Below are 60,948 nucleotides of genomic sequence, written 5' to 3'. Positions count from 1 at the left end.
GAAACAATTTCATTCAGTCCGAAAAACCCCATTTTTAGGCACTTTTTGACCCAGATTTGCCGAAATCTCCCCACCCCAGAATCGGGCTCCGTTACTTTTCGAGTGCTGTCATTTTGCATAGTTATGCAAATATCAGAAAAACTGATCAGCCGGTCCTGAGAAAAGCTGGTGACAGACGAACGGACAGGCAACGAAAAAAGGTCGACCTCCGGGTAGGGGTAGAGAAGCAACTGTCACTGGCACTTCGTTGCAAAACTCAAAACCCATGATTAATTTTGATTTGCATTTTCTTTGCATTGTTCTTCGTGGGTCCTAAAAATACCTGTCAAAAATAATAAAAATCTACATTCTTTGAATAAGTAAATATATACATTAGAAACATGATAGTGACAAAAGTAACATCTCTTTTTGTGTGAAAAAGGGCTTGATATGATTTAGCAAATCATATTTACGCTAGCGACAAGTATAAAGCGTTTGTAGCACAGATATCTTACATAAAACACTAGATAGAGCTACTCCGCCCCTATTTGAATCAAAATAATCCGCCATCCGCTTTAATAAGTAGAACATAGTGCTGGCAATTTGATCGAGCAAGCCTATCTTTCGCCTCATCGCTTCGCGCCATTCAGGTTTTTTAGCTTGGTTGAACAAATTGCCGGTACCGAACTATGATCTGCTGTGACCTACTTTCAACAAAGATGGTGCATTCACCTACCGTTGCTTGGGAAATACAGAGTAGCTGATATCTATGGTTTGTAGTAGTGCAACTTAAACATTGAAGCACTGTAGTCAGCATACCATAGTCAATTCGATCATATTCACACCAATGTGATGTTATAATTGTTCTGACATTTCAATTACACTCAAGTTCCTGATTTAACCATTACTGTCGTACCTTACTTTTGTGGTTCGTCAGGATATCCTAAATAAAAACTTTCGCCTTCATTTTTTCGGTCATTAACAGCTTTCAGCGTCGAGCGCGTTTGGAAGGTTGATTGATTTGATCGAACGGATTTTCCTGGTCGTCTTCATCGTCATCCTATAATGGAAAACACGTTTTTGTGATAAGAACAATATTCAAAAAGTCTTCCGATGTTCTTAAAGTTTTGAAATTTAATCACAGTAAACTCTCGCTTATTTGAACTTCTATTAAGTAGAATCTTTCGATGTTTTTAACTCGTTTCCAGCCCTCGACAAGGAGAAAACTTCTTAAAATATTTTCTATAATATGAAATTTTCTGTAATTCGAACAAATAAGATTCCCCGCTCGAGCTCAAACTAGCGAGATTCATCTGTAATACGAATATTAGTTTGCTTGATGCGTTTTCTCAAAACTCCAATCGGTGTCAGCGTTCACGGTGATAGTTACACGGTTTTTTTATAATAACATCCAAAATTTTTGAAGATTTCAAATGTTTTTAACATGTTCTTATTTTCACCATTTTTTGAACAATTTGGTCTATTTTCCTAAGAAATTGGGTGTTTCAGAGTCCCCAAAGCCTTTTAAAATGTTCGTAGCTTTTTGTTAACATTTTGGCCATCGAAGCCTTATGTTTTTATATAGTTTGTTCTTATAAAAAACGCGTATCCTCTTCTGGAGATGCAAAAGATGCTTTCAACATCGATATACTTCATGATATTCATGACGTAATGTTTTATACAAAAGCACCCAAAATAGTCCGGACGGTTGCCACAAGTTTTATTGTTTAAATTCAAAATTAGTGGCGAAGACGCGGTCTTTTTGGGTGCTACCGTGTAAATCATTACGTTATGAATATCACGAATTATGTATTGAAGCATCCTAGAAATGACATCATAAAAGCGGGACCACCGTATACGATAATTATCTTTTTTATCTCCAGAAGAGGCTAACTCATAAGCGGTTTTAGACCCTGTCGAACGTATCAGAGGAAGAGATTTGTAATAGTAATTTCATTATCTTTTAACAAGCATTTCCGACGTACTTGCTCTATTAGCGAGTTTATGTATTCGAGATAAATCGAGGGGGACGGTATAAAGCAAAGCTGACATGGGGTCGAAATCGCCGTCCACTTTGCTCGACGACGGTAAAAACACCAAGATATCGTCGTCTGTTTATGTGAGCAAAGGCGATATAAAGCCGTTCATCAACTATCGACTTTGTTTTGTATCGATTTCACTTACCGTCGCCCTCGATATCTTCCGATACATAAACTCAGTATAGTCTTGAGTCCGCCAGTGGGTAACTATACTTGCAATATGGACACGATACATTGAGTACCTTGAGCTACTTACCATTATACATGACTTACCAAATAAGTGTAATCTACTTTCTTTGACCTCTGAGATCTAAAACTGAAAGAAAATTCAATTTTTATTAAGTTTAAAATAAATAAATTTTTTGTTATTTATTTGCAGTTTAATTAATTGTATTGAATACAAACTCCAATCGAAGTTTTACAACACGCTTTGCTTCAATTTAAGAACTGAAACTAATGAAGATGAATATTTCATCAAAGAAAGAAGCCTTTCGAAAATGATTGGTTTTTTTCATAATCCACGGCCCACGCCATGAAATTTAAAGTAAGGGCCAATGAATATTGAGTCTAAGGAGGCGCACCCAAAAATTTTACTTTGCAAAAAAAGTGGGGGGGGGGCATGAACCCCCTGGACTCCCCGGTCGCGGTGGCATGGGCCCTTAATGGGAGGAAAACTTAATTAATCACCTTTTTGTGGATGGTATATCATCATCATCATACATCTGAAAATACAAGTTATTCTCTTTATTGAGAACGTTTTGCTACAAAAATACAAAAATCAAAGGGAGGCTGCCTTTTCATAATATAGTTATCTTCGGGAGAGAAGAAAAAGCGAGAAACCTGGAACTACCATTTCCAGCATGATCAGATTGCTGCAGGTTATATACCATGTAGACTCTTTCTACCCAGCTGGCCACAACATTTTTTCAACGTTCATCTAATGTTCACAGTGACTATGTAACGTTAGACGAATGTTGAAAAAACAAGCTATATGCTGAATGGACCTACCTGATGATGAAAGTTAGATAGCAATGTGAAAAGAAAAATGAAAAAAAATAATTGAATCATGCTTGATGGTGAGCATTGTTATCAATAATGTTTTTGTGTAGTGAAAAATATAGAAATATAAGGAAAAAATCCAATGAAAATCTGCAAAAATAAAGAAATTCAAGAAATACTGTCTTTCCGGCGAAAAAAGGTTGTTCCGGCGACTTTTAAAATAGTTCCGGCTTCAAAAATCAATTTTATTGACAATTAAACCATGCTTGATGGTGGGCATTGCTACAAATAATGTTTTTGTGTGAAAAAACAACGAAATATAAGGAAAAAGTCCAATGAAAATCTGCAAAAACGGCGATTTCCGGCATATTTCCGGCATTTTCGGCCGGAAATGAATTTTTCTCACAAATCGGACTCGGCCATGTTTTGGCGATTGCTAATACGCATCTTTGTGCAAAAAATCAGAGAAAACTATTGATGAAATCTCGAGAAAATGCCAAAAAAACGGTTTTTCCAGCATATTTCTGGCATTTTCGGCCGGAAAAGTACGTTAATTGAAAATCAGGCTCTGTCATATTTTAGGTATTGCCATTTTGCATCAGTGTGCAAAATTTCATGAAAAAATATAAAGTACAGCTCGAGAAATTCAAGAAATACCGTTTTTCCGGCGAAAATAGGCTGTTCCGGCGATTTTTAGAAAATTCCGGCTTCAAAAATCACTTTTATTGACAATTAAACCATGCTTGATGGTGGCCATTGCTACAAATAATGTTTTTGTGTGAAAAAACAACGAAATATAAGGAAAAAGTCCAATGAAAATCTGCAAAAACGGCGATTTCCGGGATATTTCCGGCATTTTCAGCCGGAATAGAATTTTTCTCAAAAATCGGACTAATCCATGTTTTAGGCATTGCTAATACGCATCTTTGTGCAAAAAATCAGAAAAACTAATGATGAAATCTCGAGAAAAATGCCAAAAAACCGGTTTTTCCCGCCATATTTCCGGCATTTTCGGCCGGAAATGAATTTTTTTTCTAAATCGGGCTCCGTCACATTTTGGGCATTACCATTTTGCATCTTTGTGCCAAAAATTAGGAAAAACTAATGAGCCAATCCCGAGAAAAGCTAGTAACGAACGGACGAACGAGCGAACGAACGAACGAACGAACGAACACGGGTTAATTTATAGGACCTCCAAAGGTAGGTCCAAAAATTGTGTGTCAGCTGAGTAATCGATTGTCCATCAAACATCACGATGTCAACCCATAATATTAGAATAATAGAAGTTCGAATTAGAGAGAGTTAACTGTATAAGCAAAAGACTTTGTGAAGACAAAAAGAGAATGGTTTTCAGTTTAAAGGTTTTATTTTTACATAAGTGCTCCCGTTTCATATCAGGCACATATTTCATATCAGAACAGTGTCTCCCTATTGTTATATTATGCTAATATATAAGCAAAAAATGTTTTTCTTTTCCTCTTTCTGGCCAATCTTGCTCCACATTTGTGTCAATCCAATGTGAAAAAGCTTGTGAATTAAAATTGATGAGTAAACAAACAATCACTCTTATTTAAAACCAAAAGCTTTCAGAACTTACAGAAAGGTCAACCACGTTCTTTTTACTCCGCCCTGTTGCAGTTGACATAAATGCTAAAAAAGGAAAAAGAGATATTCTAAAGTCTGCCTCAATATAATCTGCAGTGGAGACAAAAAGGTTGTAAATTTTGATAGAACTCGAATTAGGTAGCGGTTTCACGCTCGTTAAAAATATATTTTGGAGTGGAATATCATCATAAACGATTTTTTTTAATTCAGGAAACAAAGATGAAAAATGAAGAAGAAAAAAACTTCTTGTAGAATTGTCATTTGACCTTTATTTTCATACTAGGGGGTACTAGGAGTTCTTTAACCTAGAGGGTTAACAGAGTCAAAAGACACTGCTTAAAACTTTTGTCTAGTTAAAGATAAAATGGGCTTCTTTTTGTTACTTTTTAATGAACTTTGTGAAGTTAATCAGTGATAAATTTTGGCCTATATCTTCCGATTGAATTAATATTTTTGTATAACTTTTTCACAGTAATGACATCTTAAGATCAAAAATTACTGTTTTGGAAATGATAATTACAGCGCAGTTCTTCATCCTGAAGTTGATTTTTTTCTTCTTCATTTTTATGTTCGTTTCCTGATTTTTTAAAATAATCTTTTCTATTTTATAATATCGCACTCCTTCTTACTTACTAATTTTTTTTGATTTTTTTGTTTTTGGTAATATTCCACTCTTGAATATTTTTCCAACAAGCATAAAACCGCTATCTTATTCTAATTTTATCGAAAGTTACAGCCTTTCTTTGTATCTGCTGCAGATTATATTCAGACTTTTAATAAGAAGTGCAAAATTGATTAATCTCATTGGTATATAAATAAAAAATTTGAAACGCCTTTAGAGTATGCGCCTTTAACCCTTTATACACGAAGATGAAGGCATGAATGTTGAATTATCATTAGCATAGGTTCACGAATAAACAACTAGTTATTTATTTCGGTAATATTCCGTTAATTAACCCCATTACATTCTAAGAATGCCAGTGCATCGTGTCCTAGTGGGTTGGTTGCCCCCTTCTAAATCCCCCCTATATTTTGAAAAACCTCTTGCCCCTCCCCTTGTCGAAAAAACTTTTCTCTGAAAAAGGCATGTTTTTACATGATTTTAAAATCATAAACAAATATGACAACAAGCTTACAACTTTGAATGGTTTTCTGAGTGATATCAAGTTCTTCTTTATCCGCTTTTCGTGAACCCTTCGCGCCTCCTCTACCGCCCCTACTACCACGCCCTCTTCCACCACGTGTTCCACGAGTGGAGGTAGTTTTCCCACGCCCTCGACCCCTGCCACGCCCACGGGTGGTTTTGGTAGATGGAATATCGTCATCTTCTTCATCGAGATCAAATTCGTCAAAAGCGTCTTTGTTTGAGACTCTGTTTGTTTTGTTCATACTGCTCTCTCTCAAAACCTAGAAAAAAAATGAAAAAAAATTAGAATTATTTGATCCTTAAGCAGATTCTGATACTCCGCGCATGGCATGTAGTAACTCTAACCCGGACTCTAAACGCCATGGCTTCTTCAAAGAATCTATCCAGTTTGGCGCATCACTTTCATCCATATTTGGGATGAATATTAAATGAGCTTTTATGTGCGCTGATAGGCTAGAGCCCAATCGCTTTCGCTTTCGTTTTCAAGCGAAAGGCAACGAAATTTCGATTGTTTTGACAACCAGTTCAGATCGTCACATTCGTTTAGAGCAGAGCGTGGTATAAGTAGAATGGGTGATCTGTTATGAGATTAGAAAAGATACTTTGTAAGCTCCCTTATCACTGTTATTCTCATTTTTTAGTTAACTTAACTGTCAAACTTTCCCTGTCAGTTTTTTTTAAGCTGTGACAAAACTTCCTCAAAGTGACTAAAATTTCCTCCAATTTTTCTTCTGCCAATAAATTAATATCCACGTTTGTATCTATCTATTTAATCCAACCATAAGGTTAAATATAGCAGCAAATATATTGGACGAAGGATCGAGACAAAAATACTATAAGATATTAAAAATTTTCTTTTTTTATAAATAGCAATAAATAAATTTCTTACTTTTTCGATCTCTTCATTTTCCTGTTCTTCATCCATGTTTTCTTCATTTTCTTTAATAACGCTGATCTCAGCATCTATTTTTTCCTCTTCAACTAAATTCCTTCTCTTTAATTCGGTCTGTGTTTTGCGTAGTTGATATTTCACGAGTTCTGGGATGGCATCTTTCTCATCTTTCAATACAAATTCATTTAATGCTTTACTCAGTTTCCTCTCCGAAAGAATACTTAAGTTACCAATCTATGTACAAGAAAAATTCATGTTGAAAAAAGTCGCAAAAAATAAAAATCAATAATTAATCGCGAAATCCTAAATGGTTGTTATTTCCGTTTGCGAAAAGCTTTGGACTGGACCATTTAGATTAGAGGAGACAGGTGAAGGAATTACTATCTGATACTGTGCTCGAGTATCGGGGGCCTTTCACATGTTAATGCTTTTAAGGAACGTGACCAAATCATCATCCGAGGAGTGGTAATCAACTTCTAATGTGCCGACAACAATCGGTACACCACATCTACATTATAAACAACCGTTCACCATTGATGCGGATAAGGAACTTAATGACGATGGTTATTGAGCTACAGTGACGCTCTGTAATTCGATCTTCAAGGGGAATTGGATTTTTATCGAATAAGGGAGCGTCGTTTATGAGAGTTTCTTGTTAACGGGGACTTTAAATTTCATCGAATAAGGGAACCTATCGAATAGTAGAACGTCGAATTAGAGAGCGTCAACTGTATCTCTGAAATACTAAACAACAAAACTTACGTTACTATCAGAGGTTAAATATTCATTGATGAGATCTTCCATCTTGATTCCGCTGGCTTGTGAATAAGTCATTTCTTGTCCTCTACCAACGCCATCCGTTTCGTCTTTCGTTCGAGAGGCTTAAATAGAAGATGATTTGAATACTTAGTTTTTTAAAGTTATATTTTACTCTTTTGTCTTTAACTGTAGAGAACCCGGGGGAATAGGTTTACAAATAACGGTCGACTATAACCAATCGATTTTTTTTGAAAATCAGAAGTTTTAGGGTCTAAAATTGAGGAAAAAACCGAAATTTTGTAAATGAATTCCTTAAATTTATCCTTTTTTAGGGATAAATACTGTAGTTTTTACTGTAGTTCTAACTTTTAGGGGACTGAAATTAGCCTTAAGGGCGGCACAATACCGTACCACCATTTGAAGTTCGGACAAACTGGGAAGGTAATTTTAGAATAATTTGATTTTGGCGCCCCTTGGGGAATTTCATCTTTTTTTATAAAGGGGTAAAAGAGAAAAGGGGTGCCGATATTGGTAATCAAAGGTGTCTTTTTGTGCCTTTTGTATTTCGTTGCCCCAAAAAAAATCTCCCACATGCAGAAGCTTCTTAAATGTTCAGTAACTCCATGTGTTTTGTGACAATGTAAAAAACAGACTATCTTGACAGAGTGTTTGAAAAGAATCTACGTTCAAAATTTATAAGATAAATTTATCCCTGGGGGGGAGGCACTCGATTCAAATCTATCTCTCAAATCTATTGATTTAATTGGAAGAAATTTTCGCGGAACAAATTTTCGCAGAATTTAATATTGCAGTTTTTGACAAATCCGCGAAATTAAATTCCACGAAACATTCTCATGATTTAAAAAATCACCTATAGAATTGGTGTTTTTGGGACAAAATAAGATATTTTAAACAAAAATTCCCTCAACCGCGAAATTAAATTCCACGAAACTTCCGAATTTTGAGCTGTAAACCGCAAAATTAAATTCCACGAAAATTTCTTCCCTTAAGGTACTTATTCAGAGCAAGTTTCCAGTTTCACTTACTGGCGGAATAAGTCTTCTTTTTGTAGAAGAGTAAAAGATCTTTACTGTTAGCAACACGACCAACAAATTGTTGTCCAAATCGATGTGGATTGATGATCTCATAACCGCCGCTGTATTCGACCTAGTTAATAAAATCAAAAGAAGAGTAAAGTCTAAAGTTTACAAGACGATTCTGTAGGAATTCTCATAAGAGATCTGACCTGTTGTGCTGTGACTAGTAGTGGCACCCTCCCCATAACGGCCGAAATTTTTAGGGGGCGTTGAAAGACAAGGGTGTAAAAAAGGCGCCTCTGATTACTCTGAAAAACATCACTCTTATAAAAAAACGTGTAGGCTGTCGTCATAAAACAAGTGGGGACTATACCCTGCAGAAAAATTGGCCGATAAATTGTACCCATGAGATGAATATCCGGAAAAATTCATCCCCATGTGATGTCATCACTGAAAGAAACAAAAACTTTGCGTCAACGAAACAGGGCTTTTACTGGGAGAAGACACTCAAGATAAGACCATTAACCCTTAACTGCCGATGTCGGCATATGCCGACATGGGCACTTTCGATTTCCTTGCCGATGTTAGCTTTGCCGTGGTTTTTTTTATGAAGTTTATTGAAAGTTTTGATTTTGAACTATAGATTTCATTAAATAGCACAGTTGAATAATTAAAATATATTTCAACGATGTTTTTCATAATTGCATATTGCACAACTCAAAGTAAATACATATCACTTATTTTCTGATATTTTTCAGAAAATAAATCTAAATGTTATGGTAAACTCTGTGGTCGCTCATGTCGGCATATGGCAAATAGATCGAGCCTTAAAAAATACGCACGGCAGTTAAAGGGTTAAAGGTTAGTAATTAGGCTCCCCAGAGGAATGTAAAGAGATGGAAAAACAGCTTCTTGAAAACAATGGTCTCTTGCCCTTAAAGAAGTTTATGTCGAGTAAATAGGTTTCTTTTGATGTCGCTATAAAAAATTTGTATAATCAGCGTTTTGTGACAAAATTCTTTTGTTTCAAGCCTGATTATGCACAAACTTTTAGGGCTTATATTTTGGGTACACCTCTCATATACGAAAAGTTAAAGAATTTCCTAGGGATTCTACTGATATTACCGCATCATGACCGCACCATAATATGGAAAGCTAGAGCTCGAAAAAATTATAACTTCATCTTGATTTTACTCAACTTCTGACAGTTTTACAAGAACCAATTTAATATCATTGCGTTAAGAATTTCTTTTGTTATACATTGGTAAAAATATTGCTCCTTATTCTTAAAAATTGAACTAGTAATCGGCAAAAAAGGAAAAACAAATTTTCATTTTTATCGTCAAATCATGTAGAAACCGTCCGATTTGTATGGCGAGCCGTCTTTTCTGGACTTTCATTTAATGACCTAATCAACGTTTTAACAATAGAATTTTCAATATAAGTGAACTTTAAACGTTGAACTTTGAGTAATCAGAAAAGCTGTTTTTCCATCTCTTTACATTCCTCTGGGCTACCCATTCAAAGGACGAAGAATTTGAAAAACCAATTTTTTTTAAGTGAAGAAGAAATATTCATAAACACTCCACGATGTCAATTTTGACACGCCTCGTCAAAAAGATCTCATTTTAAAAGTTAATTTTTTAAAAATTCAATAAACATTCGCTATTCATTTATTCACCAGTCTCATAGTGACAAGTCGGTGTGGCTACATAGGGGTTGGGTATATTTAAAGAATTTTTCTCATAAATTATAGAAATCACAGAAAACAGAAAAATAAACTAAATAACTAAATGAAACTTTTTTCATTAAGAAAAATTTTCATGAAAATAATCTTCTAATAGGAATATACCAATGATTTCTAGCAAATTTCTGGTGTCAGCACCGAATAAATTCGACAAAAAGAAAAAAAACACCTGATTATGATGTTATCATTTTTTTATTGTATAATTTTCAATGTCCTTTGCAATATCATTAATGCAACGCATATGGTTTCATTAAAATATGACCGACAAAGCATTTTGGGAAATAACGCGCAACGCATTAATGGGGCTCGTTCACCTACAGAATGTATTTTGAGATGTCAAAGATGTGGCCAAAAGTCTTTTTATTCGAATGATGGAGAATGTTTTTGTACTAACAAGGAAATCGATCTTTCTAAAAAAACATCCAAAGAAGATGGCACTTATTTCACGGTAAGTGAAGAAAATGTTATTCTAATTTTTATTTAATTAATGTTCACATAACATCCAAATAACGTTAGATTGACGTAGATTGACGACTGTCCAAATCATATTGGGACAGACTTTAAGAACATTTTAAGGTTTAATGGACTCTAAAACAACCTAATTTCTTAGGAAATTGCACAAATATACTCACAAAAAATGGTGAAAATAAGAACATTTTATGACCTTTTTTAGGCTTAAAACACCAAAATTCAAGAACATCCGAAGGTTCAAAAAATTTGCACTCTTACTGCTACAACGTGAGAATAAGGGCCCGTTTACATGAATTTTCGGTACGGGGCATACTGAGATTTTCCGGTACGGTCTACGGCCTGAAGTCTCATATCTTTTACATGCCAGACCAGTCTGAGATTTCAGTACACCCCAACTTTCGGTTCGGTCAAAACCACCGAACCGAAATTTCAGTACGGTCCAGAAAATCCATGTAAACGCAAAGAAATTTCAGTTCGGGGTGGTTCTAGTTTTTTTTCAGACCGATTATTAACAGAACTTAAAATAAAGTACTGGAACAATCGGTCTGGATTTCCGAAAATCGAAGACCGTACCGACAATCCATATAACGGGCCGCAAGTATGATTTAAAGCCACAATGAGATTCAATAATGACTCACTTACTATAAATAAGTTGTGTTTTGACTAGACATAAAACGCTGGCCATTTATTTTCTATTTTTTAGAAACGAAAGTATACATCCCAACATAGTTATAGCTTCGAAATTCCTGGAGGTAACCACAGATATCATTTTTTTTACACATTAGATAATGCGAACTGCTCACAGATTTCCCGTGCAAGCGTGTCCAATTTTGGAGTCGACTAGTTCCGGGGGGGGTGCACCTAGGAAAAACTGGGTACGGGGACGTGCCGCCGGTCAAGGTAACTTTTTTAGACTTAGAAGATATCTAACATGGTCCCAAATTTACTAATTTTGAAGATGTGAATCTGACAGGGTAGACTTCCGGTTATTTTAGACAATTTTCAAGGTGGAAATTAGAAAATCTTTCAATTTTTCGTCTACTTTAAATGATTTTCCAGAGCCACTTTTCATGGTGAAAATAAGAAAAATTTAGATTTTTCGTTCTGACAGGGTCCCAATCTTCCGAAAATTCTTACCTAACAGGTCGACTTTTCAAACCCCAGCGGCACACTCCCGTCGGCCTTCAAGGTCAGTGCCCCCCACCAGACTAGTTCGCCATATTGTTTTCAATTTTACCTTGGATTTTCGAACGTTCAAATTTCAAAACATTCGAATCGCGTGATGCATTTCACGCGAACGTATTTCATACGCGAACGTTCAAATTTCAAAACATTCGAATCACGCTCAGCTCAGAATTGAAAACAAGATGGCGGACTAATCAGTTCTAAAACTGGACACTCTTCCTTTTATATGGGAAGCCCGATCTAGTCAAATAATTAGAGATCAGTGGAGGTAACTCTTTAATCTTTAAAATTTCGATCTCCAGTCTCGAGCTATATTAAGAAATTATCAAGTTGGTGGTCTCGATTACGCTTTATGGCCAGAGAACAAAGCTCGAAAAGAAATGCATCACTCAGTTTTGAGTTTAAATTACACACCCATATGCGACCAACAGATAGACTAAGTACACAGATTTACATTAAACATTTTCTTCTCCATATATTTCAGCTGTTCCTTATGGCAAAGGAAAGGTGTTCAAGACAATACCAGTCCATGGCCCAAATTGGGAAATATCTTTCAAAACAATCCGAAGTGAATATTATGCTGACTTTCAAACTGTCCTTCATTTTTCTGCTTTAGAAGATCCGATGGAATGGGCCCTTGGCCATAGAATACCGGCCTTTTATCTCCACACAGACAAGCTGAAAGTCCGAACACCAGCTGGGAGCAATATAAATAGAGCTATGGAGGCAGTTGCACCAGAAAATCAACAATTTCATGTTAATCTAACGAGTCTTAATAATAAGATTTATTTGTATATAGATGGAAATCTTAAGCAAACGGATGATGAGCCAACAGGACACTTCTTTGAGAATGTTCAAGTTTGGATAACAAACCCCTCATACGATGGAAAACCTTTATGGGATGTGAAATATGTTTCAAAAATTACACCCAAGTACCCTTGATCATTTGAAAGCCGAAAACTGCTTGCATTCATTCTTATTTTGGAGGGTTTGAATATTAAAGGTTTTGTTTTTAAGTAAGAGCGATAAGCTTTTTCACATTGGATTGACACGGATGTGGAGCAAAATTGGTTAAAAAGAGGAAAAGAAAAACATTTTTTTTGTTTATCAAGCATAATATAACAATAGCAAGACACTGTCCTGATATGAAATATGGGAACACTTATGTAAAAATAAAACCTTTGATATGTTCTAAATTTAAACAATTCGTGAGATTTCTCATGTTTGCCAACGTTACATCATTCCCGCCATTATTAAAAGAAAACGTTCGAATTTGTAGAGGAGATCTCCTAAGCAAATTAAACATTAACTTCCATAATGGCGGGAATTTTACAACTTTACCAAACATGAAAAACTTCTATACGCTCTGGTGGTGTATAGTATGAAAATCTGGCATACCGTACTATGATGTTTTAAAAATTGCATTCAAATATCCGTTGACAAATTGGCCTGACCGAAAGGGCACTTTTTAATATTTTCGTCCAAGTGTTTGTGGATATCGAAAAAGATAATGCAAAAATATGACCATAGGATATAACTGTAAACTATCATTCATTGTCGTGTTGCACAAAAGACTACAAGAAACAGTGTAAATGGTTTACCGACCCGGTTTATTTAATTTTTTTTCGATTTTAGAAGGGGCGTTTATTCGAGGGCGGGGGGAGGTTTAAAAAAAGGGTGCGTTTATTAAATTATTTGAGTCTTACGTCGAATATTTAGAGCAAATCTACTCTTTGTTTAAGTTTTATACCAGGATTTCAGTGCAAATTTCTTTAGGTCGGCGACTAAAATTGCATCAAAATGATCTGGTTTACAAAAAAGACTAAAATCTTCCTTTTCAATCCTAATCAAAACTTGTATCAAAGTATTTAAGTCATAAGCTTCTAATAAACGCCCCTCCCTTAGAGGGTGCGTTCATTCGAAGGGGGCGTTTATTTGAGGGGGCGTTTTGTTAAATAATTTTTCTTTTAGGAGGGGCGCTTATTCGAGAGGGGGGTTAAAAGAAGGGGGCGTTTATTCGAAGTAATACGGTATCTATTAATAACAGTTTGATCTAAACCCAGAAATGAGCTGTCCCAGAACTAGTTCCGCGTTGAAGAGAGTGACATCTTGCCAGGGTAAAAATCCAGGGAGATCTACTATGTACTAGTCTTGGTCGATATGGAATTCCATGGAATTCTCCAACAGATAAAGCAGACATTGGGCTGTTCTATTAAATATCCATACATGGGGTAGACGAACCTTTTCAAGTCAAAATAAAATTCTTGGGAATAAGAGGATACCCCCTGGAAAATGGCAAAATTTGTAACTGCAATTTGCAAACCCTTGGAAACATTTCTTTTTAAATACTTTAAAGTGACGGTGGACGAACTTAAACCTGTCTTTTACCCCCTGGAAATTTTAGAATGTATGGAGATAAAATAGATAGGTCAATTGTCAGAATTTTTTTTTTTATTTCATGATTTTTAACAAAGTTTTATTAAAAATCGAAATGAACCCCGTGATTCTTAAACATTTTCAGTTTAGAGCCTTAAAATATTTTTAAAATAATCATTAAATTGTAAATAGAAGAACAATGAATTTTTGTTGGACGAAATATATTTTCATTTAGTTTTTTTGTGTATGTCTCAAACGTGCAAAAGAGTAATGAAACTAAAACTTATTATTTCAAGCTGAAGAAAAAAATTGAACATTAAAGTTCTCAGTCTTTCAATTTGATTCTTGAAAAGAAATCTCATAAAAAAATGCCGGAAACTCAAGTCAAGAAGTCAGAAATACAGAGCCTCATTAAAACATACACTATCTTTTTATAAGAGCCAGTATGCAGTACATTCTTGAGAAGGCTCGGCTGTTCTTATATTTTTGACACTTTTATCCGCACACTGTTCTCATTCTGTTCTAAGTTTTAGGGCAAATTTGGGTTACTCCTAGCTTGATACCCTATTGTTATTGTTTTGACCCTCGATTAGCCCAAAATTCAGTCATTCCAGATGAGAGTTGTTCTTATTTTTTGGCATTCTCATAAAATTGTTCTTAGTAAGTAAGATTATTAACGCTAAAATCTTATTCTTCTACTTGGTTGATCAAAAAAATTATATTCTTTACCTTGATGCGTATTAAGGGGAGTTCCGGTTGCTTCTCATGTCCGGACCGATTATTTCCTGCCCTGGTAATCAACTGTTCAATCTAAACCGAAAAGAAAAATTTGAAACCCGTGTTAACGTTGTCCGTGAATATAATTGTTTGATTGTACCAGCATACAGATGTTTATTTTACTGTTTGACCGCCTTATTTTTTCGGTCATTTTAGGAATTTTGTAGGTTATTTGCAGACTTTAATCATCTTTTAAGCAGCTTGCTTGTTTGTACAAAATTTAAAAGGAAAAGGCTTCGCATAAATTACCATTATCAGTAAATGCTGGTTCTATTATGTTGAATTCGGACTTTTTAAAAGTCTTTGCGGTAGCAAAAATGAATAAAGTTAAAAAAAATATATTCTAAACTTGTAAGTGACCCGTAATCATTAGCAAGCACCGCATCAAAAAGCGGGATTTTTCATTCTGCTTCTTGGTGAATTCCATTTTTGAAAAAAGAAGCCTTTCAAGTGTTCTGACGCAAATTCGTTTCTTTCCTACTGCAAGAGCTTCGGAAGCTGAAAGTGAAGTCAAAACATTGAATATTTGGGGCCCAAAAACCTGGGCTCAAAACACTCGAAAAAGTCGCAAAGTGGAATTCACGATATGCACCACTGCAATGACTTCACGAAATTATGCAACTTTTCTGTTTTTGTTCCACCCAATACGTCACCTTTTCTATTGTTTAAGTGACGTATTGGGTGGAAAATCTTAAAAGTTCTCAGAAAACTCTCCAGTGGTGCATATCATGGATAGACGTTACTTCGTAGAAAAAAAGCCGTAACGTCTAGCATAAGCTAAGTAATCGGCGACTTACAGTAGACCTGAATGTAGGGGGTGCCAGCATTCTGTTGGTTCACCTACAGATTTCTGTAAAGCCCGAAGGACTAGATGTCGTGCTTTAAGCTTTTCCAAGCATAAAAAAGTGAATGTAAAAAAATAGCTGTTATTGTTTTCGAAAAGCCATGAAGCTTCTGATTGATCAAGCACTGATTTTTTTTTGTAATGCCACGTGACCTAGGTAGGATTTCCTACCGAAATACGGCACACTTTTCAGCCAAAGCACGAAATCCAGCCCTTCCAGCTTTATAAATCTGTAGGTTCACCACCAAACAAACTAATTCGTACTCGTCTTAATCATAATGAATGTTTACCTTTTCAGTAAGATAATTATAAACTTTTTCATCTTCATGACTGTTCAAGCTTGTGTCCGAAAGTACAACATGTTCAATGTAGAATTGGCGGACAGTCTTCAATTCAATCTCTTTTATACGGAATTGTTTGCCAGAGATTTCCAATAAGCCAACTTTCCTAAAGTAAAGAAAGAAGTAAAATATAAGCAACTATTCTTTCAGGTCGAAAGAATCAGGCATAATATTTGAGACATTTCGCAAGAAAAAACACCTTCTAGGAACAATACTTGTAAGATTGATATGTTTCACTAATAAGAATATTCTGCGAGGAAGTTTTTCTAAACTTTTCATCATCGTTAGATGATAAACCTTTTCGACCGCGTAGTCACGCGGTCAGACGCGTGCCACTTAACCCTATTATTATCAGGCTTTTTCGGATTTTGTATTCTCAAGGGGGGGGGGTGTTTTCCACCAGCCTTGCATAACTTTTGATCTAGAAAAGATATGGACTTGAAATTTGGCAGAAATGTTCTCTATCATAAAAGGAGTTCATAGAAAAAAATTTGGGTTGATGACGTCATCACAAACTTTCACACTTATCGCTGACCAATGAAAAAGTACTATTCAATAAAGTAGCAATTAAAATTGAACGAATGGAGATTTTTCAATTCTGTTTTGAATTTCTAAAAGCCAAAATAAATATCTTAAACATATTTGCCGGTTTTTAACATATTAATAAAATCGACGTTTAAAATCTATGCAGAAAATGAGTAAATTTTTTCAAAAAACAATGACGTCATTTTTGATGACGTCGGCAGTTTTTGAAAATTTTTTAAATATTTTTGAAATTTTATTATTGATACCTAAAACCTGTCAAAATTTGAAGTCAGTTGGATGCCTAGATCAAAAGTTATGCTAAATTTAAGATTTTGGGATTTTACAGGGTTTTAGCTGGATATTATGATATGCCTGCACAAAAAGGTCATAAAACCTGATCTGGTCTGTGTATAATTGTAAAATTTGGTATACATGCTGCTAATAGGATTATATTAAAAGTCAAAAACTTTCAGAGTGTTAAAATTTTTTTTCAGTGAGCTATTAGCAAAAGAGTGCCAGCCTGGTGGAAAACACCCCCCCCCCCGTGATAAAAATAGGGTTAAATATTCAATTATCCACAAAAATTCGATCCAGTCCTTTTTTGACACATTTTTCTATTGTCTATATAGGTGCGAAAAAAGGACTGGTACGGCTTTAGTGGGATAAAGCAGACAAAAAAATACCCGCGCGGCAGTTGGCGGCTACGGTCGAACAGGTGTACATCATGGCCACAAGGTGATAATATACTACTACCTACTTTTGTTCTGACTCTCCTTCAGACAGAGAAGTTGCGATGCTCGATCCAGGTTGCGTGACAAAGAAATTCTTTCCAGATTCGGATGCAACTGGTGTGATCAAACACTCGTGCTCATGCCCCCATACAACAAGATCTAAAAACTCATCCAAGAAACTTTCTGGAATGTGATTCTTTGGACCATGTTTCGCTCTAAAGAGAATTAAGAATAGTTGAAAAAATAATTATTAGGAATAGACTTGTTGGTTGAAAGTAGATACAAATATAGTTTAGAAAATCATCATTCAGGGAAAATATACAAAATCATAGTAAAACTCGACCATACCCTATATTCTCTAATACTTTATCGGCCAAAACTAAATTTTGGCCGACTAAACATTTGGGCCAAATTAAAAGTTTATAATTAAGTTTTCCTTAACACACTTTTTATATCGGTATTACTTTAACAAAGAATTTACGAATAAATCGGTCTTAATTGTTAGACGGCCCTTAGTGACTAAATTTTGACGAGGTGACTAAAATAAGGCCGACTAAAATTAAGGCCGACTAAGTTTTGGCCGATAAGGTATATTATAGAGGTTAATTACTGTCTTAGGTATGACAGTGGTGTGGAACAAAGCTAATTGTGTTAACTTAATGTTGACCAAAAAAAAAAAGAGCTAAAATTTGGAGAAACTTTCAAAAGTAGGGTAGGTATATACATATGGAAATAAAAAGAGCTTTATCGAGTAAAATATCAAGAAATCACACCTGTTTTGATGTATAACAAAGATATTGAACCAGGAATCAGGTTCTTCTCTAGGTCTCAACATGTGAACATTCTTCAAACAAAATGTCTTATACAATCGTTCGTCGCGCATTGACCCAAGACCATATAATGCTAGCTTAGTATCTCCTTTCTTTAGTAAGACTGGCGTCATGTCTATCTTATCACAGTTTTCGGCTTTTCCGAAATGATTTAAAACACCAGCTGCACTTAGGATGTCAATTGCACTCAAACTGCCCTCCTAAAAATAAATATCAAAAACATCATTGGCATTATTGTGGAGGTAAAAATATGTCAACATTTCAAACTTTCAAAAAAGGGCTCCCATTTTTAGCCTCATATTTTTTGGGAAGGACTTCATTATCAAAGCTTTCTTAGGTACGAGATTAGTTTAAAATGTTTCAAGTCTTTCAAAATTCTATGCTAGAATAATTATATTGAAAAACAACAACAATAAATGAACATACCCCAGTTGGATCATCATGGTTTCCATGAACAGAAAACAATGGATATGCAACATTCAAATTCGGATCCAAATAGTTGGCATGTTTGAAACTAAAACAATAAAACAACAGACTTTGTGTGTAAGTATTCATAGGTTACTTCTTAGATGGACTAGAAAAAGTATTCTCTCTTCAAGCTATATATTTTTGGATTGGGAATGAGAAAAATAAGCTTTATTAATAATTTCTTTTGACAATAGTAACCACCGTTTGACTGATAATATGATTAATATGACTGATGACCTTTTTGGTGGTTTGGGCTCAAAAAGCAGTACCGTTTATTCAAGCAATCAATATAATTTCAAATAATATGAGTTTGAATGGGTCCTCCAAAACTTGAAGAAATTTGAAAAGTTTTTATTACTTGTAGCACCATTTTCCTACGATTTTCTCGATTTTCTCATAAAAAAGTTTTTTGTCAGTGGTGTACTTGTTTCGAGCTCAGCCTAAATTTTGATACTTAAATCCGGTGATACTTAATGGCTCTGATAAGCAACACAGTCAGAAACATTCGTTAGGGGTGGTGGTCTGAAAGCCTGTATTATTTTTGAAAAAGTTAACTATTTCTTACTTAAAACTTGTAAAAACTATTTTTATTTACTCGCAATGTGCAAAATTGACTTCAGCATCACTCATGAATTCCAATAGACAATCTTTGTCACCTAGACAATATTTACGTAAAAGAGACAATGTCCTGTGGATGGTATGTCGAGATGGTTTATTTTCATGGAAAAGATCACCGCCAAGTAGAATCATGTCAACCTGAAAGATATGAAGAAACTTTTGTTTTCTTTTTTCCTTTTTCTGTTTATATTATCTCATTACGCAAAAAATCCTTTCATACTGAAAAATAAGTAGTTTTTTACATAAAATATTTCAAGTGGCTATTTGTAAGTTTATCTGGTAAAAGTGTATAAAGAATGACTGTTTTAAAATATTTATATAGTACCTTTTCCTTTTGTGCCAGCTGAAGTATTTCCTCAAACGAGACAAATGAATCATTTTGGCGTATAGGATCTTTCTCGGCATAACCAATGTGACAGTCAGTTGCTAAAAATACGAAAAAAGTAAAAGCACAAAGTACAGAATATAATATATTGCTTTAATAAATACACAAGTTATAATGTTGTTCTTATAAAAACTTTCAGTTAGAAATTCATCATTTTTAAGGATTAATCGATTCAGAACCTAATTTAAAAAACATTTTAAAAACAAAAGCAATGCTTTAGGATAAATTTGGGCAGGGATTTAAATTCCGCGGATTTTGCCGATTTGGGTGTCATTCCATGTCCCAGAGAAATTTGGAAAAGTCTTATCCGCAAATTTTTTTTTGAACAAACTCAAGAAAATGTCAGATATAATTACTGTTAAAATATAACTGGCATCAAAGAATTGCTAAAAATGGGTATTTTAACAACAAGTATCTATAATAGCAAAACCTTAAAATTTCCCTGGTGATGAGCTCAACTGCAAAAATTTAAAGTAAATTTTTAACTTACCAAGTAAAATCTTTAAAACGTTTGATTCGTCAACACTGAAATTTAAAAACAAGAACATTATATCAACAATGGAACAATGAATAGCTTCATCATGATGTGTGAAGTCTTAAGTTTCACCTGTGTTATTGTCAAATAAGAATTGGCATTGACATGAAGTCTCAAGTCTCTGCTTTATTTTTTTATCATGCCATTTCTCAATCCTTCCTTTAAGAAAGTAGAAAAATTGAAATAAAGATTTTATCTGTTTAATTTGTTTTTTTCTAAGCTGTTAGGGACCATATCTGATATTTCCAGGACATTAGAGGCTGTTCTGTTCCTCTCTTATTCTTTTATCTATGAATTGTAGCGGGAAACATGACCGCCAGAGTTAATGGCAGATGAAAGTTTTTTTTAAGATATGTCCAGTTATAACATGGTAGAATAAACTAAATAAGGAAAGGGGGTATTTTTTAGTAACACAATTGCAGGTCTTTTTTATAAACATATAAAAATCCAAAAACTGACTGATGCTTAGATCGCAAGATAGACAAGGTTAAAAAATGCTTCTCCTAGGCAAAAGTTTAGGGAAATTCTGAAAATCCTTAAAATCCAAGCCAAAAAAAAAGCTTTAATCAGAAAATGTAGACTCTATATGTTAACATAATGCTTAATTTTTTTGCCATATTTGAGCCTAGCATATGTTTGTAAAATTGCAATGCTTATATTAATTGTTATCAGTATTTTGTTGAATTGAGGGAAAAAGTAAACGCAAGACAGAAGGTTTGGTTGTGTTGATATGGTATGTTTTTATTCTATTCGAACTAATGCTAGAAAAGACCAAAGAAGCCCTGACATCACAGCGATTGAAATGAAAAATAGGGAGCCGTATGTGCGTGCGTAGCAACTTAAGAAGATTTTTCAAATTTTAATATTTTTTTCAAAACCTATCCTATCCACAACCAACCCTGGTCACTGGCTTATGCTTGTTTTAATAAAGACTGAAGACCACACTTAAGCTTTCACACATTAGGTAAGCCCTGGACATGAGGTATTACTTTACTTTTTATATACTTCTACCACGTCCAACCTTTCCGTTATCATATCCAAAGGGTCCTGTGGCTGGTCAACCAGGCATTTTGCTAAATCCTGAGAAGCAGCTGCACATGACAGTGAATGGTTTCCCATGTGCAGCTGATCAGGTATCATTTATCCTGAATTATCTGCTTTTGTCTTCCAACTAATCGTTCAACTAGTACCCTGTTGGCAACGAACTACAACTTCTGCTGAAGTTACTAAGTTAAGTACCTACCCAGTCTTTAGTTTGGTGCTATTTGCTTGCAGCCATGCTGAATCGACAAAACTGCATGGAATGTGGCATAAGTCGAGCTCATTAACAGTTGGAAGCAGGCGCCTGCTGAGCTAGCAGAAGTTTAAGAGGTCAGCAATGAAACCATTAGAAACTGCATCAGACTTTACGATGCAGAAAAGCCAACAAAAGACAACATAAAATCATTGAAATCATGCTGATAGGATCCCATTATGGAAATATTGAATTTCCTGTCGAAAAATCAATATTATGAACAAAGACGAAGCAATTGAAATATTATGTGTGGTTATACAGAGCTATTTTCCAGATATATGCTAAATATGCAACCAGTCATACAGAATTAAAATACATGACAGCTCACTCCTAAAATACGGCTCCTGCGGACAAGAAGTCCACCAACCATGCTATCTAGAATTATTAAAGGGCATGAACTTGATTGAACAAGATTTAGTATTGAGGGACTTGATATATCAAATACCTGGTATGATTTACCTTTGTCATCAGTGTCAGGAAAATACAATCCACTTTCCACACAAAAGAACCAAAGCTTCAAATATCAGCATCAATAATGTCAAAAGTAATTCTGAAACACCTACACAACACCTGACACCACAATTGTCATGATCTCTCCTAAACAAATACCTGCACCCTCACCTACCAAAAGTATTACTGACATCTCATCAGCCACTTCATTACCCTCTAAACGGCGACGGCGAAGGTCCCTCGCTGCAATTCCAAGGGACTGCTCAATGCCACAAATCCCACATACACCAAATGCTACTGTCAACAACAACAAAATCCAAAACCAACCCAAAATCAAGTAGAAACCTCGATGATGTTGATCTAGGAAGAACAGATTTCATGAAGAAAAGATTTCTTGGAGAGCTTGAGAACAATACAAAGCTCACATCAGAAACTGCAGGGGCCCCTCATGCCTCTGACAAATCTAAAGATCCAAAACCAGACACTGAAAACACCTTTAACCTGCCGATTTTATGTTAAAGGTAAATGCAAGCCACGGTATTTGAGGTAAAAACTGCCAATACAACCACCCAAAAGCTTGCACCAAACTCATGAAATATGGAAAAAAGGGCCCAAGGGGTGTAATGCTGGAACTAAATGCTCCAAATTCCACCCAAGAATTTGCTCCTCTTCAATCAAAAGCGGTATGCTTCAACACCCATTGCACTTTTGCTCATGTCAAAGGAATGCAAAAAAGACCAGAACCTCGAACAAAGAATCAAGGTGAAACAAATGATTCCTTGGATTTTCTCAAAGTCCTCGAAAACTTTTGTCTACAAATGATCTCGTTCATTAACAAAAGTCTCAAACCACCACGACACATCCTTCTCTCCAAAATGTTCCAACAAACACAAGAAATGTCCAGGCTACACAACAAACAACATCTACTACAGGAAAACCTTCCCCCAATACACCAACCAGCAGCTTTCCTGCACTGACGACTTTTGCTTTCTTGAACATACAATGTCTATGTCCTCAAACTGCACCATCTTGTGTTCCTTATATCAGAGATATTTTGACAATTGAAAATAACATTTTTATTGGATAAACAGAAACTTGGCTATCATCTTACCACAAAGCTGGAACTGGAAATCAAAGGCTACACTTTACATAGAAAGGAACGTGATCGTGCAAAAGCCAGACAAGGTTAGTGGTGGTGTTGCCTTCTACCTGAAGTATGACAACTCTCCTTTGTTCAAGCCCCTACTTGAATTTTCAAATGGTATTAATGAAGGACTTCTTCTTTACTCAACATTATAATTGGCATCTTATATAAACAGCCAAAAAACCCAAACCACAAATCAGACGCACCAAAATTAACAGAGCTGATAACATCAATAGTATCAAAGATTGAAACAATCAATGGTTACTGTCATATCCTTTACATTTGCAGTGATTTTGATATTCCACATACACTATCAAATCAACAGTATATACCTACAGTGAGCTGTAATAGATCACTCTTAAAAACTTTGGATGACTTCTCACTCCAGTTCAATCTCTCTCAAATTGTAAATAAACTCACGCACACTAACGGGAATATTTTAGATTTTCTTTTGACAAATAACACAGACATGATTTTTAACTACCAAACAACACCTACTATATATTCAGATCACTTCAACATTCAACTCTTACAGTGAAAAAATAGATGGGGAAAAATTAATGAAACTTTGGATGATATTGATTGGGACAATATTTTAAAAACTTCTGACTCTAACCCTGATGAGCAATATAATGTATTCATCAAGAAATGCATTGACGTTATCACCTCAAACAGCATTCCACTTTGAAAGCCAATAAAGAAAAAGATTGTTCCACGCAATTGTCGTATTTTTATGTGAAAAAGAAAGAAACTGAAAAAAAGAAAACCAAACAAAGACACAAGGTCAAAACTAATCGATATTGAGCTAAAATTGAAAACCAGTTATACAAACGAAAGGCACAATCAAGAGCTATATGCAATCTCAAAAATAAAAGTGAGCCCCAAGTTCTTCTACTCTTAATGCAAAAAAGATTTTCTCAAACCAAACCTAAAGTTGGACCGTTATTGGATCCTGCTACAAATAAGCTAACAGACAACAATCTTCAGATAGCCAATATACTTCAAGACCAATACATCTGTATATTGGTCTATACGCCTATACGTACGTATACGCCAGTCTCAACCCTTCACAAGTGGCTGAGAAATTTAATCATGTTGACTTCACAGAGGAAGATTTCATTAGAGAAATAACCCTCTCTCCGAACTCAGCTCCTGATCCAGATGGATTTCCAGTTATGTTTCTCCTTAAAGCTTTTTTCACATACATAAAATTTTACCTAAGACCTTGAAGGGTGGGGAATTTACCTAACCAGACGGTACTAATCAATAAATTCGATAATCGGAGTAATCAATAATGATCGAAGTAATCGAACAACCGCTTATCGATTAATAATTGAATGTGGAGTACCAAAATTTAAAAAAAATTGTGAGTATTCGTACACTTTCTTAACAATCCTACGAAGACTTGATAACTGTTTGAGTACTTTGATTGTTATTGATTACTTTCGATAAATTTGACAACTTCGATACCCAATTGATTACTTCGATTACTATGATATATCTTTAAGAAAAACCAAAAAAACTGACCTGAAACCAAAGCACAAAAAAGATTGCCCCCTTATTTCCCAGCCATTCCCCCCGCCATTTTGTGTGCCTTCGCCCTGGGTTTCCTGAAGTAACTCATATCGCGCATTTTGATTGGTAAGAGAAAAGGAAAGTGGTTTTCGCGCATGAATTGCGTGTTTTAATTCAGTGTAGCTGGAACCTCGATATTCCAGGATTAGAAAAAGCTATACCTGTTATCTATTTTCTTTAAAGAATCAACAAGCCATCAACATCGATAAATTCCACACATTTCCTCAGAAACTTTTAAAATCATCTGCCATTATGACTTTCTTGAAGCCGTTCCGAAATGAACCAATCGGGTTATGTATCGGAATTCCTATGGGAGTTCTTTTCCGAAATTTGTAAAATAGCTAAGTCGGCCAAAAAACTTTTCCCGGGGGTTTGAGGCAAAACAAAACTGATATCATTTGTTTTTTATTTAACCATACATTTAAATTTGGGCTCATAAATACTTAAATAAATAAGTTAATAATATTCAATATACTATTTGTATCTCTTAGAAAATAAACACTTACAGAAAGACATTGTTTATCATTTGAAATACCCCCCGTATTTGGACCATTCTATTGTGGGCGCAAAATAGGGCGGAAATTAAGTAGCACCCTCAGTGCAAGATTGCCGCCTCATCTTTATTCGCCCGCGCGAAAATGCGAGCTAATCATTTTTTTCTCGCGCGCTCGAGGGGAAAAGGAAAGTGATCGATATTCTTTGAAGGAAAAACGTCAGAAACAAACCCAAAGACCAAAAGATGTATTTTGTTGTTGAGAATCGATCCTGTGAAGATGAAAAAATTTTTGCTTTGCGTTTTTTTCGGAACGCTGAAAAACTCTAATTTCGATCTTCCTTTAAGGTAAAGAGGTTGCGAGATTTGGGTTAGCGAGGCAAAAATTGCTAAAAAGCTGGTAAAATCGTAATCCTCAAAAATCAAGTTCCAGCCTCACTGTAATTGGCCGAAGTAAACTTGGTTTCAGATATGCGCTGCTACTGGAAACATCGTCGCTGTAAAATAAGAGTGCCTTATGTCCATTTTTGACATTTTGAGGAAATAGCATTCGAGGGTGGTAACGCCAAAACGCCCAATATGATCAGCCAACAGAAGGCGAGTTTGTTGCCGCGTGCAAGTTACGTCATCATGCACTCCACCGTAGGCATAGAGAAAGCGCAAGCGACATTTCACAATTATATATAAGAATATCTTATGTGCTTAATTCTATTTGATTTTGAGAGCTTCATTGAAGATGAAGAAGTAGAAAGCTAAGAAATGCGCTTGTTAATTTTGTTTAAATGGGTGTGTTCTCTATCATTATTGAAAGTTGGAGAAATTTCTACCAGCGCAGATATTTTTTACAGCCAATTAAGGGCAGTCTGCTTATACTTACTATGTTTGCTACATCGTCTAGGCAAAAAACGGTAAAAATTTTTTTTTTTATTGTGACCGCGTACAGGAACTCGCCAAATGTTCCGAACTAACTGTTTACCGTGAGTGGTCCTAAATCCGACAGCCCTGCCTAAATCCGATGGGGTCTGTCAAAGATACAAACTAAAATAAAAACAAACCTTTCGCTGTGACGCAATCGCAATGATATGAAGATACCAAAATGTCAACTAAACTGTGAGATTTGATACACTGAACCAATTGAACCAAAACATTAATTGCTTCTTATACAAAACATAATTTTTTATTGCAAAATTGTTAATGTCTTAAACACGAGCAACGGATTCAGAATAATAGAGGTACTGTAATTATTTTTACAACTCACACACACTTTTTTTATCACATTAATAGACATCTTGACATTTTAGTCATTTGTTAGATGTTTTTTTTCGAGAGTTGCAATATAGTTTATTGTTCAACTTGGAGAAGGAATGTTTGTAAACAAAAAAATTTTTTTTCATAGCAGCTGTTTGGGGGGTCGGATTTAGGCAGGGCTGTCGGATTTAGGACCACTCACGTCACGGTATTGCCTTGTATTTTTTCTAGTTCAACTGTCTGCTATGGCGCGCGGAAGCGCCAATAAATACTATCTTGTTTAAAACAATACTATCTTTTTAAAACATACTATCTTCGTTTAAAAACATACTATCATTTTTTAAACAATACTATCTACGTTTAAAAACATACTATCTTTTTATAAACAATACTATCTACGTTTAAAAATATACTATCTTTTTAAAACAATACTATCTTCGTTTAAAAACATACTATCTTTTTAAAACAATACTATCTTCGTTTAAAAACATACTATCTTTTTAAAACGATACTATCTTCGTTTAAAACATACTATCTTTTAAAAGAATACTTTGTTTTTTAAAAACATACCATCTTCGTTTAAAAACATACGAGGCCCGGAAAACCCGAGTTACAAAAACTCGAGTTACAAAAACCCGAGTTACAAAAACCCGAGTTACGACGAATGTGACGTCATAAGTCTCAAATTATGACGTCATAAGTAAGTCATTTCTCAAAGTTTTTTACTGTTGTTTTGTAACTCGAAATATTTTTTTTAAATTTTGTCTTAGAGTTACCTAACTCGAAAATAAATTTTAAATTTCATTTAAAAACAAGAAACTTACGGTTTGAAAAGCCGAGTTAACAGTTTAATGAGGGAAAATATATATTTTTTAAATGTCGAGTAAGGTTTTGTCTCTTTTACCCAAATCATAGGGGCTACGGTGGAGAGTGGGTAACCTGGGGTAGAGTGACACACACATTGAACGCAATATAGCAGCGTTTCAAATAAACATGGCGTTAAGGAGGAGGGGAAGCCCAACCAAAATCATTAACGAGGAACAAGTTGCTGGTTTAAAAAAGGATTGGATTCAACGCCCCTTAGCAGGAAAAATTTGACCAAATTTCGATCTTCCAGGGGGTAGAAAGTTGAAATTTTCCTATCCTATTTTTCCGACCCTTAGTGGGACTGAAATTTAATTTTCTGATTTTTCCGACCCTAGCGGGAGTTTGGAAATCCAAAAAAGCTACCCTTAAGGGCGGCACCTACCGTACCCTCCATTTGCCTAAATACCCCCACCCCGGGTGCGGAAAGCACGCATGCGCACAGTTGGAAATTCGATAAGCGAGACAAGAAAGATTTATATTATTATAACTCGGAATTTTTTATAATCAGTCAAATTAGTTGATCTATAACTCGACAACCGTAACTCGGCCCTATTGAAGATAGAAGAAAAGTTTCGATTTCGATTTTGGATGTAAGTATCGGTTCAAATATGATAGTTTCTTTTTAAATGAAATAGTATGTTTTTAAACGAAGATAGTATGTTTTTAAAGAAAGATAGTATTGTTTTAAAAAGATAGTATGTTTTTAAACGAAAATAGTATGTTTTTAAAAAAAGATAGTATTGTTTTAAAAAGATAGTATGTTTTTAAACGAAGACTGACGAAGATAGTATTGTTTTAAAAAGATAGTATCGTTTTAAACAAGATAGTATTGTTTTAAACGAGATGCTATTGTTTGAAACGAGATGCTATCGTTTTAAACGAGATAGTATCGTTTTAAATGTGATAGTATCGTTTTAAACTAAAGATAGTATCGTTTTAAACGAGATGGTGTTGTTTTAAAAAGATCGTATTAAATGGCGCTTCCGCGCGCCATAGTCTGCTGGTAGTAAAATAAAAGAGGTTTCAGATATCTTTGAAATCTTTCATATTTGAGAATCTTTATTAAACTACTTAAATCCCTATAAAAAGGTTTTTTGGAAGATCTTTTTTCTCAGAAAAAGTAATTAAAATTGTTACCTTTCACCGTCGACTTCGGTCGCCATCTTTATTTCTTTTCCCGCTCAAACTTGCTGAATCGGCATATTTCACAAAAATAGATAAAGTTGTGGAGCAATCTGCGTTATCACATGACAAAACAAACAAAATGGTAGATTTTTCAGGCCCAATCGAGAAAAATTGAAGTCAGGGTATGGAAATTCATTTTCATGAAAAAAAAAGTAGCCATATATTTTGAAATCAAGGTAAGTGACTTGCTTGGAAAACTGGGGATGAAAACTCCATTTCCATTACAACAATAACACATGAAGGCAGTCTTGGTCTAAACATTAAAAAAGCAGTGTAGCCTATTGGGCTTGGTTTTGGGGTACCCGTTTTTTGCCCAAAATTCTGAAGGCTAATGCCTTAAACCACTTAAGTTGTGAAAATACAATATATACCAAGTCATCTTTGAAAGAAAGTACTGAAATCTACTTCTGTTTATTGGGTGGAGCCACAGAATGTTGCCATGTTTCAAAATTCTGAATGTGAGAATGTGATACCGTCATCTGCTCCAACTTGGGACTATCTTACGCAACATTGGACGGCCATTCTACCACCATTTCACCGAACCTCTAAAGTCATTTGATTTGAGTTCAATGAACCGCGTATTAAAAAATACACGATTTCCCTTTCGATTTTACAGTAAGTGAAAATACAGACCAGATATGCAACAGTCCCATGTTTCGACCAATTGTCCCAAGTTAGAGCAGTTGACGTTACCAATGACCAAAGTAACAGATAAAACTTTTTACCATACCTAAGTGGATTAAATTTTTCATGGATTAATTTTTGCATTTTCAAAAAAATCTAAAATCTCAAAATTGGTCAAAACCTCTAGCAGTCAGTCTGGGAAATCCTCTCAATTGCACGCTTATGTTCCGAGGCCGTAAGCGCGCAATTGCACGGTTATATCAAAATGGCAGAATTTTTAAGCGTGTAATAACACGCTTATCGAAATTGTTCTGAAACGGGCGGTAAGCGGTAAGCGTGCAACTGCACCCTTTATGACCTTTATTATCCTGACACGCAATTCCTTCCGAAAGCTCTGTTGAATTTCAAAAGCCTAGGGCAGTTTTACTCAGAATTTATCGTAGAAGAAGATTCCGTAAAAATGGATTGCCCGTTAAACCATGCCTTTGCCCGAACTAGAGAATTCTGAACCCCTTGAAATCCCTAAGCAATTTCAACCGGGGCGGGAGCGGGCGTAAATTATAACCATGCAATTGCGCGCTTACGCCCTCGGAACATAAGCGTGCAATTGAGAGGATTTCCCAGACTGGCAGTCAGGAACAGTTGCCCTATTAGGAGACGTCTCTTAATCAAGAGACCCGTCTCCTAATCAGGAGGTTCACGTCTCCTAATTAGGAGACAGGTGTAATTATCTTGTGAACGAAGAAACTGCGGATAATTTGGTTGCTCCCATTGGAAAGAGCACAAAAAATTTATTCCATATGGTGATTTTCAGAAAAATCCACCGGTGGAATCAATCACAATTCTAATAATCCATAAGAACCAATCAATAGTAAGAATCTGTCTTCTGAACAAAACCGTCTCAAAAAGAAAAATGGCGGACATGAAAAAAATCAAGAGGGGCTTTGTTGTAGTGCTTTATATTAGGATTGTGATCGATTGCACCGAGAAATTTTGATAATTTTTTTAAAACTTTACCAATTCGAGGCTGCTCCTTCCATTAAAACTAGTTTCAAAATGCGCGGAAAAGCCTAAAGCCCTTAAAATTGAAATCAAAGTTTTATGTCTCCTAATCAGGAGGCGTCTCCTAATAAGGCGATTGTTCCTGAGTGTCTAGAAAAACAAAGAAATAGGGTGAAAAAGAGGTCGCTTTGTGAAATTCTAGATTCTTGATAGTTTGGTAAAAAATGTCCACGCTAAAATTAATCCACATAGTCCTCATGCCAGGGGTAAAACTTTGAAAAAATATTTCAATCATTCATTGGGCTATTCCAGAAAATGTCCGTACATGGGGGGTGGAGGATATATTGTCCAGGGGGATCAAGAAGGGTTTTGTCCAGGGGGTAAATATTTTCATTTCATTATTTTGATGCTGGGGAGTTTAATTCTTCAAAACAATATTGTGTCTAGCAAAAAGTCTATTAAACATGACATCTAGCTAATAGTATAATTTTGGCTTTAAAAGATGTATACTATTCTCAGCTTAGTTGCAAACAAACTCCGTAAAAACATGTTTGCCTTTGCCAAAGACTTTTCAAAATTCCCAAGGCAATAAAAATCTTTTGTTATGAAAGGCAAAAATGATAACATCTACATTATTCCAAAGAGTAATTAGAAATGACAAACTTTTCCTCTTTGTTTCGAACGTGCTATTTTTATCAAAACAATCAGGAACGACAAATTGCCGTTTTGAATGCAGGAAAAAATACTAGGAATAGGATCTGATTGGATGCGAAAAACGAGCTGCAACGAGAGTAGCCGAGATATCCAGCCCGTAAACTTTTTTTGATTTTGATATTTCTTATGTTTACGGTCTGGTTTACCTAGATTGTCTGCATTCTGATCTGAGGATGATTATGTGGATATTCTGATTGGTTGGGTCCAAGCGAGTCAGAGATCTGAATGGTGGCGCGCGTATAAGAAATTATGCGAGCCGACGTGAAGTGTCCGCCTAAGTATTTGGATAGATCGCGCGGGTGATCAGTAAGGCGTGTATGCTGCTTTGAAAATCTCCCTGATTTTTCTTCTTCGAAGCAAATAACAATAGAATGCCTAATTATCCCCTTGGGTGTTTAACCACGCATCCAAATAAAAATAACAATAATGGTAGGGAAGAAGTGGGAAGATCAAAACATCTGGTTGTTTTCTTTTCATACTTGCTTAGATATCTTGTTTTAATTTTCTTAATGACATGGTTGCACCGTGTAAAGAGCTAAAGGTATATCTTTATTTTGCTTCAATTCTTCTTTTCTGTTTGTATAAGTGTAGTGAAAACTCGTTGAACAGAGGTTAAACATTGATCACGTCTGACACTCTGGCTACATGACATCCCGATTAGGAAAAGGTCTATGAAAGGAATTCCTTGACTGTTACTGGAGAACTCATCTCTGGGCTTAAACATTAAACATCATTGCTATGGTAGGAGTTGATGCACATCTTTTTACTTGATTGATAACCAAAGTTTTAATCTCAAATTGTCTTCCCTAGAAAATTTGATTTTATTATACATACTTTCCACATTTATCAGAGTTGAATTTTTTTTCTGCTTTCTTAATGTTATAAGGAATATGAACTCTGTCGTGCTTAATATTATAGGGGACAGGTTAATCACAAATTTATATAGTTTAAATACATCTTGATCCATATGTAACCTTAGGCTCAAGAATATACCTTTTGCTAATCAGAATGCCATGTTGTATAATCAAAAACCCCAGCATCAAAACAATGATGGGGGAAATTAATGCACCTTTGTAATAATTATGTTATGTGTCATGGTTTTAATGCTTTAATGCTAATGATTAGTAAAAGTTTTATTCAACACAACATCTTGATTAGCAGAAAATTAAGAAAACTAATTCCAGTAGTTGTAAGATTTTTTCGTTTTATTTCAGTTTCAAAAGAATATATTCATAGATCTAAACTATGAAAAATAATGAGACTTTGGCTATCATTTCTATTCATCACATCAGTCCAGAGTGTTTTTACCTTTGGTGATACCCCAAATACAGTCGAGACATTGGATATTTCAAAATACATTGGGTCATGGTATCAGGTATTGCTTTGAAATTAGTTTGATGGGTTTAATTCTAGTGATTGCAATTTTTTGATTTATATAAGATCTTTATTTTCCAAACAGTTATTACCTTTTATTGTAACCAATTCTCAAGGAAACTAGCTACTGTAGTTCATGTTTTTGAGTTTACCATTGATGTTGGAAATAATTATGAAAATCCCTAGGAAGGCGCTGACCATTAAAATTATAGTTATAGTTTTGTTCCAAGTTAAAAGCATTTATCTAGTTGAATGCTTTTGATTTTTTAATACATATGCTTATTGATGAAACGCATTTTCCTCTATGTGAGTACTTAAAGTAACAACTGATTCAATTTGTTTGGAGCTATTTTACATCTGTATTCCATCGAAGATAATATTTTCTTTTCTATCCCAGGTACTTTACAACCAGTTTGTCGCCAAATCAAAAGAACCTGACCAATTATGTGTTGTGGTTAAATGTAAGAGTTTCTTATAATCGTTCCCAATATTTATTATAAGCTAAAGACAAATCTGGGTATGAAAACTACTGTAAATGCTGTGCTTAATAATTTAATGTTTATATTAACAAAATTTAGCCATAATTTTAAATAACATTTGTTTTTAATATGGTCCACTGAAAAGTGTAAAAAGTTAACTATGGGGTATATTGATGTTATGATGTGAAAGGGAGAAATTAATTGAGAAAGGATCTAGGTATTTTCCTCAGGTTAAGAAAATATAAGAAATTTTTTTTCAAATCTAAAAATCTTTAGATGTCGCTGTTGACAATTCATCATTTTCCAGTACACAATATTCAAGACGTCGAAGTCCCTTTGGTTCTGAAATGAAAACAGATGCAAAGATTGTTCGACCTGACATCAAAGATCCTGGTTCATTCCAGGTCTTGGTCAGTGGAGCACCTTATCCGGAACCATGTAAATTAAATATTTTCTTCTTTTCTTCTCTTTGTAAATCTTTGGACTGAATTTCAAAATACACAGCATAAAGTTAATACGAAAAAGTCTAATTCTCATGTACGTGAGATTTAGATCTGAAGAGTTTCAGAATGCATTCACTCCCTTTTAAGAACCTGAGACGTTGCAAATCCCTTTGTTTTCTAACTTTGAAATGCATGTAGTTCAATTTCTTTATATGTTAATATGATTTTGAGATTTTTCTGGATATCTTTCCAGGTATTTCTACTGACTGATTATCAATACTATTGTCACTACCTGATATGTGGAATATTTTTCATTTTTCTTTGAAATTTTATTTTTCTTTGTTTACTTTAGATTTGGTGATCAAACTTGGACCTGTAAACAAAGAGAGTGGACTATATGAATATTCTGTGGTCACAGATTCCAACGCTGTTTCATTGTATGTTTATGCACGTGACTTACACAAATTCCATCATATTTACAAAAAGGAAGTTGAACAGTTTTGTCATGATGCAGGATTTTCGAGTTATTTCAATCAGCCTTTAGAATCACCTCAACCTCCACCATGCAAATATTATGATGATGATAGGGAAAGGGATGTTGTTTTTGAGGATTTGCCACAAGTTATGGTACCTCCTTGATATTGATTATTTCAGACATCAACATATTTGCTGAGTCATATGATTACATGAATTGAGTTTGATTGAATAACACTTCTTGTTTCTTCGGATTATTGTTGTTAATCTGGCTGCACATAATGCTCAGATATTTTTCTCAAAATATACCAAACCGCCCCAAACCATCAGAATTTCTTTAATTGTGCGGTGCTATCACACTTAGATATCAAAACAATAATCGACAAATTTATCAAGGAATTGGCTCTTCCAGAAAATTGGGGGTAGAGGATATATTTTCCGAGGGTAGTAAAGTCTACAAAATTACCCTTGGCCGGGGTCAACTGATGCTTGTTCGGGAATTAGACCAGTTGTCCGAGGGGTCTGAAAAATGTCACAATGTTCTAAAAATGTTATATCCTCCATCCCTCATATATTCATTTTTTATGGAAGCACCCAATTTATTAAAGTTTACTTAAAGTTCGTTGAATTTATATTACTAGAATTGGAAATAATTCCTGACTATTACTAGAAATGGAAATTTATAACTGCAAACATATAATTAAAGACATCATGCACCATCAAATTTTTTCTTACCAATCCCTAAAAAATATATAAATATTTTAATGTAAAACTTATGGCTTCTGCTCAACCTCTAGCAAAAAAAAATTTCTTATAGGAATATATAGGAAGTATATCTATAGAGGTCTGCAATTCAGACTATGTAAAACTCACCTTCAGGCTGCTTCAGGCAATATCTAAGCTGCACGCATCCCTTCTGTTGTTTTGCTATAGGGGATGTTAATTGTGTATAAAATTCCTGTTCGAGAGTTATCCCAGTCTTTGTGTTTTTGAGGTGTATACTTTGTTTTTAGTAAAAGTCAAAACAAACACTCCATCTCAAACGATTACTGTAATATACCATATGCAAACTTGTCAATTTTTCTCCATTCCCTATAAATTGAAAAAGGTTACCCCAAATTTGGGGTAAGGTAACTCTCGGACAGAAATTGTATATACGACAAACATTTCCTGCTATATGAAAATCGATTTTGAGGATGCGCGCAGCCTTACCTAGGCAAATATCGCATTTATACAAATTGTGAGCTTTTCCAAAATATATACCTGTAGAAGATTTTAAACGATTAGACGATTTTTGACTTGAAATAAATCAGACTGGGTTATACTCCTTTTTACATTTTTCTACACGCAATCAAGATTTATTTAATTTATTTTTACAAGATTATTAGATTTTACACATTATTTTATAAAGAAAATCACTTGAATTAACTAACGAAACTTATGTGATAATTGTTTTAAATCATTTGATAACTATGCCGCTTGTGCTTTAATTTAAATTACCTATCTTTGTCTTGGAAAATCTTTTTAGATGCATTGATGATTCAGGGGGTCATTATTGCATCCCCTGTCTCACAGATCCAGATCGGGTGTAACTTTTTCCCACAGTTGGGGACGAAAATTTTTGTCAAAATCCAAATTTGAATAGAAATTCCATTGCTCCTAGGTCAAAAAATCCAGTGGGGATGGTTTTGGAGTGTAATTTTGTTCATTGAATTTCAATCGGTCGAACCAAGAAGTGTAAAGTTCTTTAAAGCTTTTTGACATCATACGGGTTTAAAGGAAAGAATATTATACCAAAAATATTTTGGGTTAATCTTTATATCTTTCCAATTTTGACAAAACAAAAAAAGTATGCAGAATAATATTATATCTTTAAAAAAATTATTACTAAAATTTTAAGATTTTATTACCGTTAAAGCTATATGTATAAACCAATAAAACTAATAAGAAATTAACAGCTTACATTACAAAATTTTTTTTTTTTAATTTTCAATTTGATAAATCTGTTAAAATAGTTCTTATTCTAACCAGTTCTAACGGCTATATTCATCGCATAAAGATTTTGCCAAAAAATCTTTCTTTAGTCCTGGGTATAACCGAATCTTTTGGCCTATCCATTTTCCAAAGTCAAGATTATGATTTTTTGAAATATTTGAATTTTTTATTTTTCAAGCGTGAACTTTCAAGCCGTTGGATCTAAAATAAAGAATAATTTCTACAAATATTCGCTTTAAAATACTTTAATATAGTGTATAAAAATGAAATTCAACTTAATTACAACAAATTTTAAAAGATAAATTTAATAAGAGACTTTTCTATTGATACCATTAGGATAATTATCATCATTTTAAATTTAAGCTATATCAAATAATTTTTTTACAGGATAAAATCAAAATTCAAAAACTTATTGCTTTTAGAACATTATACTGCTAAAACATAAAAACTTTTGGTTTTAAGTAAATACAGTATTTGATTTGATAAATATAATCAATTCTGTTTTTCTCTAATTCAAGATTAATCTTGTGATATACAGTACCAAGATTGACCACTCAAGAAATTATTTATAATTCTTTACTTAGACGAGAGAATCCCTGTTAGATAACTAGTAAATACAATAATAAAATGAACAGTCAAAAAAACCTATTCGAGCAACAACAAATATCAAAATTTGCTGATAAGGAAAATTTTTTCTAAATTGTCTAGCCTCTAGTTTCATATGGCTTAGTAAATTGACGTCTATACTTGGTTTAAAATGCTTTCTGGGTTAGAGTCAATGAAAGAGGCCCATCTCTTCAATTGAAATTATCAGTTCTAAAACTAAAAAATAGCGATACTGATAAGCACGCTTGAAGTATATAGCTACTAATGTAAATAAATTCGAATCCCCGCGTGGGTCCTAGTTTGACTCTCGCACCATATGGCCCCTTTCGCTTCAATTCTTGACTTGAGTTACTGATCCTGAAGCAATAGCATCTCTAGCAGCTGTTGACAAAATGTGTAACTCATCGACAAGCGTTTCATGGCGATAACAAGCTCTGATATCAGGTACGTTGGTCTTTGGAAATGTCATTGCCCTCATGTCCTCCTTCGAGATATTTGTCACCGAGCCAATGTTGTTTCACCTGAAATTGTACAAAAAGAGAAAGTCTATGAATTCATAGAATAAGGTTAAAATAAGTTAATCATTTACGAATGAGAATACACGCTTTTTTATAAGAATATCTTCTATAAAAATACTAATTATAAAACGTAATATGTTGTGCGGCGGAAAATAGAGTCTGTGTTTAGACAACAGCTATCCCCCCCCCCCGAAAAAACTCCCGTCTTCACGTTTGTTCCTCTTAGATGAAACTCGTCCTAGACTATAGCATAGTCTATAAAAATACCAGAGGGTATTCTTAGGGTATTTTTACGATTTGGCCAATTTTCACCCTGGTTCATTTACGAATTAGAATATCTTGGAATACAACGCTAAAAGCTGGCTTTAAAGAACAAAACGAAGAAAATGTTGTTTGTGACGTAATATATAAATACGACTAAATAAGCGCCCCGCTTAAATTTGCGCCCGGGCGCTTATTCGAGGATTTACGGTATATTCTCAAGTGTTAATTATAAAAAAATATCGCACAATTTAGCCACCAAAGTTCTAAAGAACGGGTATACCCATAATTTAAAATTTATTACCTTATGTTCGAAGCCGCTCATCCGAACACTGTTGCTGGTCAACTCACACATGCATGTTGGTGAAAGTTTCCAGACTTGCGCTGCGATGCTGTATTCCTCCATCAAAGCTTCCTACAAGAACAAAATAAGGTTTTGCCAGTTTAGTACCGAAGAAGCATAAAAACTGTTTAAGTATTATCTTAAAATAGTGTTAACCAAAAAAATGAATCCCCGCAAAACTTGATCGCATTTTTAAGGAGTTATATTGTCTATTAATTATAGACTTAAACCTGCCTACTTAAGGGCTCTGACCGTAGTCGGAAAATTGATTTTAGTATTTGAACATTAAAGTTATGTTTTAGGTACTTTAACACTCTTAACAAAGAATTGCCTTTATAAATTCCTTTTAAATCAAATCCCTTAGGAGTAATTAAGAATTCAATTGTAAAAATGACGTTATGAACTTTAAAAAGACGTTAATAATATGTTGCATTACCTTCTTTTATAAAAAGTGCTAAGTTTTAATGGGTAATTAGCCTTTTTGTTTCAAAGCTTTTTCAAACTGTCTGCAAAGAATTGAACTGTTTTAAAATTTTCGGAAAATTTTCGGAAAATTAATGCATCAAAAGTTATGGCTGCTTTTCTATGAAAAATTGGGATGGAAAATTGGTCAAAAAGCACTATTTTCAAGACTTTGAAGCAAATATGCTTTTAGAAAAATTTTCCGAAAATTTAATTTTAGTTCGATAAAAGATACACCATCTACCGCAAAAAAATTTTCAAAATGTTTTCTCTTAGCCGAAATTAAGCTCTTCAAAGTTGAAATACTCTTCTTCGCAAAAGTCTTCATTTTTTTTTTTCATAAATTTTTTTCATTGCGATTATTAAATTTTTAGACTCACGGATAATTGGCCTAACAGAAAAAAGTTTTGTGGGCTACATCAAGTAGAACTTCATATTTTGTGGCAAACATTAAAAATTCACTATGGTCAGAGCCCTGAAAACAAAATAAGGGACTCTTCCTTTGACAGCTGAAAATATTTTCAAAAATTAATAAACAGGGGAGTGGCAGTTTCTTATATAAGGTCCGGAGGTTGGAAGAAATCGAAAAAAATTAACAGGCGGGGGGGGACGTAAAAGATCCTTCATAATTTTTTAGATTTCAAATTGTGACCGTTTTGTTACCTTGGTGAAATGGAACTGCAATGGATCATCGGTAGAGATTGAGATCAGAAGACCTCTCTGGAAAAAATCTTGTAAAGGGTTTCTATGGTAATTCAAGAACAAACTGTTGTTGCTAAGGGGCGACATAGCAACACCAATCTGAGCCAAGTAGTACAAGTACTGCATCGCTGGCACCTGAAGAAAGATTTGGAAAATAATGTTAGAAAAGAATATTAGCAGAAAGGGCTTTCCAATAGCTATATAAAGTTGACTCTCTATAATTCGATCATCTAGAAGCCAAAAAGTTTTTTTCGAATTTAAACGATTTTTCAATACATTCGTTGTTTTTACCCGGATAAAGTCGAGGCCGAAAATCTGTTCTCGCTAAAAGTAATACTAATTTTAGGGAAAGAAGAACTAATTCACCCTAAAAATTTGCTAAAATCAATTCTCGCTAAAGACAAAAAAATTCGATTCGACCATTCGATTATCTCTGTTAAAAACACTATTACGTACATATCCTCGCATATATTATATCAGGTGAATTGAATCCGCACTAAGATTCTTGTCACTTTCCAAAATCTTTATACTATCTTTCCCGGGATAACCAGCATTAGATTGGAAAGGGTTTAGTTCTAATGGTACGGAAAATCTTGTGTTTACTAACGAAATTGCCCAACTTTCCGAAGCTCATTGTTTTAACTAACCGAAGTCCTGGTCTTTTGCCGATAGAAAAGTGGCAAAGGAATCTTTATGCGGAAATGGGAAACTTATAAAAAACAACGGTATACAATTACTGTTACAGATACTAACCTTTCTCAAGAGAAGACCATGCGAAATATTTTCCGCTAACATGAATCCTGTGACAACATGGTGAACTGGACCGGCCTCGCCGCAATGGGGTCGTAATTGGAAAATGTTGAAACCACGCTCCCTGATAACGAAAATTATGAGGATGTTCAGAATGAGACTGTAAATGGAACGAAATGTTGATCTGATATTTTGATACACGTTTTTTTATAATAACATCTAAAATTTTTTAAGCCTTCGGAAGTTCTTAACTTTTTGGGTTTCAAGCCTAAAAATGTTCTAAAAATGTTCTAAATATGTTCTTAAAATGTTCTTATTTTCACAATTTTGTGACCATTTCTAACCATTTTCCTAAGAAAACGGGGACAATCGTCCGTGCCAAAGCTTTGCAAAACGGACTTAAGGCAAAATTTAATCGGGCGCTGAGTCAGTAATTTCAATGCTACGTCTTAGATCCCGTGTAAGCTTGTTCTCCAGTCATTGAAGCCTATTTTCTTATATACTTTGTTCTTATAAAAAAAGACGTGAAGCGGATTGGCGGCCGCCCGCACTAAAGCTGTGATGGAGCGGGCCGATTCCCATCGAAAGTAGTTGATGGTACATTTGATGGAGCGCTAATTGAAAATACTTGCCGCGGAAATGAAACTTATAAGTTTAGCTGTGAGTAAGCCTTAGGGTTTCATATTAAAAGAAAATTCACGGCGGTAAATCGACCCAAAATTTTATCTTTATTTCCAATACAATAAGTATCATAGAGCCGTTTTTGTTGGTAAAATAATTAAGGCTACCAAATAGGCTACCTGACCCGAATAACTTAAGGGAGTTAAAAAACAACATTTGCGAATCTAATAAAAGGAATTTATTTTCGTAGAAAGTAGTTAAACATATAAAAATGTTACTACAAGATATAGAAGATAAGAAGCAGTATAGTTTATATCATAGCCTCTAAGCTAAAAGAAATACAAGAAAATTTCAAAAATACAAGTACGAGAAAAATTTTCAAGAATATTACTGCATTACTTCCATTGATCAACTTTTTGAATTATCGAATCTTGATGACGACACTCTTCAAAGAATCGTGATATCCAGTGAAAGCATGCCAATGGATCCCTTGGGCGTAAGGGTTGGAACCGCCAAAGAAATATTTCCCATTTAAGTTGCTTTGATGACACGCCCCATACCACCATCCGCCTTTAAAGAGTTGGGCGCAATTTTCTGGAGCATGAACATCGTTATCAGAATCAAACGTCGTAAACTTCTGTCCGTTGTGTGATGAAGTTCCGAGTTGATCGCCTGCGTCACCGGAAAAGCCAGATACTGTGAGTTTGTATTTAGAAGCTTCGTTGCCAACACTGAAACTGGTGTATCTTGCTTCCTTGGTAAATCCAGCATAATCTGTCATCTCGATCCATAATTCATTGACACCGTTCGCAGTCAAAAGATGGATGTTTTCGTTACCAAGCCAATGCTCATTTTGTAGATTCCCGAGCCACTCTTGTATGAAGCCCAATTACGGAAGAAGTTGGTGGATCCATCGACACGCCTTTGAATAACCGCCCAGCCGCCACGTTTCCATGACGATGAAGGATGTGTTGCGTTCATGTCACAATATACATCCATTAGGTTACCACCAGGTGCGATTCTGTAGATTCCACTGAAAGTATTACCAGCGTTGAATAGAGCATTGCAATCAGATTTGAGTTGACAGCTTCGACATTCACAATAATAACCATCTTGGATGTGAGCATCATCAGAGCAGCTACATTTATCACCACAGATATTGGACGGTAAGGAAGAACAGTATCCCTCTCTTTTGGAAACAGCTCCTTTATTGCAAACACCAGGACATCCCAAAGATGATACCATTGATACCAAGAGTAGGCATGATGTCAACTTTAAAATATTCATCATTTTGTTTTCAACAGTTGTCTTGATCTCGTCTTGTTATAACTTGTTCTGTGTCTTTTCCAAAACAGTAGAAGGCTTATTTATAGAGGTCATTGCGGATGACAAAAATAATTGGCAACAAATTAAAAATCTATTGCAGAATTCTTTGAAAAACATCAAATTAATGATTTGAGGAAAATCTAATTAGATGGGGATGTTTACGTGGGTAGGAAATGCGTGTTTTGATGAATCAGTTAATGCTGAAAGATTCGAAAAGAAAGCAACATCTAAGCACTTCTTCAAATTGAGTGGATTTCCTGTAAATTGGCAGAAGAAAAAATCTAGAAAATGACGTCTTCAGCTCCGGACCTATTACCATCTCTGCTCTTGCCAAAATTAACTAATCAAATTCCGATTGCTGAAAGTTGAATTCGTAGAAATGTTTCAGGATGAATGATTGGAAAATGTCAAAGATAGGGGGAAAGTAAAGACTTGATTAAAGAGAGTCAATAAAATTTGGCTGTTTTTTTCCTTATTTTATTTACGTAGAGGCTTTTAAAAACGGGACTTAAAATTATAATCTCTTAACCATTTCTGAAATGTGAGACTAGGTTATGCTTAATTTGTACATAGTTTTTTCCCAAATCGAGCCCCGTGCTCTTATAGAATTCTTTATAAATGATTAGGAATAATGATATCACAGGTAATTTCACAACATTCTGTGACAACTAACAATTCGTTTTTTTTCTTTTGTGTATGATATAATAACCCTGGGTAGTGGGTTTGTCAATTGACAGTAATGCGGCGAAAAGTTCTTGGTTTCTTCTGAATTTTCTGAAATTCCTATCCTCACAGTTCATTTATCAATAAGTTCACCCTTACCGCGCATTTCTGCTATCTTGAAAAATATACCATTAGTCGCCGCACATACCTGTCGGTCAATGTACCTGACTGCCCCCTTCCCCGGGATAACAACATACTTGTAATTTTCTTATCAATACCTCTTCGAAAATGTTGATTTTTCTCAGAAACGCCTAAACCCTAATGCGCTGACTTTGATTTGTTGGTTTTCATGAATCCCTAGAAGCTGGTATTGAAATAGAGGCTTTATCAACAGTGGGAGAGCTCGATTAGTGTTGTGAGCTTTAATTTCTCCCCCTGTTAGCGATAAACAATTGGAAAAGATATTAACTGATTAAGAAATAATAAAGGCCTAGAATAACTTTCAGCAAAAAAACAATAATTTTCCAAGATAACTATTGATGAAAACGAGGGTAATTTATGAACTTTCTGAAAATTGTGAAAGGTGTTTGTCGATAGATTCCTGTGATACTGCGATGACAACAAACCCTGTCAATTAAGTTGTGACCTGCCTATTTTTCTCTATTAGAAGAAGTGATTTGATTGTCAGATTCGATTGCCAAATCAGGAAATTTTTTGGCACAGTCTTCAGCTTCACTTACTAAGAAAGTTGATCAAAACTAGATTAGGGAACTCGAAACCATCACTTAATTGGAGCATGGTCAGCGGCAAGGGTGGTTTAGGTCTACAGTGTGTCTCAAGATAATCTATAGGATACTCTAAGCCAATGAAACGTCTACAAAAGTGAAAATCATTATACAGAATCTTTTGACAGATTCTTTAGAATAAAACTGTTTCGTTTATTCTAATGGTTTCTTTTACCTTTTAAGTACTCCAGTAGTATTAAAAAAGCAATTTTTCTTGCTTGTTGCTACTAATTTTTTAGATTGAATTATAAGTGGTCATAAAAGACATTTACTTATCCTGAAGTCTACATAATATGTTCCCGCTTCCGAGAAGTTTGGGAACGAGTCAATGTAGGACAAATACACGTTTATTTTATAAGGACATCCAAAATTTTTGAGGCCTTCAGATTCTTAACTTTTGGAGTTTTAAGCCTAAAAAATGTTCTTAAAATATGTTCTTATTTTGACCATTTTCCTAATAAATAGGGTGTTTTTGAGTCCACAAAGCCTTAAAATGTTCTTAACTTGTTCTTAACGTTTTGGCCAACGAAGCCTTATGTTCTCATATACTTTGTTCGTATAAAAAAACGTGTACCAGTCAAATTTAAAGCCAAACGATATTTAAATTGACGTCCGAGTCGTAAAAATTATAACGAAAGGTCTACGTTTTTTATGGTTCATATCATAAAATAATTTGCATTGCTTTCACAAGAGATGTGCGAGCAGCTTTATGTATGTATAAATTGGCTTTGGTAAATTGATCATGTAAGTTCTATCTCCGCTTATCATTTTAACGCCTCTTTTCAACGCCAACACGAAACGTGCTTTTCTTGCCGTATTTTCGAATTTAGGCGTAGTGGTAAAGTGGTTATCATCCTTGACTCCCACCTGGGAGGCCCGAGTTCGTGGGTATCGTGTCTCTACGATTCACTTGGTAAGTGAATATACCTTCGCCCGGGTCAAACCATGCCATGTGAGGGGAATTGGAGCATCGCTCTCCCAGTGTCGTTCGAGTGTCATGGTATACACCATGGCTTGGCAGCTCGCGTCTGTCAAGTCGCAGTGTCTGTCAGCGCCGTGATTCTTACTCCTTCGTGGGTAGGACCCATCCCGAATGCATTCAGAGGGCTCATATCTATCTATCTTTTCGAATTCATAGGGTTATCATAGATAAAATATATTTGAAAGTGATATCAAAACTTGTAATTTGACTCATATTATTAGGTTATCAAAATGAGTTCGAGCTTCCGTGGCGCAATTGGTTAGCGCGTTCTGCTTTTAACCGAAAGGTGGGTGGTTCAAGCCCAACCGGGAGCGAGAGGATTTGAATTCTCAGTACTTCAACCATAAAGTTTAAAGCCCCGAATGAACTAGATGGATTAAAAACTTTTTGACGGGAAACGGAGCCACTTATTTCCTATCTGAAAAGCATGACCCACGTGGTTTTCACGTGCGTGCGTTTTATAGCACGATTTTCGAAAGCGCTAGATTCAATCCGTCATCCAAAAAGTTAACTCAATAATGACTTCAATTGCTCAGGAAAGTGGAACCTAGGTAAGCTGGTTGGTGTGATATCGTTGTACATTTAAAAACAGGAACAACCAAACTTTTGTTTCAAAATATCTGTTCTTTTTTTCCAGGAGAGGGAATTTCGGAGTAAAATCCAAGAAACATCCATTTTACAAGCAGTTGAAAAGATCTAGGAAAGAGTATAAAATATCTGTTTCAAAAATCAAGGAGCAATAAATTATATAAAAATTGCATTCACTTTTCCAGCAAACCTTAAATGTTCCCTGTCTTAATAATCCAGGACCAAATTCAAACCGAGAGCAGAAGCTATTTTCCCAGGAGCATCTCAGCGCTAAGTTAAAGCGAGGGTTAAAGAACATAAGAACAGATGAATTTTTCCAGTAGTCATGATTTAAACTCAGAACAGATGTTAATTTCCAGGAACTCAATATTTTTCAAGAACAGATACATACATTTAGTCGGGCAAGGAAAGAACAGATGTATTTTTCCAGGCAAAGTTATCATTCAGAATAGATAATTTGTAATTTCAAGCTGTTGGCTACTCTTGAAAAAATATATTACGAAAAACTTGAAAAATTTCAATATAATATATAGGACTATGAAAAAAGGGAGGGATATATTTTCTACTAGCTACTGGAAGCTTCTAATAAGTGTTTAAAAAAATGACAAAAAAAACTGCCAATTTATAAAGGCTCTAGAAATTTTAGTAACTTTAATACATTTTTTAAAACATTTGTATCTAATTTTTATCGGCGACCCAAAAAATATCTGCAATCTGATTGGTTAAAAAGAGTACAATATATCTTGTATTTTACATGTAAAAATATAAATTGACGAAAAGATGTTGTTGCATTGAAGCGGTAGCAGCAATCTAACATCACTTTGCTACAAAAGTGCCCTGCGCTTTTTTCCAACACAAAAAGTGCATTTTTTGGGTCACCGATAAACCAGTTATCAGACATTTGCTCGTACAATATGGAAATATTTTACTCATTCCGGATTTTCCGTATATTTTCCTCGCCTACAGGCTCGGAAAATATTGTACGGAATAATCTCGGAACTCGTAAAATATTTCTCATATTGTACTCGCAACTGTCCGATAACTATTACATACTATACAGATTTTGAGTTTTCAGATTTAGCAATAAAATTTTATTGAAGCGAAGAGTAATATCAATTTTGTTATTGTGGACCGCACGCGGTTTGCAAGGAAACACATCCGACAACACTTTGTAAAGTTTGAAGTAAAAATAACATTTTGTCTGGATTTTGAAAGAAAAAAAGTGGGTAGGGTTAGAAAATTGACCTGACGACAGAAAGTTAACATAACAGTGAAATGAAATTCACAACTTTTGACAGGAAGGGCTGTCTTCGATTCTGAAATTTTGATTTATGAGAATTTTTAAAATATTTACATTATGGGTAATAATAAAACTTTCATAAAACATTCGATACGATTTGTATTGTATAGTGTACTTTAACTGATTAAATATTTTATAACCGTAATAGCATGATAACCAATAAAGTTCTTATATGTACACTAGAAAATCAATACACGTTGGTGTAAATTCATTCCATTATGGATATTCTTAACTTTTTTGGGAAAATCATCCTAAAATATTCTTACAGCATTCTTAGGTTAAGATCCTACGTAATTCAGACTAGATTTAACATTTAGTACATACGTCTCAAGTATAAAATGACATTTTGTGAAAGGGGCGAGCCTTACTTGGGGGTAATTGACAATTTATAATTGAAAATGCTCTAAAAATGGCATTCTTAGCTCGAGTAGCAAAATTCCATTCTTCGCATTATTCTTAATTTTTTGGCCGTTTTCATCACGGACATTCTTATAAAGTGTATTCTTATAAAAAAAAACGTGTAAGCGACGAGGTCATGCGTCTGACAGAGTTGTATAAACCTGTTTAAACTTCACATATTCCACGCGCACAGCATGGCAGAGAATATCTCCTTTTATACTATACATCGCATAAGTTTGCAGAGTAAAAACAGTTAAAAATTAAATACAATACATGTTCACCTTTCAGTGGGTTTACCAACTGACGGTATGTGCGGTAAAAAAAACTGGCTTTTAGAACCGCACCTTTACATTCTCAAATTTTAAACTGTTGTAGAGCAAAGAAATCGGATTTTTCGGGCAAAAATTAGCAAATTTTCCTAGATTTGTTGAAATTTCCACCCTTACAAGTCCATCCTTAGAATTAATTTCTGCTCTCTTAAAAACATACCCTTAGCCACTGGTATGGTCAGATAGCATATCCAAAACCGCTAGTAAGGGTGTAAATTTAAAAGTCACGCGCTCGTTCCTGGTAACTTCATTGGGCAATCTTTTCAAACGAAAAGTCCAGTAAAACGATACGTGAAATGAGAAAAAAAGAAATCTTTGCTACCAGTCGAATTGTCTCTAACCTCCTAACATACCAAGCGAGATAAAAAAATATTTTGTGCCAACCAAAAAAAGGTGAAATAAAATGCGACTAGCAGGTTTATTGCTGAAGAAAAACACAATAACAGTTTCAAACCAGTGTCTATGACATGATTTATAGGCCAACCATTGTCTAATTATGAATAGCGTCTGAGAATTATCAAACATGGTTAGTCAGCAATATCTCCTCCACATAAACTATGTCCTCGTTTTACTTGTCAAATTCTGATTCCCATTGAAATTTATCTCAAAGAAGAAAGTAACCACTTAAAACCAAGTGATAGGGCCACGATATACTGACTAAGGGGGCGCTAGACGGGCAAAAATTTATGAATTTTAGGTCAACAGGTCTGTTTTAACGTTATCACACAGAACTTGGCTTGATTAGCAACATTTCTTTTTGCTCTGAAAAAATGTGGTCACAGCCCCCCCCCACCCATACTGCCGCGGCGCCTGGCATATGTTGATTATCATGAAAAGAACGAAAAAAAAGATCTTGTTTAAAACCTTATAGAGGATAGAGGATATACATTTCATCAGGAAGAAAATCATATATTAAATAATCACATACCTTCTCAGATGGTTGAGTACCACCAAATTTGAATACATGTAGTAAAGGTAATAAGCGTAAGGTGGATTGTGTTCCTTTTTCCAATTCTTTGGTTTAGGGCTGTGTTTGCTGAACGAGAATGGTTCTGGCTTGCTTTCATCATCCACACTATCAAAACCAATCACCTGGTGAAAAGCAAAGTAAAGACAATTTACCCTAGTAAGTAAGTTTGCGACCGCAGTCGAGGGCGACCCGAAGGCTCCCTTTTCGTATATAGCTGTCTACCCGAAGGTAGGGGAGGGCGCCACTCCTTTCCCTGGATTTCTCCACATTCCCTTGATCCGTCTCTTTAGTTGCTGAGCATCAAGCAGAGAGGCATCAAGTACCATTTTTGGAATCTTTGGTATGACCCGGCTGGGGATCAAACCCACAACCTTCCGCACCGTAGCTGGATGCTATACCTTCATGCCACGGTCGCGTTTACCCTAAATCTAAAATACGTTTGAGTTTATCGACGTAATAATATTCATATTGTAGGGTTATTATGGCTTGGATCATAAGATTTACGTTTGGCTACGTACGCTTCGAGAGATTCTTCTCCCATCAACTTGCAAGGTTTGTTCTAAAACCTTCTCATTACCCATAATTACAGATAATTAGTGTAATTTTTTTAATTAGTGTCTTTTCAAGTAAAAAGTACGATATCCAGGGATAAGCATCTTTATGAGAGAGGATATGCAGGGGTTAAGCATATTTTTAAGAGTGGATATCCAGGGGGGTCTTTACTAATAAAGTAGGATATCCAGGGGGTTCGATACTTCGAAAAATCGATATCCTCAACAGTTGGGGTAAAAGATTTTTCTGGAAAAGCCCATTTTCTAGTCTAATGAAATCTTCAAATAACTCAATAAGGTTGTGAGTTGATTACTTGGTCCTGTCTTTAGTGAAACGAACATCTTTTTATGTAAGTCTGTTCTTAAAACTACGTCACAGTGTGGATCTAAACCACACTGAAACGACCGCCTTCCATCACGCGTAGTCACGCTCGAAAAAGAGCGCGCGCACATTATTAACGCCTAAATGTCATCTCCAGTACATTTTAGATTATTCATTGAAAACAGATTACAATATAGTCATTTTTCATGTCTCGATTATTCAATTCCGAATAAAAGACATTCAGCGAAAAAAAAGAGACACACCTGGGTAATCTAGTTAAAAAAGCCGAAAGTAAATGGTAGACAAAGTAATGAGTCAAGGCAAAACGAGATTAGCGTACCACTATGAAAGAAACCGCCTCCGGCGGTCGATGAAATTGAACTCCGCAAACTTTAATGCAGTTTCTAGTCATGTACCATCATAGAGTTTGTCATTTATGGCCACACAAACGTTAAATAGATAAAGGATAAGATTGAGAGAGTTCAATATATCTAATTCTTATTTCGGTCTGTAAAAATCCTGTTCGGGGGATAGGGGTGGTGTTGTTGTTCGGCTACCTTAAAGGTTTTGCTTTTACATAAGTGTTTACGTTTCATATCAGACACACATTTCATATCAGGACAGTGCCTTGCTATTCTTTTATTATGCTGATATATAAGCAAAAAATGTTTTTCTTTTCCTTTTTCTGACCAATCTTACTCCACATCCGTGTCAATCCCAATGTGAAAAACCTTGTGAATTGAAACTGATGAGTAAGCAAACGATATCACTCTTATTTAAAAATAAAACCTTTAAATGAACAAGTTCTATGATGGTACATGACTAGAAGCTGCATTAAAGTTTGCAGAGTTCTATTTCATTTTTAGAACAGACTTTCATAAAAAGGTGTTCGTTTTATTAAAATACGGAACCAAGCAATAAACTCTTACTAAATTTCCTTATAAAAAATATACAAATTTTGAAAGGGTTGGGGTAAAATTGATTTCATTTGTTTCCCACAAATGAAATCAATTTTATCTTTTTTTGTAAGAGAAACAGGTCGTTCGAAAATATATTATCAGTAACATTTATAAAATAACAGAAAAATGCTTGAAAAATAACAACGACAGATAAGAATTTTGCAACATACTCTCGATGTAATAGACATTTTTGTGACTGATTTAATCTGTCACTTGTCAACAAAGTGCCTGACACCCCTTGAACTAAATCAATTTCTTCTTAGAATAAAAATTTCTTAGTTAGTTTGCAAAAGTTTGAGAGGGATTTTGCCATTTGTAAAAAACGAATTTTGAGTTGATGGGGTAAAATAAAAATAAAAAAAATATCAAATCATCCATACATAATTATATATCGCATAATGAAGGCTTCATAATTATGCAATGTATAAGAAAGGTTGTAAAATTATACATGTCAGTAAGACATCAACATGTGAATAAATTATCACATGTCAATGAAAATGCTTAGTAAAAATGCATAATTATCCCAACAATTTTCTTACAACATCAACAGAAATAAAAAACAAACACAGAGGAAATCCCCTTTCTTTAAGTGCATTTTACTCCAATGTAAATAAGGAAATTTATGGAAACCAACCTGTCTCAGGAACTGGTGCATTTCCGGGTGTGATGAAGGATTGATTGTAGCTTCAAAGAGAGGTCTGAAAATGTTGTCGATGATTTCTTCAAAGCTTTCGACTTGTTTGTTGGCAAAATAAATGTCACTAAAAATATCAATTTATTTCAAAAGATTCGTTAGGTCTCAATTAAGTCAAAATCCCTTAAAAAAGTAAGAAAAGAATTCGGACAGAATTGATATGTTCAAGTTTGCGGAATAATATTTTTGCAACATTTAGTACCAATTTGCAAACATTACACATTGTACTTTCAAAAAGGTACATAATTACACAAAACGTCACAGAAACCTCCAAAACCTTTCTTTTTTTAATCAAACAATTCCTCCTATTTTGTTTCGAGCCTGAGAAAATAGTTTTGACTTTTGACCTCTACATGTTCAGTGCAACTGTTAATGGCACGGTTAGCATTGCAGTGAAATGAATTAAATGTAAAAAGGTTTGCAGTGTAGGGTCAGAGGTGGTAAAACTTTGACCTGAAGAAACTGATTGAGTCAGCTTTAATGGAAATACCTGGTCCCTGCGTATCCTAGGCTTTATTTACGTTACTGATTGACACCAGAGAATTATTATTTAGTGCTACCAATAAGCATATAAAAGCTGATAATACGCAGGGAATGAGGTTGGGAGATACTTACTATAGACGTGGGATTTGAATCAGCCATCGAACATTGTACGAGCTGATGTCATGTTTGATCACCCACTTTGCCAAAGAATCCCATTCAGATTTCTTACGACCATAAATTGAAATCCGCAACTCTGCATTTTGATATTTACTCTCTTCCAAATCTTCAATCACTTCCTACAATGAAGGAAAAAAATTGACGTGAAGAAATAACCGCATGGTTAGCTGAATGAAGTAACAATAACCCTAAAGCAGTTGAAATGGGTAAATTAAGTAATTTTTTGAGTCCATAAGAGATGGTCGAATATTTTAGGATCTAGATTTTAATGTCAAATTGCATGAAATCGTCGAGCAATCAACAAAATATAACATTCAAAATGTCTGAGTGATGAAGAAAGTCTATAATTTCTTCATTCCATGAACTGTAAAAGATGTAACGTTAAACTAACTAAAACATAGCTCAAGCTCATCCAAATCCTACCTTTATCAATTCAGCAAAATATCTACCACCCATGTAATTGTCTGTTTTCATGAAAATTTCACGAACTTTACTTTTCCCTAAAAGGAAGTCAAGGTGTTAATATGCAGAAGTGGGGTATCATCTTGGACATTATAATTATCATAAAAAGACAGAAAAAATTCTTTCCAGTTGCAGAGAGATGGCAAATCAAGAGACTGAATAAATTGTGGAAATATTACTAAAAATGATGTGTCTTCAAGTGGTAAATTTGCTGGATAACATTTAAAAATACTACATACCAATTGGGTTATATTTGGCATTGAATTTATCAAATCTATGAAATAAACTCCCATCCTAAAGAATAAAAGTGACAGTTTTTCAGCAGAGATTTTTTACTGAGAGATGTGACAGAAAAACTTTTTATTTTAAAAAAGTGCCTAGATTTTCAGTATCTTATAATTCAGTCAGTTTACTTTGGTAGCAGTAGTTGTACAATGAAAATACTGGTAGGAGAAGATAATTATTTATGTTCAATTGGGTGCAGTTTTATTTTCAATTTTTTCAGTTTTATTTTCAACTTTTGTGTTTTTTTTTAATTCAACTGGCTTTAATAGGAAGAAAATATTAGAAAATATTACAAAATGACTCTTTGGAAAATTGTTGTGTGTGTGTGTTATGAACAAATAAACAAGTAATCATTTGATTACGGATCGATCATCATACACTATAGATTTTTATTTATCATTTCCGACTTTGATTTGACTTAGCATTGCTTTGTAAACAAACTTTGACATCCTGTTGTTTATTGAGGTAAGAGTAGGTGTTTTTAACAAGTATAAACATTTTTTTATGGAATTTGGAAAAATATGATGCTCCTAATACAAAATAGTCTCTCTAACATGTTTGCTCATTTTTGAGTACTTTTTTAAACTGGTTTGTTCTGGAATTTGATTTGTTTTGATAAAAAATTCTTACAAATTTAGAAATAATTGTAGATGATTTCAAATTCCAAACCTGATTCAGCTTGCTTTATCATTTAGAAATATTTAGGTGGAACCAAAACTTTTTTAAATTCTCCTGATGGAAATCAATCACAGAGAAAAAAAGTTACAAATTTCAACTCTTTGCAAAATTGTTATTTGCATGTTATGAATAAATAAATCATTTGATTGCAAATCAGTCATCAGACATTATCAATTTACATTCGAATTATTATGGCTTTATAAACAAACTTTTACATCCTGTTGTTTATTGAGGTAAGAGCAGAGGTGTTTTTCGCAAGTACATTTTTAACAATGTTTTGAAAAGAATAAGATGCTACTTTGCTACCAATTCAACCCTGCACTGCATGCTAATTCTTTTCAAACAATATTCTGTTATAGCTATTTTATCAAAAGCATCCAATTTTTATTAAAAGTGTATGGAAAAACCCTTGTTTTCAATATGAATAGGGAAACTTGTATTACTCATGAAAAATAAAAAAATGTGTCAGTACATCAAAAATTAATGTTTACAAAATGATTCACAGTGTGCAATAAAGTTTTACTGAATGAATTAACTTAAACTCAATTCAAATTTTGAAAATATTGCAAAGAATATAAAACTTCCAAACTTTAAAATCATTAGGTTTGAACATTTTCTTTTTGATTTTGTGATTGATTTTGTGAACAAAATTTAAAACAACCCCAAAATAGACAGCTGGGAATATATTTTTCACCAGTGCCATAATTCTATTAATATTCAACTTGACTTACAGCATGCACGTCCAGTTTATCCACACTCAAATCATAAACATTCAGATTTAACTCATCAAAAACCTGAAATAAGATAAAATAGGGGAAATAGGATCCTTACAAAGAAGCTGATGATAAGAAATAAGATTGCATTAAAATGATTGGATCTTTCATTGTAATATATAAAAAATAGTGATGTTTCTTTCAGAAGTAAAACAGTCTTACTAGGGATAAGATACTGGAAAGCACTAATTTTAGCTCCCATGTAAAGATTCATTCTAAAAGTTTTTAAAAATAAAAATACACTGAAAATAGTAAATAGACTGAGGAAGTTCCTTTCCTCCAAGACTTTGAACACCAAATGTCTTAAAAGTACTCTGTTCAAATTTTCAAGCTTCATCTACAAACAAGTAATATGTGTAGAGTAAAATAATAAAGGTACCTGAGAAAGAGTAACCGGTTTCCCATCTTTCATTTCTACAACATCATCCCCATGTTTTTTTACTTTCTTTTTGATGAAACGAAGCAAATGTTTTTGGTTCATAGCTGATGAAGCATGAATGTGAGTGTCCACCTTAAAAATGGGGGAGTAGCATATTGCAAATCATAGTTAAAGCTTTTAAAAATACTGGATTTGTTAATCTTTAGCATTCCTCATATACATCCTATGCCCAAGTTCAGGAGTTGCCATAAAGCCATTATGGTAATAACCAGGAGGGCACATTGCTATACACTGTAGCATTCCTCATATATGAATTTCATAAAGTGGGTCTTGTGATACTGAGATAATAGTTAATTTTTGATTTCATGGTTTGAAAATCACACTTTACAATCATGATAAAATTAGGAAAAGGAGATTTTAAAGGTCTTCAAGATTAATGACAAGATTCATACTTTTCTGACGTTGTAGAAATCACGATGAGGTATTTCCTTTTGGGAGGCAAGCTCTTTCATCTCATTCAATAAACAATGTAATTTGAACTTTGAATGGAGATACTGAAGTCGGCGAAATGTGAATGATTTCCTGAAAAAGAAAAATAACAGACAATTCTTTAAATCAATAAACTGACATATTATTGGTATTATCAATTGTCAGCATTGGACCGATCCTTTCCACAACTGATGATGGTGGACCTTGAAGCTCCGGATGTGGACGTGTCGCGAACGGCCACATTGACACACACACGAAAAGCGTTAAAAAGGAACATTGTGCAAATTCTATCTCAAAACGCTCTTGGTCTCAAATCGGATGATCGTATCAACGAGATTACTCTAATGCTACATAAAAGGAACATTTTTATTTGTTGTATACAAGAAACTTGGAGAACAGGACCAGAGAATCTTGACGGTAATTATGGATATAAACTTTTGTTATCTGGCAAAGAAATTCAAACAAACAATAGAGGTTCGCTAGGAGTCGGTATTATCCTCAGCCCAAATGCTCATAATGCCTGGAAAGCGGCAGGATGTGAGATTCATCGCTTTAGTGCTCGAATAATAGCAGTGCGTTTAACGATGGTCGACATTGATAATAGAGACATAGGACTGTTCGTAGTCTCTGCTTATGCACCAGTCGGAGTTGCTCCTGAAACCGAATGGGACAATTTCTTTAACGATCTAGATGCATGTATCTCAAAAAAGCTTCCAAATGATATTCTTATAATTGGAAGTGACACAAATTCGAGCATTGGTTGTCTCAACAAAACTATTGACTATTATAATAACTCTTGTGTGGGACAATTTGGGTTATCGTATGCTAACGATGCCGGACATCGTTTCGCCTCCCACTTATCATTAAACGAACTACTTGCAGTGACGACTTGTTTTCGAAAGAATAATTACGCAACATGGATCCACCCTAGATCTAAATTAAAACACCAAATCGATCATTTTATCGTAAAAAAGGAACATTTCAAATATGTGATGGACGCTGGAGTCTCTCAAAACGTGATCGACTCAGACCATTCAGCCATAGTATGTAAACTTCGAATGATTTCACGCCTCAAAAAGAAAACTTCTCTACGAGATCGCCTGATACGTCTTGATTATAGTGGACTGAAAAGTGATGTAACCAGTCAAAATTTCTGTGCTTCCGTTATGGAGAATTACAATATTCAACCCCCTTCAAACAGTCCATATACACGTTTATCTGACTCTGTCAAAGCGACATCTAGTACGCTTCCACAAAAGAAAAAGCCTTCACCAGGTTGGTTCACTGCAGCAGAGGATAGTTTAATTCCATTAATTGAAAAAAGAAACATTGCAATGTTGAAACATTTGTCAAGACCGCTTCGTTCTACCGCCGAGAAGCTGAAACAGGCTAGGAAAGCCCTAAAGCGTACAGTAGGGAAAGCTAAAAATGAATGGATTTTTTCGAAATGTAGTGAACTGAATAACGCCTCAAACACAGGGACTAAAGTGTTTTGGGAAAATATCAAACAACTCAGTGCTGGTCTGTGTAAAACAAAAGCTAGTGCTGTACCATCAATGAAAAAACCGGATGGTTCCATTTGTAAAACTCCGGAAGAAAACGCGCTCGTTTTTCAAGATCACTTCAAAGCTTTGTATGGTCGTCAACCTATCTATGATGACTCAGTTCTCTCCTTACTTCAACCCAAAGAAGCCGTTACCGGTCTTGATAACTTCCCCACTGATGAGGAGATAGTAAAGGCTACTTGTAAGCTAAAGGAGAAAGCTCCAGGTGATTCCGGAATTCCGCCACAAGTGTGGAAATCGATCATTCAAAATGAATCTACTTACGAAATTTTCAAATCCGTGATTTTAGACTTTTGGGAGAATGAAAAACCACCCCTAGAATGGGAGAAAGGATTGCTAAAGGTTCTTCCAAAGAAAGGAGACCTTAGTATGCCCGGGAACTATCGTGGCATTATGCTACTTGAAACGTGTTATAAAATTGTAGCTATAATATTGCATGACAGGCTCCGCCCTGTTGCCGAATCCCTAGACAACGAAGCGCAATGTGGTTTTCGATCAGGGAGAGGATGTGCGGATGGAGTTTTTACCGTCAAAATGGCTATAAAGAAGAGAAAAGAGCACGGCCTTGAATCTTGGGTCCTATTTTTGGATCTAGTTAAGGCATTCGATCGTGTCCCTCGTGAACTGTTGTGGCAGGTCTTAGAAATTTTTGGCATACCTGCTAAATTGATTCGCCTTTTAAAATCGCTACATGCTCGTGTCGAGGTGAAATTTGTTATTAATGATGTCACAAAGTCAATTGAAAGTATTATTGGAGTCAAACAGGGGGATATTTTGGGTCCTCTGTTGTTCATATTTTATCTTGCAGCCGTAATGATATCATGGCGTAATGCGTATGATAGACCGGTCTGTATTTTCCATACGAAGTTCGATGATGTATTAACTGGTCGTAGATACAACACAAAGAGAAATATCGAGGAATTCTCTTTACCAGATTCGGAATATGCTGATGACACAGCTGTTTTATTCACATCGCGTGAATCGACTGAAACGTACGTACCCCTCCTCTTCAATCATTTTAATAGATACGGTCTCGAAATACATGCTGGCACCGACGAAAAACCCTCCAAATCAGAAATCCTTTTCGTTGCAGCACCAAAACGCATCTATGCAAATCCTTCTACATACGATGGCTGCAATCTGTCAAATATTGTTCTACCAGGTGGCGCACATTTACCAATAGTGGATCGCTTTTGTTACCTGGGCTCTTTTCTGACGAGAGATTGTAATGATAATGTTGATGTTGATGCCCGAATCAATTCGGCAAGTCGGGCATTTGGTAAATTGAGAAATTGTTTATTTTCGTCAACCAGTATTTCATACAAAGCTAAGAAATTTGTATACGAATGCATTATCTTGGCTATTCTCTTACACGGTGCTGAACACTGGTGTTTAACCGAAAATCTTTTCCGAAAATTACGTTTATTCCATGCTAGATGTGTACGTGCAATGTGTCGTGTGAACCGGCTCCACACCCGTGTGTATAGAATCAGAACGTCTGATCTGTTAAATCGTTTATCTCTGAAATCCGTTGATTCGTACGTGAATCGCCGTCAACTTCGTTGGCTGGGTCATGTCGCTCGTATGGATCAACAGCGACTACCCAGAAAAATGCTAACTTCGTGGGTGCCATCGAAACGCCCTCGTGGAGCACCAAACTTCACATATGGAAGAGGAATTTATAAGTGCTTGAAAAAGGTTGGTTTGTCAAAAAATGACTGGTATCAAAAAGCTTTGAATCGTCTGGATTGGCGTAAAATTATTAATTCCAAGTAGCATATTTTTTGATAGTTTTATCTAGTTACTTATTTGCATAATTTTTCCTTTTTTCGCTTTTTATTTTATCTACCTAGCGCTGTGATCTCTATCTTAGGATAGGGCCTATTCCCTGTGCTAAGGGAAGGTTTATCTATCTATCTATCTAATAAGTACTTGAAGCATATATAATTAGATCAATTTCAAGAGGACCTAAACAAATATTTTATTATGATTTATAAAAACAGTAACATACACAGGCCCATGAGTTGAAAGTGCTAGTAGAAACTTTTGATCTTCCATGAATTCTTCAATGCAGGGATAAGGATGCAATGTGCTCTTCTTGTTTGGTGAGTCTCCATCAACCGGTTTTTTGCAACTCAAAACTTGAAAAACACCATCGACAAGTTCAACATTGTATCCAATATCTCCTGGGATATCACACTCAAATGGTTTCCAAACACTTCCATCACAATTCAGGTTGGGATTTCCTTGTTCCAATACACAAGTAGCTAAACAAATAATTCGAATTTTTTATTCATAGGGGAAAATCAGTCTACAAGTACAATCCTTCCAAAAATAACTTTCAACATTTAATTGCAATTCAACAATGCGTTCAAACTATCATCTTACTTCAAACAAAGTTACAACATGAATAAGAGTATTACGTCTTGGAGTTGTTACAGCATCCTCAGCCAATTTATTGTACATTTTATCCAACTTATACTCATCATTGACATTTTCCAAAGACGACGCAGTTGTAGAATTGAAACTTTGAAGACTCAAAGCCATATACTTTGCCCTGATATACAAAGCTTCACATAACAGCTGAGCAGCTTGATTTAACTCGTCAACAGGAACCTATTAAAAAAAGGAAGTAAAGAGTAATCATTGACGATGTAAGCTAATTACTATGCAGAGATAAGTTTTATTCTTCAATTATAATACTATAGTATTGAAGTTCTTCTGCAAAAACAGTAGGAAATCAGAAATCTTGTTTTGGAAAGTATTTTATGTTTCAAATTAACTTTCACGAGAATAAACATAATGTAACCAACAGATTTAATTTCCTTGATTTGATCAATTGATTGATTGAGTCAATGTAAAGCACCACCTTAATTTCAAAAAATTTCCCAGCCCATTGGCCCCAACTTAATGGGGCCTCCTTAGTAACTATATCATTTAGCCCCCTCACTTTCAAAATCCATCTCTGAAAAACAAACATAATAAACAGAACAGAAGAAAATAAACAATTATTATAATTACATAAATCATCTTAAAACTAAGAGCTAATTCTATCAATATATTCTATCTACCTGGCAAAAATTAATCTCATTGAATTCTAACTTAATTTTTACAGTTCATAGAGACCTATTCTTTTATTGAAGGGATGGGAATGATTTAGTTGGACCTGTGCCCTGTATTCTTATTTCATTCTTTCTGACAGCTAGCTAATATAAAAAAATCACTAAAAATCTTTAATCAGGAGATTTGACAAAAAAAACATGAATTTAAAAAAAGAAAATTAAGATATACAGATTCTTACCCCAGCAGCACCTTGCTCCCCTACATTAATCCTTTGAAAGCAAGGTGTTAACTTCCTTGCCAAGTCAAAATTAAGGTCTTCAGTACATCGATGTTTAGAATCTCCATCAAAACTTTGAGTATCAGCAACTGTTTCTTTCCGCTTACGGTTTGCTCTTTGCTCTATCTCTACTTCTTCTTGCAGTAAAGCCTGCTTCTCAATTGGTTTTTGAGGAAAATTAAAAAGTGTAGTTTGATCTTGTGCATGGGCAAATTCAAAATTTGAATCAAATGCATCATTTGATGATGAAAAATGATCCAGTGTACTTTGAAAGGTCGATGTATACATTGACATGACTGATGTAAGAGGTTTGGTTTTGTGTGCAATATGCTTCCAATTATCGATTATTTTCTCCCTTCTGGCTTTATCTTTAGGTGAACGAAGGTTAGCACCTGCATCACTATCTGTGTCACTGTCCTCAATGCTTGTAGTTGATATAGGTTCGAGACTTTGTTTACCTTTGCCAGACGCCATTGTTGTTACCCTATTGAAGGTCAGCGAGCGGCGAGTGAAGTATTGTTCTTCTCACTCGCCAAAGGAACTCGCTGGTTTTAGTTACTCGAAAAAGACATAAATTATCAGGGAAACCCCTAATTTATTTTTTCACGGGTTTTCTTTTAGTTTTCCCCTAAGAAAAAAATGGAAAATAGTAGAAAAACTGTCGTCGTGATATTTTCCAGTTTTTTTATCTTTTTATTTAAAATTTTGTAATTTTACTAGTGAAACGAGAATTTGACAAGGGGGGGGGGTTTCAGGGGTCTTAAATACCGTCATACCGACAAGATTTTGGGTCAAATACCGTAATACCGTCGGTGAAGGAAGCCTAATACCGATACCGATATTATATTTATGTTTTTTTTCTCGAAAAGAATGAATTTTCAGCTATCAAATCTATTGTGTAGTAACAAATGAGAAATTGTACAAACAAGTTTTGTAATTTATGAAGCCCCCCAGTCAACCCTCAATTCACGCACAAATTTTTGCCAATTCACGTATTCACGCGCGAAAAAAACCATTTTTGCTTTTACATCTTTGGTTAAACGATTGTGACCTTATTGGGCTAAATTTAACCTTTTTATGGTCTCTTTTAAACAGATTGACCTATTCTTATGGGATGGGCTGGAGTTTTTACAAGAGACTTCACTAATTGGTTATTTGAAGTAATAGAGATGACGCGTTCTTTAGAAAAAGTAACAAAATTGTTTTATTACAGGTTAACGACCAACCAAATCAAACTCCAGCTTGTAAAAACTCCAGCTTGTCCCATTCTTATATACCAAACATTTTCGCCAATAAAGTTTTTTGCTAGTTTTGTGACCTTATTCTCGATATCGTCCACTTTTTAAGGCCTCTTTTACAGCTATTTGAGCTTTCATAAAGCAATATTTTAGGTCTGCCGCGCCAAAGTTACTTGCTTGTTACGGGAGGCAAATGCAAAAATAAGCCTTTCCCCCAATAATTTCTTCTTCGCAGACCCATAAGATGTCTTTTATATTGAGAATTAATTCAAAATCGAGGTTCGGGCCAATCATGGTCTGAGAAGCCGTAGACTTCAACACAGGCACTATAGAGGTGGTGCTGTGGTGGAACTAGAGGACATGAATTCTAAGTTTAACCCCCCCTATCGGAGGAAAGAAAAACAATATAAAAAAGAACGCGAGCGAAGCGAGCGCGAAAATTTTTCGAGAATTTTCGCTCTCCTTTGTTATTGAAAAACGGCCTTAATACGCTATTGTTAGCCAAGTATGCCTTGTTTGGTCATACAATTTTTGATTTTATTTAACACTGACCATTTGTTGGCAAAAATATGGTACGGCGAGCGACGTACCTGCCGTACCCGGTGCGGCGTTCCAAGAGTTTCGCCCAAGAAAAAAATTAAAATTTAGAATGCCTAGATTGCCTGGAAACGCATCATGTGCATCATGATGTGAATTATTTTTTAATCGTTCGATGCTGCACAAGATGCTTTTAGAACTACTGGATGCAGTATTTGCATCACAAAAGTTGTCATTAAAAAAATGCGCCCGCAGAAAAATAACAAAAATTGTTTAGTTATCGTAAAGTTTTGCTTACTTTGAATAACCTCACCATGACAATAACTCAATAGGACATCCTAGATTGTGCGAGCGAAGCGAGCAAGAGAATTTTACTGGTTAAAATAGCGGAGAGACTTATCTTTTTTGAAAATTTTTTTGCATGAAACTCATGAAGAAACTAAAAGGTAAATAGTTTTATACCGAAATACCGTTTTTTATTGATAAAAATATCGAAATACCGACAAAAAAACAGGCAATTTACCGATACCGGTAGAAAATGAAATACCGTAATCCCGTCGTTTTTTTCTCGTAATACCGATTTACCGGGGGTAAAAAGGCCCAATACCGTCATACCGTAAAAGTGAAAACCCCCCCTGACAAGGGTTCTCCGGGAACGCTCTTTCAAAGTCGCGAAGGTTTAGGTGCTTTAGAAATTTAGAACTTAAGGCAGGAGGCGAGGAGGGAGAGGGGGAGGCTCAACCTCGTCCCCGTGTATCCC

At 34.8% G+C, this 60,948-nt stretch overlaps 3 protein-coding genes, 1 long non-coding RNA gene, 1 other non-coding gene and 1 pseudogene across 5 annotated transcripts; 3 read left to right on the top strand and 3 right to left on the bottom strand.

Moving 5' to 3' along the window:
* Positions 1 to 269: 269 nt before the first annotated feature.
* On the bottom strand, positions 270 to 28,594 carry LOC136817073 (double-strand break repair protein MRE11-like). The gene is made up of 17 exons (XM_067073416.1): positions 28,499 to 28,594; positions 20,246 to 20,280; positions 19,696 to 19,796; positions 19,348 to 19,508; positions 18,711 to 18,798; positions 18,228 to 18,484; positions 17,481 to 17,669; positions 16,148 to 16,304; positions 14,966 to 15,046; positions 8,467 to 8,587; positions 7,424 to 7,542; positions 6,659 to 6,895; positions 5,759 to 6,029; positions 4,615 to 4,667; positions 2,706 to 2,740; positions 2,292 to 2,334; positions 270 to 1,039 (listed from the first exon to the last, which is right to left on the bottom strand). Exons 1-17 carry the CDS (start codon positions 28,522 to 28,524, stop codon positions 968 to 970), a joined length of 2,046 nt encoding a protein of 681 aa, XP_066929517.1. The 5' UTR covers positions 28,525 to 28,594; the 3' UTR covers positions 270 to 967.
* LOC136817076 (uncharacterized) lies at positions 10,563 to 12,429 on the top strand. Its single transcript, XR_010848021.1, has 3 exons — positions 10,563 to 10,652; positions 11,379 to 11,427; positions 12,345 to 12,429. It is a non-coding gene; the product is annotated as an uncharacterized lncRNA (long non-coding RNA).
* A 3,484-nt stretch (positions 28,595 to 32,078) lies between the features above and the next one.
* Positions 32,079 to 35,097, top strand: LOC136817074 (uncharacterized). The gene is made up of 4 exons (XM_067073417.1): positions 32,079 to 32,261; positions 32,658 to 32,721; positions 33,016 to 33,177; positions 33,535 to 35,097. Exons 1-4 carry the CDS (start codon positions 32,142 to 32,144, stop codon positions 33,819 to 33,821), a joined length of 633 nt encoding a protein of 210 aa, XP_066929518.1. The 5' UTR covers positions 32,079 to 32,141; the 3' UTR covers positions 33,822 to 35,097.
* Positions 35,098 to 36,505: 1,408 nt separating this feature from the next.
* Positions 36,506 to 59,043, bottom strand: LOC136817072 (AMP deaminase 2-like). The gene is given in 16 exon segments (XM_067073415.1): positions 36,506 to 36,714; positions 36,716 to 36,778; positions 37,341 to 37,451; positions 38,505 to 38,678; positions 39,297 to 39,417; positions 47,215 to 47,378; positions 49,723 to 49,849; positions 50,398 to 50,561; positions 50,866 to 50,942; positions 51,144 to 51,198; positions 52,599 to 52,661; positions 53,020 to 53,151; positions 53,472 to 53,601; positions 57,085 to 57,340; positions 57,497 to 57,689; positions 58,375 to 59,043. Coding segments are annotated over 16 exon segments (2,469 nt in total). The 5' UTR covers positions 58,888 to 59,043; the 3' UTR covers positions 36,506 to 36,588.
* LOC136817075 (ryncolin-4-like) lies at positions 40,240 to 41,292 on the bottom strand (annotated as a pseudogene).
* Trnak-uuu (transfer RNA lysine (anticodon UUU)) lies at positions 43,911 to 43,984 on the top strand. Its single transcript has one exon. It is a non-coding gene; the product is annotated as a tRNA-Lys (tRNA).
* Positions 59,044 to 60,948: the final 1,905 nt, after the last annotated feature.

This window comes from Clytia hemisphaerica, unplaced genomic scaffold (assembly GCF_902728285.1).
Source record: "Clytia hemisphaerica strain Z4C2 unplaced genomic scaffold, Clytia hemisphaerica genome assembly, whole genome shotgun sequence".
In the NCBI taxonomy this organism is placed as follows: domain Eukaryota; kingdom Metazoa; phylum Cnidaria; class Hydrozoa; order Leptothecata; family Clytiidae; genus Clytia; species Clytia hemisphaerica.
The sequence above is the reverse complement of the archived record's forward strand: the minus strand, read 5'-3'. Positions and strand labels throughout refer to the sequence as shown.

What these genes read in the sequence shown, in the direction of transcription:
- LOC136817073 (XM_067073416.1), bottom strand. Translation starts at nt 28,524, where the DNA reads ATGGCGACCGAAGTCGACGGTGAAAG. An exon ending in TCCCCTTAATACGCATCAAG is followed by an intron (nt 8,588 to 14,965) that starts GTAAAGAATATA and finishes TTTATTAACTAG; the next exon opens with GTCGAATACAGCGGCGGTTA. An exon ending in AAAGAAGACTTATTCCGCCA is followed by an intron (nt 7,543 to 8,466) that starts GTAAGTGAAACT and finishes CTTCTATTTAAG; the next exon opens with CCTCTCGAACGAAAGACGAA.
- LOC136817074 (XM_067073417.1), top strand. Translation starts at nt 32,142, where the DNA reads ATGAGACTTTGGCTATCATTTCTATTCATCACATCAGTCCAGAGTGTT. An exon ending in ACATTGGGTCATGGTATCAG is followed by an intron (nt 32,262 to 32,657) that starts GTATTGCTTTGA and finishes TTTCTATCCCAG; the next exon opens with GTACTTTACAACCAGTTTGT. An exon ending in AGCACCTTATCCGGAACCAT is followed by an intron (nt 33,178 to 33,534) that starts GTAAATTAAATA and finishes TGTTTACTTTAG; the next exon opens with ATTTGGTGATCAAACTTGGA.